The sequence below is a fragment of the Zosterops lateralis genome (genome assembly GCF_965231275.1).
Source record: "Zosterops lateralis genome assembly, chromosome: 7".
Taxonomy (NCBI): domain Eukaryota; kingdom Metazoa; phylum Chordata; class Aves; order Passeriformes; family Zosteropidae; genus Zosterops; species Zosterops lateralis.
The window spans coordinates 31,257,873-31,329,691 of NC_139767.1; the positions used below are offsets into that span (position 1 = coordinate 31,257,873).

At 39.9% G+C, this 71,819-nt stretch overlaps 2 protein-coding genes across 4 annotated transcripts in view; both read left to right on the forward strand.

The window, feature by feature from the left end:
• The first annotated feature begins 2,286 nt into the window (after positions 1 to 2,286).
• Positions 2,287 to 32,534, forward strand: SLC35F5 (solute carrier family 35 member F5). 3 transcript variants are annotated; one of them, XM_083864844.1, is made up of 17 exons: positions 2,287 to 2,347; positions 5,496 to 5,566; positions 7,170 to 7,248; positions 10,083 to 10,224; positions 11,269 to 11,412; positions 13,323 to 13,385; positions 14,568 to 14,649; positions 16,030 to 16,220; positions 17,392 to 17,473; positions 17,792 to 17,879; positions 18,427 to 18,491; positions 18,825 to 18,929; positions 19,383 to 19,542; positions 20,969 to 21,059; positions 23,324 to 23,478; positions 23,920 to 24,008; positions 24,815 to 32,534. In XM_083864844.1, the coding sequence occupies exons 4-16, from the start codon at positions 10,090 to 10,092 to the stop codon at positions 23,999 to 24,001; spliced, it is 1,443 nt and encodes a 480-aa protein (XP_083720970.1). In that variant the 5' UTR covers positions 2,287 to 2,347; positions 5,496 to 5,566; positions 7,170 to 7,248; positions 10,083 to 10,089; the 3' UTR covers positions 24,002 to 24,008; positions 24,815 to 32,534. The 3 variants fall into 3 exon arrangements, with proteins under 3 accessions (XP_083720970.1, XP_083720971.1, XP_083720972.1); XM_083864845.1 differs by lacking the exon at positions 2,287 to 2,347 and adding an exon at positions 2,797 to 2,827; XM_083864846.1 differs by lacking the exon at positions 2,287 to 2,347 and adding an exon at positions 2,848 to 2,984.
• Positions 32,535 to 61,045: 28,511 nt separating this feature from the next.
• GPR39 (G protein-coupled receptor 39) overlaps positions 61,046 to 71,819 on the forward strand; it is a 74,187-nt gene continuing 63,413 nt past the window's right edge. Inside the window, exon 1 of the mRNA XM_083865502.1 lies at positions 61,046 to 62,380. Coding sequence (XP_083721628.1) covers positions 61,513 to 62,380 — 868 coding nt within the window. The 5' untranslated portion in view covers positions 61,046 to 61,512. The remainder of the gene's footprint in view (positions 62,381 to 71,819) is intronic.

The window sequence follows — 71,819 nt, forward strand, 5'->3', positions numbered from 1 at the left end:
ATGGATTTTTTTCAATCACCAACCTATAGGAAGAGTGAAATATGTTCAATTTCAACAGTTTGTAAGTGTGAGTAACATTGAAAATAACTGCACAGATATATCATATGTATCACCTAGTAACAATTAAACACTTTTTTATTCATGTGTATACATTGCTTACTATTGTTTCCTAGCAGTTTTTGCTGTAAAATTTCCAAAATATGTAATAACTAAATTTTGCCAAAAGCTTTATTTCTGTTAGCAGGTGAGTACTGAACAATCTATAAGATGTGAGATACACCTAGTTATCTTAAGTTGGTATTATGAGCTTAATTCTTAAATTTTGATCATCACTGACTGCAGAGAGTACTAATATTGACTACAAAAACCAAACCAAACAGGACCAGAATCTGATTTTGCAATTTCATCTAAGCCTATGATGATGTTCTATGAATGAACTATGATAGTTCATTTTATTCAATATTTTTGATAGACTTTGTCTAGTATTTCCTTTTACATCTTGTTAGTCACTAACATCTCAAAATTTTGCTTTAATTTAGTTTGCATGTCTGCACACTATCATTTTTTTATGCTCTTAAAAGTGTGTTGATAGTGAAGCAGACATCTATTTTAAAAATTTAATTAGTTCCCACTAATTTCAGGTCCCGTGAGATTTTGTATCACAGAACGTAAAAATTATGGTAACTATGAAACTAAGATTCCACCACCTCGCTGCATTTTAGGACATTTCTCAAGGTCTTGCAAACTTTGGGTTTTCTTCTTCCCCTTTTTTTTTTAACGATTAGTTTCAGGCTTCATCCCACTTCTCCATCTCTAGTTCTTCACTTCGTGCTCTCTTCCTCTACCTTCTCTGTTCCTCTATGTTTTAGTTTATTTCTTGGGGTTTATTTGGTTTTGGTTTGGAGTGGTTTTTTGTTTGTTTGTGGGGTTTCTTTGTGTGTTTCTTGTTTTCTGGGTGGTTTTTTTTTTTTTTTTTTTTTTTTTTTACTTGTTTATCTTACAGTTTTGGGACAGCCTATACCCGTGTCTCCGGAGCAAGCTCTGCTCCATCAGAGCTGTCCCACCATTCATTCCCTGGTTGGAGCCGCTCCATCTCTTTGGAACGGCCGGCGCTGCTCCCGCTGCCCGCTCCGCTCCCGGGGGGATGTTCCCCCGCTGGTGCCGGGGCCAGCAGGAGCCCGGGGCTGGCAGCCCGCTCTGCCTCTTCCCCGCGGCGCGGAGCGCTCCCTCCGCGCCCCCGTTCCCCCGGGAGCGGCCCCGGGCCGTGCCCAGGCGGGACACGGAGCGCAGCGGGAACCGGGAGCGCCGCGGCCTTGGGGATGGGAACGGGGTGGAGATGGGAATAGGGATGAGGATGAGGACGAGGAAGGGGACAGTGATTTGGACTGGGATGGAGGTGGGGATGGGGATGGGGGCGGTGAAGGGAACGCTGGTAGGAATGGGGGCGGTGATGGCAATGGGGACGGGGATGGGATGGGGGTGCAGACGGGGACAGGGACAGTAATGGGGACAGGGATAGGGATGGGGACGGGGATAGGGATGGGGACGGGGATAGGGATGGGGACGGAGACGCAGACGAGGATAGGAACGGTGATGGGGACGGGGAAAGGGGATGGAGATAGGCATGGGAACGGGGACGGGGATAGTGATGGTGACTGTGGTGGGGACAGGGATATGGGTTGTGATGCTGGCTGTGGTGGGGACAGGGATATGGATGGGGATGGTGGCTGTGGTGGGGACAGGGGGATATGGGTTGTGATGCTGGCCGTGGTGCGCACAGGGCTATGGATGGATTGCTGGCTGCGGTGCGGACAGGGCTATGGATATGGATGCATTGCTGGCCGTGGTGCGGACAGGGATATGGATATGGATGCATTGCTGGCCGTGGTGCGGACAGGGCTATGGATATGGATGCATTGCTGGCCGTGGTGCGGACAGGGATATGGATATGGATGCATTGCTGGCCGTGGTGCGGACAGGGATATGGATATGGATGCATTGCTGGCCGTGGTGCGGACAGGGCTATGGATATGGATGCATTGCTGGCCGTGGTGCGGACAGGGCTATGGATATGGATGCATTGCTGGCCGTGGTGCGCACAGCGATGTTTCCGCGGCCCTTCCCGGTGCGGGCCCCCCCCGTCACCCCCCCCTCAGCCGGGCAGGGGGCGGGCGGCAGGACAGGGGTGTGGAGCTGCTGGCCGAGCGGGTCGATGGGGCCGGCCCGCGGGCGGGGCGGGCGGGGCGGTCGCTCGCGGACTCGGGGATGGATTGCGGGTGTCCGGCGCGGGCGGGCGGTGCCGCCGCCGGACGGAGCGCGGGGGGCGCCGGGCCCGGCGCGGCCTCAGGTACCGGGAACGGGGCCGGGAACGGGAGCGGGGCCGGGAACGGGCGGGTCTCGCCGCTACCGGGATACCACACGCTAGAGGCCCCGAAGGGCCGAGCGGGCCCGGGAGGGAACTTTATCCCTTGGTGCGGGCGGGGGAGCCGTGCCCGCCCGGGCCGGGGCAGTGTGGGTGCCCCGCGTCCCGCCGCCCCTCGGCCCCGGCCGCCCATGACAGCGCTGCGGGGGACGCGCTCTCCGCTCCCCGCCTCGGGGGGGCTTCTCCGGCCGAGCTGGCGGTGTGCGGAGGGGCTCCGCTGTCCCCAGAGCCCGCCTGTAGCAGCAGCAGCGCGGGCAGCGCCAACAGGGAAGTGACTGTGCCCCTGTGCTCGGAGCTGCCGAGGCCACGCCTCGGGTGCCGTGTCCTGCTCTCTGCACTCGCTGCAGGAAAGACTTTCAGGCACTGGAGCGTGTCCGGAGAAGGAGGGTGTGGAGCACAAGTCCCGTAAGCGGTGTCTGAGGGAGCTGGCGGAGTTTAGCCCGGAGTAAAGGAGGCTTTGGGGAGACTTTAGTGCTCTCCACAACTCCCTGGCAGGAGCCGGGTGGGGGTCGAGCTCACAGGCAGCAGTGACAAGTGCTAAGCTGCGCCAGGGGAGGTTCAGGTGGGACATTTGGAAGAATTTCTTTACAGAAGGGGTGATTAAACAGTGGAATGGGCTGCCCAGGGAGGTGGTGGAGTTGCCATCCCTGGAGGCGTTTAAGGAAAGCCTGTGCCACGGTCTGGTTGACAGGGCGGTGTTTGGCCATGGGTTGTGTTCGATGGTCTCAGAGCTCTTTTCCAAACAAACTGATTCAGTGATTCTGGGCTGGCCCTGCTGTCCTGCCTCGCTGGGGGTGTGAGGGGTACGTGCTTCCCCTGCGTGGCCTGCAGCTCCCTTTCCCTTTTCCCTCCTGCATTTTCCAGTGTTGTAGGTGTGAGTGCAGCACACTCATTCTTTTTCCCCCTAGGTCCCCAGGCATATATCTTTCTTCTTAGACATCCCCTTCTCTCTGAGTGCATTAAGAAGACTTACTCATTTCCCTTCTCTTTGTTCCTGCTGCTTTTCCCCAAAGATATCTGTCGGCAGGAAGGAGACCCCCATTCACTCTGAGTGCAGTGACTTCACCGATTTCTACCTTGCCTGGAAGGCTCAGCTTTCTGCTGCCAGGGTGTCTCTCTGAAAGCTGCCCTGCTGGTTCTTATCAGGCATCTGTGTCTGTATATCCTGTGACAAAGCACGATATGTTTAGTCCTTGCACTAGACCAGATTAGATCTGCAGCATGTGCAATGGATGTCATTTGTAATCCTTAGCTGATGTTAAATGTGGAGCTACTGGTGGCTGAGAGATTGCTCTCTATGTGGTGAAGATCAGAGAGGTCTTGGCAGCTTGACATGGAGTTCTTTCTCCTAATGTTGCTGGACAAGAATAACCAGGAGGTCAGTGCCTGTTCTGCTTGTCAGCTCTCACTCTGCAGACCTGAAACTTGGGTGTTTCTAACTCATTGCAGGCAGACTTGAGTCCGGCAGGGTCAGGGCCTTGCTGGGGGTGCTGCAGGAATTACTGAGAACTGTGTGCTTGCATAGGCTGGGAGCTGATAGGGACTCTGAGGTATAAAATAGATTAATGCTCTGCACCACTAGTTCTATAGTTCCTATAGTTTTATATAGGAAACTTGTTTGAAGTGTTGTTTCATGAATTTTGGGTGTGTGCTGAATAGGAAGCTTTAATTTCATTCATGAAAACCTTCAGACATTCATGTTCTTTGTATTCCTTAGGTAGCCATGTGCAGCTGTGCCATGACAGTTTGATAGCACGACTGTTACATACCACCAGATTCCTAAAACATATCTTTGATTAAGCTAAATTCTCCTATTTTGGTAATAAAATCAATGTATTTTCTGTGCAGACTTTGGTCTTGTGTAACTTCCTATGTAGATGGGAGCAGTGATCTCTACTTGCAGAACTCAGTACTGGCATGGAAAACTTGGTTGCTTCTTTGGATCTTTTGCTTCACTGTATTCTAAGATCCTATAGAAAACTTCCTTTGAGTAAAAATGATAGGGCTGCAGTGAATGTAATAGTCATGTTGCATAAGGCTCACTTTTCCATCTCTTCTGAATATTCTTGCCCTTGCTCTCATCTCATGGTAATCTTTGGAGGTTGAGTGGACATCATTAATTAATGATTAATGTTGCTTTAATGTGTGCTTACAGATTTTGACATATAAAGGTAAATCATTTTACTTTCAGGGTTTTTTTCTGGTTAAAGTGAAAGCAGTGTCTCTGTTTCTCTTATCTCAACAGCAATCCAATATGAAACAAGAATCACCTGATGACAGAACATGTTAAAAGGGGGAGGAGGTTGTATCCCAGAACTTGTCTTGTTGGTGCAGCTGGTATAACTGGAAAAACTAAACCCATTTATTTTGCTTGCAAGCCTTATCTTGATATGTTGTCTTTCAAATTGTATATGAAATAATCTTGAGTAGATACAAGGAAGAATTTCCAGTTGACTTGCTTGCATCATGGATTGTGACTGAGATGCTGTTCTATGTCTTTGGCATTCTTGTTATGTTTTTTTTTTTTTTTTTTTTTTTTTTTTTATTTTTTTTTTCTATTTTTTGGTGGTGAAGGGGAGAGACAGGCTCTGTGTTTTCCTCCTGGAACATCCAGAACAGCAATACTTCTGTTTTGCAAAGATTTGGCAATTCTTTGGCCTATAATGTTCTCTTCCCTGATTGTCAGAGCAGTAAAAGTTTGTGAATTTCATGTGATTTTCTCTTCTTGGGTGGAGCTTTTAATGTGGAAATAATCTGCACAAAGAAGCATTTGATGCTGTCCAAATAAGATCGCACGTGAAGTGTCAATGGTGCAGTTTTATTTCCTGCCCTCAGAAGCTGCTTGTTGCATGTTCAGGAGAGGAGAGTTGGACAGGCTGCTGAGCCTGTTGGCTTTAGTGCAGTCAGCTGTGTGACAGCTCCATGCACTGTAGACTACACAGTGAGACTGCTTTTTATATCTTTTTGATAACAGAAATTGAAGTGGTGACTCTTCTTACATGATCTAGGGTACTGCAGCCTTTTAAAATCAAAGTACAGTGTCATGACAAGAAAATTTTTGTTTATTTTTCAGAAGATCTTCATGTAACTGGCTGAAAAATGGTTCTGCAAGATGACAGCACCAACTCTAAGACTGTTGGAATGGTAAATAAATAATAAGAAAGGAGATTTTAAAGGGTCTCAGTGCTGTTTGCTGAAAATTATAATGATATTCAGAAATGTCTTTTAAATGAATATTCCTTTAAATGTCAGATTTGAGCTGGTATGTTTAAAGTTACACCATGTGGAAAGCATATTTATTTCCTAATAATGGAAGCAAAGGGCAAACATTCTGAAGTTTCTGCTCTATTAATAGAGTAGAATATGATATTTGCTTTTAAACTAAAATTTTTATTGCAGTCCCTATGTCTTCTGGTGGCTTAAATTTATCATAACTTTGTGCACTTGATAAATATTCTGTAAGGGTAAAACCCCACAATAATAATGTGAAGGTTGTGGCTTCAATCCCTGGGCCATTCACTTAAAAGTTTGACTTTGTGATCCTTGTGGGTCCCTTCCAACTCAAAATAATTAGTGATTTTGTGATTAATTGCCTTGGTGTTCAGGGTCTACAGTGAGCATTGTCTTTGTGGAATAGCAGATGGAGTATCACATGCTTTTGTCTTAAAAAATGCATCTTCCAGTTTGTTGGTTTCTTTTAAGCCGTTATGATCATTTGGTAAACTGTGGAAAAGGTTTGAACTTGCTGTGTGTAAATGTTGAGTTCAGTGGGGGCTGAACCATAGGCTTGTGGGGTCCCTATTTATGAGTTTTAATCCTTTTAATCTAATGGGTGAAAAGCATGAATTCAGTTATTGCTCCCTGTTAACAGTTTACAGACTCTCAGCTGTGTTTGACAGGTGATCAAAAGCTAATTTGGGGTAAACAATTAATTCTGCCCTTGCTGCTATTTCTGTTTGGGACACTAATTTGAGACTCCTTAGCACAGTGTGTGACTCCTGTTGATTCAGGGTATCCCTAAAACAGAGCTTAGCAACATTCCACAATAAATAAAAATAACAATAATAATAATTATTGCAGCACTTCCGAGCAATAAAATTTGGCTCTATTTTTTATAATGTTTCTTTTCCTATATAACAGTTTTAAAGTAGATTTTATTGAATTCCTTTATAGGATCTGGGTTTAAAAATTTAAAAAAAAGTTTTATGTAAGATGATGTTTTGTTTTAATACAATAATAATGCTGTATCCATTTAAGGAAAGATATTTGGCTTTCACAAGACACAGAATGAAGGTGCTTTATCTTTCTAGATTATTTCAAGGCAAACAAGCCTATGTGTTCTTCCATTACCTTCCTAGTTCTAATGTTTAAATTCTTTGCTTAGGAATGTACACTTAAGAAATAGTGCTTTTCTCTGCATAGCTTAGAAAATCACAACTTAACATCATCAGGTTCATGCTCCTCATGAGAACCTCCTGTAGTGTATTAATAAGGAAGGGATTGTGTTCTTTGTAATATCAAAAGTAGGTAGGGATCCTGTTTTCTTGCAGTTCAGGGCTGCCCTGCTGGCATTTTTGATGCAGACCAATTTTTAATATTCTAGATCTGTATGTCCCCAGCACTGAGGACTTGAGCTGCAGAAGACCCTTGTGGAACTTTAAATTTTAGACAGTATTTTGCAAAGATAGATGCTCAATATGCACGTGCTGTTTCACACTTTGCTTTTTTTTTGTTTTGTTTTTTTTAGGAGACTATCTTCACTTTGACATGAAGTGTGAAGTTTGTTAGTCACCACTTTTGCTTCCTTTTTACTGTTATTGTGGAAGGTAATATGAGGAAAGTCTTGTTCTTGTGTGTTCATTTCTGTCAGAGCATATTACGTTCAATGTACAGAAGCCAAACATGAAAGTGTGGAATTGTATTTCATTGCAAGTTCATGAATACTGTTAATAAGTGGGACAATGTGTTTGCCTAAAACTTCTCAAAATAGTAGTTTCAGTCTGTCTTTGCATTTTTGCATTTTGTGTGGTGTTTTACAGGGTTTTAATTCTGTCCTAAAACTTATATTTAGGTTTCAGTAGGCTTTTGAATTTCTGCTGAACTTTACTGGCATTTTTAGTATTGCTGCTTGGCAGCTTTTTTAGTCAACTATTAGCTAGAAGGTGATCATGCTGCCCTTTGTAGTCACCTTTTCTTGTAAAGCTTTTTGCCTTGCTGGGAAAGGATCAAGCAAAGGCTATATTAGGCACACAGAAATGTTAAACAGATACTTGGTAGTCAAATGAGAAAGTAATAGCTGCTTTTACTGCAACGTAGTAAAAAATTCAACTTCCAAGGCATAATTATGAGCTCTTTATTTAGAATTTTAACATGTACTTATCAAAGGTACAGCAGAAATGGTGTAAAACGTACATAGACTGTGAATAACTTTATGTGTAACCTCTTATCTAAGAAGTGCTGGATGTTCCATCATCCTTTACATCGCTCCTGTTGAAGGATTTTAAAGCAAGGGATTTGTTCAAGCTGAATGTAGACAAGCTGAGTACAAGATTAAACAACTGCAGGATGTGAACGTTATCTGTGCACCATCTCTGCTCACAGAGTGTGCTTTGAGGCAGCCTGTGGTGAGAGCAGCAGAGCTGTAGGTGTGAGGGAGCATCAGATGTGGGGATGTCCAGCAGATCAGGCTGCTGCCATTCCCTCCTGTCTCCCCAGCTGCCTCTCCCCTCCTGCCTGCAGCACAGAACTGGTGGAAGGGCTGCAGTGCTTTTTATTTCTAGGATGCTTTCCCACTGTCACTGACAGGAATGAGATTTCTTCTTTCCAGCTTGTGTGAAGCTCTTCTGTGCCCAGCTTCCATGTTAGCTGCTTATTATGCAAACACATGAGCAATTTTTAGGCTATATATAATATAATTTCATGTAATGGCTTCTAGGCTATTAGTCACAATAAAATAAAGGTAAAGTTTGTAGAGTATATTATGTAGTAACTGTTAAACCAATTCTTAAAAACTGAAAAAAGCTTTACAAGCTTTCAAGCCTGAAAACCTTTATGTTAGTTTCCTCAAGTTTAAGCTAATACATTTATTTGCTCTCTCTTTGAGAACAAATATTTTCTCCTTTATTCTGTATCAAGCTGAAATTATAATTCCTTGCTGAGTCTTTCATAACTTTGCCTCTGTCTACTTACAGATTTCTGCTTTCTTTTGTCAGTCCCACCATTTTATCAGAAAAGCAGAGTAATTATCCAGAACTGATGCCCACACATACATTATATCAGCACAGATCTAGTGGTATAATTATACTTCAGGAGCTCTGCCTGTTCATTTTTCTTTTGAAAGAAGCCTTTTAAGAAATGGAGGAAAAAGCGTCAAGATTTGAACATGGCAGAGACTGTATAGAGATATGAGTCAAAGCAGAAAACAGTGCTGTGATCTCAATATGCTTGTGCATATCTGGACATTCAAATCCTTAATCTGAGGAATAGGTTACTCTGGAAAAAAGTAATGTACCTTCCTCACTCACTGAGGACATTGTTGCACTCTCTCTTCCATAAATAATTTGTAAATAATGAAAAGAAAGCAAGTATTTGTATGTTGACACATGTGGAAAAAACAAAGTTCAATTTAAATTTATCAAACCGTATTAGCAAAGCAGTTGACCTCTATTTACTGTGAAAGTCAGAAGCTGCTCTCTAAAAATGACTTAGATTGCAGTTCCTTGAGCAGTTCTCTCAGAGATGGTGTTTGAGTTTATGGTACGCTATGACATCTTAGTTAATGAACTCGTAATAAATTGGTTCTTAAAATATGTGCATAAATAAGTGAATGTTAGTGATAGAGATACCACATACATGTCTGACTGACATTCATTAGAGAGTTCATAAAGGATTCTAGTACAAGAATGAATCATCAGTCTCTGTCACTTGTGTTTGAAGCTTTTTAGTAATATAATTGAAAGTTTTCCTAAATTTAGGCCTTCCATAAATTTCGGCCATCCAGTGGGCAGCTGTAAAGCTCTGTCACAAATCTGAATTCCCTTGTATTGGCATTAATGGATTTTTGACAAATTTTCACTAGAACTGCTTCATGCCTGTATTTCATAAATTACCAAAAAGCCATATATTTTTTTTTAATTCAAGTGCATGTGTAGTCTAATTTTTAAAATTTACAATTGATTATTATTCTGTTTTTTTTCTTGAATCACCTCTTGTTGCAAGGGTTTATAATTTACCGAAATCTTTTCCTATATCTTTGGAAATATTTGTTGAGTGCCTCTAAGTTTAAACATGTTTCTGACATTTGTCACAACACATCAATCTAATTTATACTGTCAGGTGCCTGAACTTACCAAAATACAGTGGTTTCAAATTTTGCAGAACTTGCAGTGTAAATTCCAAAAAGGCATTGTGTTTTACCTACTTTTTGCTTACTTCATTGCTAAAGCAGTTGATAAGGTTTTGCAAAGTGAAGATTTACTTTCTAATTGTCCCTCATATCTCTGAAATTTTCCTGCCAGATCTGCTTTTTAACAACACGGCTATATGTGTCCTTGCATATTAGGTCCTGTTCACATAGATATGGTACAGTTGTCCGCAGTGTTTATTTTTCTGTGTGTTTCTGTAACCTTTTGTGTTTTATCTCTGTGTCCCTCTTGCCCAGGTTCCAAATGGTGTGGGTTTTTATCATGAACCGGATGAGCTCCCAGAGCAGTTCCTCTGCTCAGCGCAGGAGAATGGCTCTAGGAATTGTCATTCTCCTCCTTGTTGATGTGATCTGGGTGGCCTCTTCAGAACTCACTTCTGTAAGTATTGTTACACACAATTTAAAGGGAAAATAAATGAGAAAGATGCAGCAGAAACGTGCTTATCAAACTTCTGTGTTTCACCAGCCTGAATCCACTAAAACTTAGAGATAAGTTCAACTCAGTGCCTGTTTCTTTTGACACAGAAAGTCTCAAAATTAAGACAGTAAAATTAAACAGCATAAACTTAAAACTGTGTACTGTAATCAGGGAGTTCATTTTATTATTGCCACGTTGATCATAATAATGCCCATATGGTTCCCAAAAATTAGTTAATGAGCTGTATCATGGCAGGCTAGTGCTGTGGTGAATTGTAGTTCAGAACATCCAGAAGTCCAGGATGAGAGGACTCAGGTCGTGGAGTTTAAACCCTGTAATTTCATCTAGTTCATACATTAACCATATTGAAACTGTTGTGGTATTTATTTCATGTTAAGCCTTAGGACCTAAAACAGAGCTTTAGCAATAGAAATTGAGTTTTTAATAAATTCCTAAATTCAGTTTTCTGAACTGTCATTAAGTTATGTTCTATATCAGTTTTGAAACTAAGCATATACAAATGTTTGTGCTTATCATGTGATATTAATAAAACATTTTTTGGAACAAGCTGGTTGAGTCACTCTTGATACTGAAATGGTATTTAGCCAAAGTAGTCTTCTCTACTTTATGATTAATATGTTACTGCTTATAAAAGTGGTCTTCAATTTAGAAAATATTTGTATGTAAATGTATTTTCAGTGCTATTTGAGTTCAGTAGCATTTAAATGTGTTGCTTGGTGAGATACAAGTAATAAGTAGTTTTCCTTCTGTGGCATTGTTTCTTATAAAAAGCTCCTTTTTGTTGGCCTTGGAGGTAGTTTGGGAGAGGGTTCCCCCAGAACAGATAGGGCCACTTGGTTCCTTTGGTCATCCATGCCAATACTCACAACTCTGATACTTTGGGAGCCAGACTGTTCTGGACTGTATATTTACACCTGATCATTAATTTTGTGAATTCTTACCTATTTGGTAATTTTGGATACTGCAATTATTTTCTTTCCACAGTATGTTTTTACAAGGTACAACAAACCCTTTTTCAGTACATTTGCAAAAACATCCATGTTTGTTCTATACCTCTTGGGATTTATTGTTTGGAAGCCATGGAGGCAACAGTGTACTCGTGGGTTTCGTGGAAGGCATGCAGCTTTTGTAAGTATTATAACTCCTTAGATGTTGTGATATTTGTCTAAGTTTGTACAGAAAAAAAAAACCTTAAAATAGAGACTAGAGAAGAGCAAAGGCTACATATTTGAGGTATAAACTGAATCATGCCGCAGGAAGACATGGCAGCTGTAACAGTTGTCATGTGAGAGGATGAGAGGCAGGAAGAAGCAATATGAGATGTAGGAAATGCTCTGCTGGGCCAGGCTGTTGGTCCCTGCAGCCTGGTTTTGTATCCTGGGCAATTGCAGGGGATAATTCCTCTTAACAAGAGCTTATGAAACTCCTGTTGGCTCTTGGTTCCCTTTAACTCCCCCAACATCTGTAATCAAAGGAATCAGAAGTTGAACTGTGTAGTTGGTTTTTAACACTAACTTTTTTTGTCTCTGGCAGAACCATTAACTGTTTGGTGACTGTTTTGAGGGGTTTAAAGTTACATTTAGTAAGGGTGGTGGAATTATGTTTTTGTTGTTGTTAATATTGTTTTTATAGCTTTTATGCATGGGTGACCTTCTGATGCCCATTCCAGAGTTAGGCATAGTTTGTGCTAGAACCCAAAATTGTTGTTATAAGACAGAAATATGGGGATTTTTTCCAAAAGATGCTGGGAAGAACAGTTGTTCTGTGCCAGTGTTTCAAAATGCTGAACAGCAGCACTCAGGAAGCAGTAAGGCATTTGGCCTGACACTAATCTCACATTAAAAAAATCAGAAAATGTGATCCAAGAACATACTGTTAATCAACATGTCTTTATAGAAAATAGCTTCTGTGCAGGAAACTGACTGGATATGTTAGAATTCACTGATAGTGACAGTTGTAGGCATAACATATTTAAAGTGTTACATGACTTGTATCTGATTTTTCTTTTTAAAAAAAGACAAGACAAAACACAGAGAACTACCCAAAACCTCTTTTTTTTAAAATTCTTGAGTTAAACACATAGAGCATTTAAAGCTGGCTTATATCTTAATATAATTTTTGCTAGATCAGCTTTTAATACCAAATGTTTGTGTGTAACATGGCATGTGTTAGACTTGATGTTGTTCAGAATCTTCATAAGATAATTTGGGAATAAACAGAACTTAGTTTCTTTGCTGACAGTAATGAAATACAAACTGGAATGCAATGAGTAAGAGTGCCCAGTCTGTCACATGTTGTGTGCACCACTCATGACACTCCTGCTGCAAATTATTTTTCCTTTTCAAAAGAACAGGGCAGACAAGACTGTAATGTATTCTTAGAAAATTCCTTCCCCCCCAAGGGGTGTAGTTAAATATTCAACTCTGTAATTATTGCAAGTGCCTTTAAAGTGTCTTGTGTTTATTAGTCTGGAAAACATATCCAGATACATGGTTTTATTTCAATGATTGCTTGGATAAACACTCACACCTTACTTTTAAGTTCTCTTCCACATTAGAGGCTTTGTTTAGTAGGTTTGCTACCATCATGGTAGAAGAGCAAGCTGCAGAGCTGCAGGTCAGAGAATGTGGGTTTGGTAAGGTACAGAAAAGAGGAGGGAAAGGATCTTTGCCTTAATGAAATTAGGAAAGAAGCAGCCTGTTGTTAATAGATGCACAATCATTTAGTGGGGATTTTGTCCCTAAGGCTGAATTTTGCAGGTTTTCTGTATCTAAGAGGCTCATCCTGCATTCATACTTGTGTAGTTGAATTCAGTGGGTTCTTCAAGACGGACAAGGAAGTACTGAAATTATTTACTGACCTTGGAGGTACTGAAATTATCTACTGAACTTGTAAACCTTCTTGGTATTGGGGAGGAGGGCTGAGAGGAGAGAGGGAATTTTGACAGAATTGTGGAAAAAGTTATAAAAAACCTTACTCTTCAAAAATGTCAGTTACTTTGCCTTGGTAGTTTATTACATTAAATTTTCTGTAATTAGTTTGCAGATGCTGAAGGTTATTTTGCTGCTTGTACAACAGATACCACTGTGAACAGTTCTCTGGTAAGTGCCTTGATTTATGAAGGTTGGTGCTTTACATTAACACGGTACAACTGTTTTGATTTACTGTTTCTAAAATGTGGCAGTTTTAAGTGTAATATGTTTAGTCAAAGGGGATTGGTAACTTATATACTTATATGTTACTAAAAAGTACTGCAAGTAATCGTATTGCTTACTATAAGAAATATGAGTTCTCAGCTCAATAAAGCACTTACTTGAATGTTTCTGTAGTAGTTTGTCAAAGAAATATTATCTCTTACAGAGGAAACCTTTACACATTCAACTCAGTACCATCTCTGTAATAGAGTGGGGGAAGCAATTGAGTATTGCAAATTACTGTATGGATATTTTATACAGAATTACTTGAAGTGGCATTTTTGCAGATGTATTTTTCATTTAGTTTTTCAGGGATTTTGAACTTTGTCTGTCTGTATTTAAGAATAAAACCTTCTTGGCATTCTCAGTTCATTAAGATCATGTCACTCTAGAGACTTGGGCAATTTTGCATTAATTTAAACACCAAAATTCTCATCCTAAACAAGCCTAATGAAAATCCAACTACCAGATCTTTTTCGTGGCTTCACTTTTACTAATTTACAGTTTATTAATTTAATCTAAACAAGTAGCTTAAAACTTGTATTGTTAGCAGAAGTTTTAATTGCTGGAAATACTTGCAAGTGCCTTAGGTATTGTGGATCTTTCCTGAAGTTTTTGATGTTTAAGGCTAGGGAAGAAAATAAGGGGTTTTAGGGCCATGGGAAGAAAATGAGTACATGAATTTTTGTTCATACATTCTGTGTTTCATGTTTCTATTTTATAATTTGGACAGAAGCTATAGCTAATGAAATATCTGTGATGTTGATGACTTATTTTGTAATTTTAAATCAGTAAGTGTGAATTTTCTGGCCGTAAGTTTTGTGCTCATGAGGATACACACAAAAGAGCACAGTTCTCTTGTAGTAGTACTGTGTTTTACCAGTATGTGTAACATCCAGTATATTGCATACATGAATTTTGACAAGTCTATCCACTGTGTGCAGACCCATTTTAAATCTGATTCTCTTACTATTCACCAAGCTTTTCTTTATTTAGTTTTCTAATTCTAATTTTCTAAATAAATTCTACTGGTTATAATTTAAATATCCTGCTTAACTGTATTTTTTTACTTATACTGATTCATTGCAGAGTGAACCTTTATATGTTCCTGTAAAGTTTCATGATTTGCCAACTGAAAAAAATGGCAGTAATAGTAGTGATGCAGAGAAAAGTGAGTAAAGACTTTTGGAATGCTGTAATGTTAGTTCTTTGGTGAAGGATTACTTTCCTTTGTTTAGTATAACTGCTGTCATGTTGCAGGACTTGCTTCCCCTTCCTCCCCTTTTTTTTTCCCCTTTTTTCTCCTGTCTGAAAGCTCTTATTGCATGAATTGCGGTCTCATATATTTACTTTCAGGTAGAGAAAACATAGGCCTGTCGTTCAGTTTACCTTTCTTGGTCACTACAGATGCAGCCCTATGTTTATCTCAAGGGACCAACTGGGTTCAGTACTTGTGATTCTTTCCTTCTGGGCTTGTAAGACCAGCAGCAGTGAGTCAGCCTCTGGAAAAACAAGCTTTTGTCCTTTTTAGAGCAGGAGCAAAGCAGTCAAAGTAAGAATTTTAACAGTCTATGTGCATTCTGGTTTTATTTAAGCCTCACTATCTTGTGATAGTACCTTAAACAGGCCTGACTGTCCCAGACAGTTGTAGAAAGTTTGGCTTTGAAACATCCAGTTGGCTAATCCTCAGCAAGAGAGTCCCTGCTGATCAAAGGGAAGCTCTCTTAGTTTCTACATTGCACACATTAGGAACCACTTCGGTAGGCTCTGCTTCCTGTGGCAACATGGACCAATCGCTTCAGAATTGTTCCAGCTGCAACTTTGCCTTCGTTGTTTTTTTTTTTTTTTAGGGAATTAGGTATTGTTTCACATTGATTTAGGCTAATATTTGCCTGTAATGTTTAATGTAATGTTTTCTTTACAGTAGAAGCTAATAATACTAAAATAACCTTCTAAATAAAACCTGATCCTAATTGGCAAGATAAGTTAGAGAGTGGATTTCAAAAGGGCAAGTGACTTTATGGTCTCTGCTAAGCTTTGAGGAATGTTGGACTGTAAGCTTCTGAATGAAACATTGTCCTTGCAGTTAGGTAGAGTTGTGTGCAGCTTTTGACTGTTTGGCTATTAGACAATTGAAGAAAATCTTATATACATAATGGTTTTCAAGATGGAATAGTTCCTATCTAAAAATGTTGATATTCTGTTGATATTCTTGACAGGGAGCAGGGGTGGTGCTCTTCAGTGAGTTTTTCCTGGGTGGACAATTTACTGATTGAAAACAGCAATTCATTGTGCTTTGTCTTATTAGTAGCCTCCTGAATAGCAAAATATTAAGTATAATAAATCATGATGGCATGTCTTCTATTTGGAAAAGAATCTGTTATTTCTGCAGTATTGTAATCAGTGGTGTGTTACAACTCCACAGATTTATTTGCATATTGTGCATATGGCTCAAAAAGCTTAATAATAATAATAATAATAATATTTATCTCTTTTTTTCTTTTTTTTTTTTTTTTTTTTTTTTCCTTTTTGTTTTTTTCCTCCTCTGAAGCACCCAAAAAGCCTCGTGTGAGGTTCAGTAACATCATGGAGATCCGGCAGCTCCCGTCCAGCCACGCTTTGGAGGCAAAGCTGTCCCGCATGTCGTATCCAACTGTGAAGGAGCAGGAATCCATCCTAAAGACTGTAGGAAAACTCACTGCAAGCCAAGTAGCAAAAATCAGCTTTTTCTTTTGCTTTGTGGTATGTGCTCCATTCTTTCAGAAAGCTTAAGTAAAGATACATTTAAACTTGTGTAATAATAATAGTGAATAAGTATTGAGATGACTTGTGTTCTTTAAACTTTATTTTTTAAATGTAAAAGAAGTAAAAATTTTGTTGTGCTGGGCATGGATGTGCAAGATTTATTTATGAATCTGCTGGTAGATGCTGCTGCTGCATCATGCCTCAGTTCCGGGGGGAGAGAGAGATTACAGTGGCAGGATTTTTGAGACAGAAAGATCTAGAGGGCAGATCAGTGATACCTTTTCCAGAAGCAGCTTCACTGATGCTGCCAAATGGATTCTCTGTAATGTGGATTCATCATGACTTTTCCTCAGGAAGTAGAGCCCTTTAATTGTTATTATTATTATCATCAACAATAATAATACCACTGATGCATGTACCAGAAAATAGTGGTGTAATTTTCCCTGGGGTAGTGTCCTCATGTCCAAAACAAATCTTGTTTATTTGTTCATGGATGCTACTGGCATGTACATGTATTTCTTCTTGGACTTTATGAATATTTCTATATGAAACTAGAAAGTGGTTACTTCCCTTAGAATATATCTGAGATCTTATTAATGAGATCTCAATCAAGAAGTGAGAAAACACTTGCTATTTTATTCCTTTATGGAGGAATTAAATATTTTTAGGCAAATTAAATATTTTTTTTGGCCATTGAATGTAAGAGATGCTTGTTTTTAACAGTGGAGATGTGTGCTGGTTTTAAGTACTCTAAAAAACCTAATTGGGCTGACTAATGTCACATGCATTACTGAAATTTCTTTGCAACCCTTGTGCAGTTATCATCTTGAAGCACTCTGCAACAAGTTAAAAGTACCTTTAGTTGCTACAGACTAGCTATTATAATGTCATTTTAATTCTTTTTAAGTTCTGAAGTATGTTATTTCATAATTAAACACGTACTTGAATGTGGTTGATTTGAGCCAATTCTAAGTTTGCTGCTGGATTTTAATGTGCCTGCCACTTTAATAGAAGTTAGAAGTGTCTTTAAGTTAAAAATATAGTTATGATTTTATTTTTGATTAAATAATTGGACTTTCTTCTTAAAGTAGGATTTCATTGCACTGAGAATCTTAAGTTCTGTTGTTACTACCCATATAATAACAAAATTATTTTTCTTTTGCCCCAGTGGTTCTTGGCAAATTTCTCATACCAAGAAGCTCTGTCAGATACCCAAGTCGCCATAGTTAATATCTTGTCGTCAACCTCTGGTAAGTTTTATTTACACCACCAGATGTGCATTATAATGCTGTTTATAACATAAAAATCTCTTGTTACAATGAATTTGTGCAACTTTTTAACCTGTGGATTTGACCTAAAGGCATTGAATATGTGTTTAAAAAATTCACTTTATATTTGGAGAGATTTTTTAGGATACCTTCATGTTTCCTCTGCTTTTTGTGTGTGTACTTCTGTAGCCACATCTGTATATTAAAAATGTATATTTTGGAGTGTTATAGGGTTGAAGCTTTCTGAGCAAAGTACTGGCAAAACTTGATTGTACAAACTCCTCTGAATTTTTCTTGCAGGACTTTTTACATTAATCTTGGCTGCAGTCTTTCCCAGTAACAGTGGAGATCGGTTTACGCTGTCCAAATTATTAGCTGTTATTTTGAGGTAAGATAGTGGGAGGGAACATTTGGTCCAAAACTCCCTGGTACAGTGAGAGGACAACTGTATCTGCTGTATCTGTGACAATAAATGATACCCATCACTTTTTAGAACAATCCTTGTTTCACAGATGAATTGAGCAAGTGAATTAACTGTTTTTAATGCTTCATATCATGAACCATTTCCAAATCTTATTCTTCTGTAGGAAACTAAATTAATTTCTGTTGGAAATAGATCAACTTATTTTCTTGTTGTTAATTTGTGGTTTGTTTTTGTATAAATGGTGAAAAAGGAAGAGGTTTGACATTCAGTGTTGTCCACCTCTTTCATTAAATGCCTGATGTGTTGTTCTGGGAAGTTAAAAGTTGGTTTTAACTTGGGATCACACCTTAGCAGTTGAGAACTTCTTTTGACTTGCCAGAAGTGGGTTTTGGTTAACTGAGGATACCTACAGATAGAATTGTATATTTGTTTTTGTCTTTCTTTTATTTGTTTTTGTAAAGAAATTCCCGAGTTCAAGCAATGTTTTGCATTTCTTCTTTTTTTTTACTAGCATTGGTGGTGTGGTACTTGTTAACCTTTCTGGATCTGAAAAATCTGCTGGAAAAGATACAATAGGTATTTACTTATGGGTTTAATCCTGGAATAAGCAGTGATCAGTACCATCTTCTGACAGTACTAAGTAGTCATATAGCAAACTCTGTATCTCTTAGTCATGTAACATTTCACAATCTGGTTTTTTAGTTTCAACTTCTAAAACTTGACATTTATGATAATTTTCCACCCTATGGGTATATTGGGAAAGTATTTACATTGTAGAGTTTTCTCCATTTTCCCATGTTTTTCATTTAGTAATGGGTTCTGTAATCAACAGAAGTTTAGGGGATTTTATCCTACTGTGCATAACATGTTTGGCATTTCTCAAGGGACTTTTTTTCCCCATTTTTCCAGGTTCCCTTTGGTCTCTTGTAGGAGCAATGCTGTATGCTGTCTACATAGTCATGATAAAAAGGAAAGTAGATAGAGAAGATAAACTTGACATACCAATGTTCTTTGGTAAGACCAAAAGTAACTCTGTTGAAGGTTTTAATTCAATGTGTGATTAAATGATTTGCTTTCAGGCAGTGAACTGTGAGTGGTAAAGGGGCTTAGAAAATCCAAGGAAGTAGAGAAAGCCTCTTAGTCCCATGGTGATAAGTCCTTTAGGGACTCGCTGTGTGAATTGTTCCTTGTTTAGAGCTTTAACAGGTATGCACACAGCCCCACTGACTTAATGAGATTTCTAGTTTTTATTTTCTTTTCAATTTCAAACCTGTAAATATCTGATGCAAATTTAGTTTGTGAATTCCAGGTTAAATTTCTTAAATTTGTTTCCTTTGAAAGATTTAGAATACTGCTTCATGGCTGCTTTTCTATATGCATGTTGTCAAAATAGCAGATTTTAGCTGAGATTTTGGTTATGTTGAAGAATATTTATTGTGATTTACTTAATACTGTTTTTATATTCAGGTTTCGTAGGACTGTTTAATCTGTTGCTGCTATGGCCAGGGTTCTTCCTCCTTCACTATACTGGGTTTGAAGCGTTTGAGTTTCCCAATAAACTGATATGGATGTGCATTGTCATAAATGGCCTTATTGGAACAGTTTTGTCAGAGTTCCTCTGGCTGTGGTATGTACTCCATATGTTGAATACATTTCACATGAATTATCTTTCCTGTGTTCTCGGATGTTGAGATGTAAAATTGTTCAGGTTGGGGTTTTTGCCCTTTTCTTTTCCTTTTTTTTCCTGTCCTCATGTGCAGTTTTAGTGTTGTCACAATGTCCTGTTAAGACAACAGCTAACTTTGAGAAGTAGCTGATGTGTTCTTGTAGTAATTAAAATACTGTGTGCTTAGTTTATTCCAGAATTAACATTTGGAGACAAAGAGACTTTGTGCTACAGAGTTGCAGTAGCAAAGGAGAGTGTGAATTCTGTTGTAACAGTTCTGTGACAATACTGCAACAAAAGATGGAGTTCCACAAAAACATTCTGGTTTTTTTAGGGGGTGTGGATTTTTTTTTTTTTCAAATTTAAAGTTATGTATGCATTTTAAATAATTTCTTGTTTATTGGCAAACTTACACCAGACCTAGGTATAAATGCATTGTAGCATATGTTCCTTTGCAGTTGAATTTGTTTGTTGATACAGTATTTTTGTGATTATATCTGATCTGTAAGATTAGACTGCAGCTCAGTATCAGTGTCAGGTTAAGTGTAATTTTATCTTGGGTAAAATAACAAACAAACACATAAAACCCCCAAATCTCAAGCATTGTCTCTTGTCCCAAAATTAAGTAATGTAGGGTTCAGTACATGGGTGTGCACAGACTTTTTGACATATGTGATATTTGTTTAATTACTCAGAATGATATTCCAGTCAATTAAGGAGCTACTTTTACTTCCAGTTCCTTTTCCCTAGAGTTTTGGAATGAGACTAATTACAGAGTTTGTGCTGATATCATTCTTTACCAGTCCAGTGTGCCACTAGTATGGTCTTATTTACTTCTTTTGGAAATAAATAATATCATTTAATCTACTTGTTTACTCAACCACGTATTGCCAACTAAATAATGTAGGGATAGATGTGACTCTTCATTTTTTTTTTTTTTAACCTGGTGATAAATTTTTCTTGGATTCTCTACCACTTATTCATTTACAGTTTTCTGTGGACAGGTTGGTTGTAATTCAGAAGCAGTCTCTTATGCTGTAGAGAATCATGGTATGGAAACAAAATGCAGATTTTTCTAGATGAAGTTGCTACATGTGAAATAGGGAAATTTCCATCGTCTCAAAAGATTGATATGGGAATTAAACCTCAGCCCAGAAGACATCCATTGCCTAATTAAGAATTCTATGCACTTTCACAGATTTATGAGGGACTGTGATGGTGTGAGTTAATTTTTGATTATTACACAGTAACTAACAGTTCATCAAATGTCTTCCTCATTTGATGTAGTACTTTGGTTGTCTTTTAACTTTTAAGTAAGACTTCATTATTATAATTATTATTTATTGTCATTAAATTGTATAATTGTTATTATTTTATTGTCTTTTAGGGGCTGCTTTCTTACCTCATCACTGATAGGCACACTTGCCCTAAGCCTTACAATACCTCTGTCCATAATAGCTGACATGTGCATGCAAAAGGTAAGGTACTAATAAATTTTGATCATTGTTTACATAATTTCTTCTAATTAAATTTTTTTAAGCTTGTACTTGTTTTTTTGGTAGAAAAAATTAGTCAAGTTTTGCACTTGGAATGTTTCCAGCCAAAAAGAGCCTTTGCTGTTCAGTGTTTTTGCAAATAGAATGTAAATTGTAAGGAGCATCTTCAGACTTCTGAAACTTCGTGCATGAAAAAATGGAGTAACAAAAACCCCAAACACAACTTGTATTTTGCTTTTATTTAATGTCAGTGTGGATTTTGGAAAATAAGTCAGAAAGATAAAAGGATAAATATAAGAAAAGTCAAAAATAGCTAGACCCTGGATAAATACTTTTGTAATGAACACAGGATAGGCAGTCTGTTTTGTGTTAGTCTCACCTGCATATTCCAGCATGGAAATAGAGCAAACAATGCACTGATTCCAACAATAATAAAACATTTGTTGGTAAGACAATTGTATTTGTGTTGCTCTTAAAGCATCTGCAATACACACCTGAGACATAAATTGTTATGGGATGGTAAATGACTTGTGGTAACTGTAAAGGAAACAAGGAATAAAATATCTGTAGACTCTTCCCCCAAAATTCATTTTCATGAGATCAAATTATGTTTATGTGAGAGCTAATGCTGGTAGTAAAAAATAAGAATTTTATATGTAGGTTTGTATGTCAGTACACATTTTAGATAAACACAGATGTGTGTGCATGTGCAAATACATTGGTAGAGCTGTGTATATATATATAGTTACATTTATCAATGTATGAAAATTTTAGGTTGTCTTCTAAAGTGATTCATCTAAACTTTCTTCTGGGATGCACTGAAAAATGGACTATGCTTTTCTAATTCCTGGTAAACAGCTTAATCTCTAGACTATTTATTCTGAATAAACACAGAGTCCAGAGCTTGCAAAATTAATTTTTTCTTCATGTACTAATGCAACATGGAGGCATTTCAAATAGCAGAATCATCTCCAAAGCTCTGGTGGGTGACTTTCAGCTGACTTTGGTAACAAAAGGGCAAATTACCTTCTTAACTCAGATTGTGGGAACTAAATCCTTTCTGCCTTACATTTTAGAACATAAACTGCTAGTATTAGAAGCACAAGTGAGGGACCCTGATTAAAGGCAAAGTGCTGCAGACTCTGATATTTTTTGCACAGATATATTTGTGCAAGTCTGTCTCTGTCATACAGGCATCAGAATATCCTAAACCAAGCCCTGTGCTCGTTGAGGTCTCAGGTGTCCACATCTCAGAGGACCTCACAGATTTTGGCTTCAGGCTGCCCTGTTAGTGCCTCTGGCCAGCCTTGTTTTTACTTAAAAGAAACCTGCACAATAATGCCACTGGCATGGCTGAAGATCATGGAATCAGAGAATGTGTTGAGCTGGAAGGGCACCAATCATGATCACCCAGTCCAAATCCTGGCCCTGCACAGGAGACCCCAAAAACCACACACCATGTAATATAAAGATGAAAATATCAATGCATGCAGCCTTCATATGACTGACAAATGGCATGGTAATTATACAATATTCATAATTACTATCTTTCTGGATATTTATTTTTCTGTAATATTCAAACATAAATATGAGTCTTAGGAAATTACAACCAGGTTTCTAATGGATAATTCCTTTTGGCAACTTAGGCGTTCTGAATTTCATTAGAAATCAGTTAGGAAATGTAGGGCTTAACAATTGCATTTGATGAAATCTTTGAGGAGAATCATCAGTGCCAGGAACCAAAGGTGAATCTGTTTTCTCTGCAGCCTTCAGTTTGGGATGTTTTCTCCACATGGGGGGGCTGTGCTCATGGCTCTGTCATCCTGACAGGCAGTCCCAGGCTCTTCCTGTCCTCCTGCCCTTGGTTTGGAGTTACAGAACCGTGGAATGGTTTGGATTGGAATGGACTTAAAAGATCATTTCTTCCCAATCCGTGGAGTGTCCAGGAGACTTTCTCCTCGGCACCAGAGACACAACTAAAAGCCTAAAACCGAGACTATTTGGAAATAGCAGTCTTCATTCAGCTCCCAGTGCAAACAGAATGTTCCATTGTAAAGAATGGATCAGTGGGAACAGGTTTTGCAGTTCTTAGAAAAAGCAATAACTATAGAAATTGTACCAAATAACTCACTGTTTAAAATAACTCAAACTGCGTCTCAAACTTACAATAACAATCATTCCAAATACACAGCATGTCAATTCTTTCTTAAGCTATCAAGTAAATGATGTTTGTGTTTCAATTCCAGGTGCAGTTTTCCTGGTTATTTTTTGCAGGAGCAGTACCTGTATTTTTTTCATTTTTCATTGCAACTCTCTTGTGTCACTATAACAACTGGGATCCAGTGATGGTGGGAATCAGAAGAATTTTTGCCTTTATTTGTAGAAAACATCGAATTCAGAGGTAGGGCAGTCACAAACTAAACCTGTCTCTTTTGCCTTACCAATATCCTGTACTCTTTTCTAAGCCACAATACTCACACTCTGTTTATTTTCACCTGATTTTGTATTCAGATGTACTAATTTCTTAATAGCAGCAGTTGCCAATCCATTTATTAGCCTGAGTAATGCTCAGAAAAGGGAAAGATGTGACATCTGTTTCCCTTTTTAAAGAAGTTTCCTAGTGTTTGTCACAGTTTTTTCCCCTTAATACATCTGTGATAATTTATGTACCCAGCACATGCAGTGAAAACTGTGCAATCTTGAGTACACATCATATACTTAAATTCTTTGCATGGTTTTAATGGCTAAAGTTCAAACTGCTCAATACTTGGTGCTTATGTTGTCTTCAAAACAACCAATTTAATATTATTGTATGACTGTAAAAAAATATGTTTCTTTAAAGAATGCCAGAAGAAAATGAGCAGTGTGAAAGCCTCATCCCTATGCATAGTGTGTCACAGGATGGAGACAGCTGCTGTTCATAGACACAAGGTAAACCTTTAATAAACCTCAAACAATGCACAGAAAGGTGAGGGTTGGTTTTCATGGTGGCATTTGTGTTATGCGAGGACACAATTTTAAAGAGCATGCTGTGAATCTTGTTCTGTATTGATGACAAAGATTTAAGGTGTATCTTCAAAGTTACTATTATTACTTGTTGCCAAGAATTATTGTCACAGTTCTTGGTCAATGGTTTTGAAATGTAGTTTTTACTAGAGTATTACAAAGTTTATCCAAAAGTGGATGTGAGTCAATATCTCAGGAGAGCCACACAACTTCTTGGCATGGGTGTTGTGTTTGAAAAACATCTGAAATAATTAATTCACTCTTTAGTGCTGTTGGGGGTCTCAGTTTGGGGCTACTCCAGCTCAGGAAAAAATCCAACCATTTAGGGAAGTTTAAAGAACATCACCAGACTTTATCATTGTGGAAAGGAGCCCTTGTGTTTGTGGTTGACAAGAATTAAGTTGGTAAATTCCATTAAATATTAGGCTAAATATTTCTCATGATAAGCATAGGGAGAGTGGACTAAAATAGCTAAAGAGTTTGCAAAATATCCCACTTCAGGGTTTTCAATAATGTGTGCAGAATTACATGAAAGTATATTTTTATTTTCCAGTGTTACTTTAAATCTAATAATGAAATTTAAAATATTCTAACTAAAATAGTAATTGTGATGTCTTAAGACATAGAGTTATTTCCTTTGTTAGTTAGATGGAGACAAATACTTATGGTAATTCCTCTTTTGTAATCCTCAGTTACATAGCCCTGATAATTTTTTTTCTTCTTCTTCTTAGTTTAAAAACGGAATGATGCCCAGCAAAGAGACAATCTTCTGGAAAAGTCCCTAAGGAATCATGTTTCAGTGCCTATTCTGAATTTGTAGTAAAAATAAGAAGTTTCAGTTCTTTTGAAACTCTAAACTTTTTCTCTTTCTTGCTTTCATCTGATTTTATAAATGAACAGATTTACTACATGCCTGTCACCATAGGGAGTCTTAGTCCACCTGAACAACCAACCTGCCTTATAACACTTGAGCTGGTGACATTACTTGACAAAATCAAGAAAGCAAATGCTGTTAAGTGATTTCTTTCATTTTTTTAAGTCACAATTTTGTTAAATGCTGGACAATATTATTTTTAAAAGATACTTTAAAATGAGTTATGTAAATAAGTTTGCAGGTCGTCAAGTCTTACAGGCTTTCAGATGAAAAGCTAAATAGATATGTTACCTGTAGTAGGTACAAAATAAATTTTTTATGTTGTATAAACTATTTGCATATTAATAGATGAAAATAGAAAAAATAATTTATTAAGTGCATTCTTATAATTACTGAGGCAGGATCTTTTTACGGTCCTGGAACACTACAAATATAATGTCTTAGGCCATTTTGAGTAGCCTTGTAATGGCAATGGGTGCTGATGTTTAAAAATCAAAAAAAAAAAATTGCCCAACAATCAGGAATGCTTAAAATTTCAGTGAATGGTAAAATATTCCTAATAACAGTACATTTGGGTATACCTTCTTACATATGTTTTAAAACAGACTGGTTCTGTAACCCATTCTCAATCCCAGTTGTCTCTCAGGCATGAAAAATTTCATGTGTAGCTGCCACACTGTGAAAGAGATCAAATTAATTGTGAAAGTTTTCAGTCAGTGGATTGGCACTACACTAACCTGCTAAGCAATATGAAAAGGAGAGGTGTTTGCATTGATTTTTCTTTCCCCCCAGCTGTATTAATAAATTTATTCTAAAACTGATAATTATCTTCCTTCCACTGCAGTGTTTTATCCTTTTTAATCCAGAGAAGCTATTATAATTATATTCAGGAATATTTGAAATTAGTCCATGCCATTTTCCAGCTCCTGGCCTGTAAGACACTTAGATCAAAGTTAATTTTGGCTTTTGATGGATTTTATTTTTCTATAATGAATGTAAGATGGATTTTTAGCCAGGAGTATTTTCTTCCACGTAACAAGGTTATTAATAATGTAGGGTATTTCTACTGTCCTTCCACACAAATACAGAGGGATGACATAGCAGAAATGCCTGTTCGTGTTCATGGCACTCAGTAATGATTCTTCCAAAAGCAATTTTGGTAATAAACTATTATTTGAGAGGGAATGCATGAAAGCAACATGCTTAAGATCTACATTTATAGAAGAATTCGAGCCAGCAGCTGGAATTTTATATAAGAACTGTGTGTAGAGAAGGAAGACAAAATGAACCTGGGGCTGTTCTGTTCAAATATTTAACCTTTATCAAGTTTTTCTTTCCTGTTTTAATACTGGATTGCACTGCAAACTTTGGTGATTTGAGGCATCTCTTTAGGATTACATAGTAAGTCCTTCTTGGACGCTAAAATAAGAATTAAAAAAGAACCCAAACTAACCACAACAATATCACAAACCCAAAAGAGATGAGAAAGTCAATTAAATTTCACAGTTAAACTTCCAAAGCCCACAAGCAGAGGGGTGGAGAATGTAGTATGTTGAACTAATTTTATTTTTGTAAAATTTTCAGGCATTTTTTGATCAGTGGAGTTTCCTTCAGTTTTGGATTTGTTCTTCAAAATTATGACAATTTTAGAGGATGTTTGCTTTAACTTTTTTCAGGAAGTATTGTTAACACCTACTCACAATAAAAAAAAAAAGTCTTTTTTCAGTTAATGAAATGTTTCAATGACATCCTGCAGAATATTTAATACCAGGCATTAATTCCAAATTTGAATCAGCTAGGACTTGTGGCATCAGTGCATTAAGCCTGGGAAAACCAAGTTTGCTTTCAGATGGGCAATGACAGTATTTGTAGCAAAATTTTCTATGACTGTTTTTTTGCAGTTGGTCATGCAAACAGGATTTGATCTGTAATATCAAATATGCAGTTGCTATTTATATTTGCCCTTATGTTCATGGCTTAAAGTCAAAGATCATCATAGCCTCCCATGTATATGACTGTTAATTTGCATTATTCATTAGTTTGAGAGGTTAAGAAAAGAAGTACTAAGAGAATATTCTTCTGTCTCTGACCCCAGGAATGTTGAAGAACATTCAGTAAACTCAAAGTCAGAGCTTTCCAAATGTTTTTATTTTTAACAGAAATATGTTAATTTTTTTTAATAAGATATGAATTATTTTTATCTTGTGGCACTAGGTAGCTTAAGCTGTGGTTTTGCATTAAATTGCAGTTCTTTAAATAGTAGGAACAAAACAAACTGTCCTTGCTGAAAGGATTTTTAAACAGTGGTGCCCCTGTAGTTACAAGAAACGTGTTACACTTTTAATTACAGAAGCTATGACACATAACATTGTTCCTGCATTTAATAGAATGTGATGGAGTTTTTTCTACAAAACCTTGTGATTTTTTAGTACAACGATATTTTATAAATATAATGTCTGATTTGAAATGTAAATTGCATAGCTCTCTAATGGATGCTTGGTAAATGCACAAGAGATTTAGCTTTGATTCTCAGGTACCTCTGATGCAATGGAGACGTGCTGGGTTTTTCCTCCCCATGACACAACTGGAATGTGAAGGAGCTCTCTCATGAATGCTTTACCTCTGTGTGGTAGCGTGTATTGTCACTGCTCTTAGTTTTTCAATTTGGGAATGTCTTCATTCTGACTTACTTCTTGTAGGAACCACTTACGCTTTAGAAAAATAATGTTAAGCATTTCTTTGATTGTCACTAGATGGTTAAAGAACAGCGATTTCCCAGGCCTACAAAATGGGAAATGAATACTATGTGTTGCTCTGTCAAACAGTTTGAACTAATTCCTGTAATCTTTTGAGACAACCAACAATTTCTTCTGTGCAATTGAGGTTTTAGGGCTGTTTGGTTTTATTATATGAAGGAAATTATGATAATTTGCCAAAAGCTACAGAGCATGCCTTTGCTTTTAGGGTTTTAGTGAGTCTCGCCTAGCTTGATAAGCAGTGTGCTGCACTTCAGAACAAAGGCAGAAAAGGATTTCAGTTTCTCTGGCCACTTTGTGTTGGGTTTCAGTCCCGCTGAAAATGTGTTCACTACAAGGGACTGCTGCAGATGTAATGCTGGTTCAGCAAGGGATGGAAATACCACATCTGTAACAAAGTCTGCGGCTCATGAGTGCTCCTGAAGGCACTGAGGGCTTGCTCTTTGGCTTTCCAGTCTTCACTGCATCCTGATCCTTGGCTTCTGGCCTCTGGGAATGGCCTGTAAGGGGTAGGGGCTGTAGGACAGGACTGTGTGGCTGGCCATGGAGTTGGGCTGCAGGGGCTGCACACAGACTCAGCAGTTGGGGATGAGGCACAGCCTGGGCGCCCCTGTGGGGATTTTGTGGAAAAGGGGTGTTAAACAGGGCTGTTTGTTCAGCCAGGGGAGCTGCGGTTATTCTTGTCTATTCATAGCAGACCTCCTTGGAATGTACTAACAAAAACAGGAGAGTTGCAAATTGCTTTTCTTGGTGTGTGCTGCTCTAATTGTCATTCCTGTCACAATACTCGTGCCTGGGTACTTATTCACAGCTGTGATGGCTTTAAATAAGGTGGCAAAACGATTTCTCTGTAATTCTTGGTTCCATTTCTCTTACTGTTGAATGTTGTCTTTCCTATTCTCTACTAAAAGATCCTCCTATTTTAGGGAAATTATGTTACTGAGCTAAACTAAGCTATCAGAGAACAGGGAAAACCAGTTAAATTTTGGAGATAGACTGAGTTTATGGACAACTTTGAATTTCATATGGAAATAAGCCTCGGAATGGCAGAGTGTAAATGAAACTGATGTGAATATCACAGTGTTGGGTTATATAGCTAACTGTAGGATGGTACTTTGAATCAGTTTCCTTTACTTGGGGTAAGTTTTGGGTTAGTTACCATTTCTGTTCTGGCTGTCACATGTAGTGCCTGCAATTTAATAGTTATAACTCCAGTAGCATTTATGTGATTCATAAACTGTTGATATGCATTTCGTTCCCCATCTAATCCACGATTTCATTAATGTTGTATTTTGTTTTCAATGATCATTGCAGGGCATGATTTCTCAGGGAAATATGGATTATACCATAAGTTGTGAGAGCCAATAACTAATTTCTGCTTTTAAAATTGCTACAAACATTTCCAGTTTCATTCAAACATTTCACATCGTGTAACTTCCATGTTGAATTTCCTTAAGCTTATCAGGTAAATCATGATGAGAATGTTAAGAGCATTTAAGGATGTCAATAAAATTTACTCTGCCCAACACTTCGTTACTTTTTGGAGAAACATCTGTTTTAAGGTGATGCTGAAATGTGTGTGATTTTCTACTTTATTGTCCTCTTTGCCATAGAAATGAATAGCTACTCTGATTTTGAAGCTGCAGGATGTGGCATGAGAGTAAGTTTCAGGTTTAGGCAGTGCTGTAATAATACATAATCTGATTCTGGGATAGATCAGTATAAATCTCTAACATAAATATATTCATTTATATCATTAAATTTTTACAAAGTCTAGTCACTTGGGGGGATTTTTTGTTTGTTTTTCCAGTAAAGTTACTTTGGCTGGAATGGGATTTGATCCAAAGCCCATGAGAGTCATTGACAGCATTAATAAAGTAAAACTTTATTGAAAAGAACTCTGCAGTCAAGTTGACCTTTATGCCTTTGCAGTATTTCTGTCTGCAGCAGGTATTTGGAGTGGTTTGCTTTAAGACCCCAGTAATATAAATGGAGGGATTTTAGTGCTGGTAAGTTGGTAAAAACACTACTGCTACTGATCACAAAAGATATCTCCACATAGCCAGTATGCAGCTTGATTATTTAGAAGATGAATTTGTCTTGCTACATGACTTTTGTTTAAAATCAGCAGCATGAGAAATATTAACCCCTGCACTTCACCGTGTACTTGTTTTGTCCATAGTGAGAACGTGTGATCATAGTCATCAGCCTTGAGCATCAGCTTCCTCTTGATGATTTCTGCTTTGACATTTCCATTTCCATGCCCTGTTGCATTCATTGCAAAGTAAATTTCCTCTCTAGGTAAAGCCAATGTAATTGTATTTTGACTGCCCTAGTCCTCTGTGGTGTTAGAAATCTGACATAAAACGTAAATCTGACATGTAATGTGACTACTTAGAGATCTGTGTTCTCACTCTTGTCATTACATCTGGTATTAGTAGGTAACCAGACCTTTTCTGGATATGCCTGTCATGATGTGGAATACATCCAGGATTCCATCTGGCTTTCACTTCCTACTTTTAAAAAGCATAAAGGGCTCTTCTGAGGATTTTTGTAGAAAACAGCTGTTTAGTTCTACAAGTTCAAAGTCCTTTAACTGCATCTCAGTTTATAAAGTTGCATTCAATGATCCCTTTCTTTTATTAATGAACTTCTGAAGGTTTTTTCAGGGAAGGTGCACAATTTTTCTTTATCTTCCACAGAAAAAATATGACTGGATACTGAAATGGCCTCAGAAATAAAAATTCAGGGCTGTGTATTCTATAGTTCTTCACATATGTTTGTGATTTTTCCCACTTTTTTTTTTTTATGAAACCCAACCAAATAAAACCAATCAAACCCCCACACTTACCAAGCTGAGGGGAATTGGCCATTTAGCATAGAACTAATTTTATAATATGCAGATGGTTGCATTTTTATCAATTATACCAGTCAATGTATTACTGATGTTGCCAGTCCACAAGTCTTGTCTGTGTCACAGGTGATGCTTCTCTTCTGCCTAAATCTGACCTCTTGCATTCCAATCAAGTTAGTTCCACTGCCAGAATGAGTAGTTTCTAAAATATTTTATAATCTACTTTTTTCTCTAGCTAGGGGAACAGCAGGAGCTTTCCAACCAGTATCGCTTTCCTGTTGCAGAAGAAAAAGAAAAACCTAAAAAATCTAAAGCAGGAATCTTAATTGAAAATCAGGAATGTTATTAGGAAATTAGAAGCAAATGCTGTAAAATCATTGTGGTAATTTCTTGCATAGCCTAATTCCACATAGGAAGTGCTGGGACAGTAGTTCATTGGATTGATCCTGGTTGATCCTGATTTAACGTAGAAAGTAGGTATTTTAAATAATCATTTCATACTGAAGCTGAAGGCTTAAATTAAGTCCTGTGATTGTTTAAAAAAAATCATGGAAAAAAATTATATTTGGACACTTAGGAGGTATTTTTTTATTAGTGGTTTGTTTTTTTTGGAGTCCATCCAATGCAGTTACAAAGGAATGCTCTGTTAATCAGCACTCACAAGAGGCTGTGTACACAAGGCTACCTGGAAAGCAGTAGCCAGTGTTGGAGTTGATGTTATCTGAATGGAATTAGAGAAATGTACTAAGTATGAGGCACAACTTCAGCTTTGTAGAGCTGAAGGGGTGTTCCTAATGATTTAAAATTCGTGTAAGGTCTCTTTGGAGGAGATACTAGTAAAACAAAATTGTTTATGAAACCTTGAGTTATGAAGCTTCTGAAACTTGAGTGCATTAAAAGATGCACAAAACCAGTTGTAGTTTTGATGGTTGTTCTGGCTTTGCATTTTGTGCTCAGTTTCAGAGAATTCTCAGTTGCACTTCTCAAGTGGAAGCTGCTTTAACTGAAGAGCCTTCACCTGGAGAAAACTTTTTTTCCCTTGAAGTCTGTACAGTTTGCTGGTAATTCAGATGTTCTGGGAGCACAGCAAGTTCCAGATATCCAAGTATCCTCTATGAAATATCTTTATGCATCATCTTTTAACCATTTTTCCTTAGTGAAAGCAGAAGGTGAATCGCTAATGTGTATTGCATTTGCACTTGAAAACCTGATTTCAGAGTGTGTTAAACCTTGATCTATTTTTTATAAAAAAGAAATGTAGCATTTTAATCTAATTTCCATTTAATGGCAAGGATATTCATGCAGAGAAAAACATATATCAGGGTTTGATGCAATGATTTTTAAGCCAAGAAAACAGCAGGATGGCAGTGGTAAATCTGAAATGAAGATGCATATCTCTTCAGAAACTCTGGTTTCCTCCTGCCCTCTTTATACCAAATTGTATCTCCATTATTCCAGGATAATACAGGCAAAGCAAGAACCAGAGCTTTTACCCTTTGTTCTTTAAAAGTGAACACTGGTTTTTGCCTGGGGTGTCTTTGTCCTGTCACTTCATTTTCTGATGGGTGGTCAGTTAAATAAAAAATATAGAACAAGTATTTTTAATTAAAATCAGATTTAAGCTATTAATTATTTTGAAATTCTCTATATTCATAGAGGTCTAATGAATAGAAATTGAACTCCTATATTGCAAATACTGAACAGTGCTTATATATTTTTAACAAAACCAGTATATATATGAATTTGAAACATGCATGAAGGTGGAAATTGGAATAGTGTTTTTATGTTAAAAGGTTTATAAATTGAAATTCTTGATATCCAGTACCAAAACCCTATAAAAGGGCTAATGAAAAGAAAATGTAATGTATTCTGATTAACAGCTTGTGTAATACAATCAATGGGTGTGATGTTTTTGTTCTGTATTATATTTATTATATGTAAGTAAACAATAAAGATTATAAATCTTATTTTCTTAACAGGAATTGGTATTTGGTTGGGGTTACTGCTTAATGTGTTTTGTATCATCAGTTAAGAAAAAATGGTCAGTAGGAGTGGGCTTAAAAGTGAGTTTTGGGGTGTCTTGTATTAGCTGGTCAGGCAGGATGTGGAAGGTTATGATTTGGTGTCAGCTTGGGTTTGGCTGGGCTGGGGCACAGGGGACTGGAGGGGACACGGCCGGCATGGGGGACATGGACTGGCCAGGGGACATTCCAGACCTTGGACAGCGTTCTCAGTACCCAAAGTGGGGGGGAGGAGGAGGGGACACTTGGAATGATGCTGTTTGTCCTCCCAAGTCACCACCACACTGACAGGGCCCTGCTCTCCTGAGGGTGGCTGAGCACCTGCCCAGCCATGGGAATCCTTTCCTTGTTTTGCTCTGCTTGCAGGCACACTTTGCTTTCCTTTTTAAACTGCCTTCATCTCAACCCACGGGACTTCTTGCTTTTTACCCTTCCCATTCCCTCCCCCAATCCCTCTGCTGGGGCTGTGTGGGGCTGGGGTTAAACCACAGCACTCGGGTCATTTGAGCCATCCAGAACCAATTTTTGGTGTCTTCTGGCGGCCGCGGTGATTTTAATTTGCGAGCACCTGAATGGCAAATGTCAGAGTCCAGGCATCCCTCTCGGCACCCTGGATGGTCACAGACCTCAGTAGAGAGGCCTGGGACCCGAGAAAGAGGGTCTGGGGTCTGTGCAGGAGGGTTTGCCTGGCACAGAGCCCAGGAAGACACAGTCTTTGATTTTGGTCCATGAGAAAAATTTCTAACACAGAGAAGAATTGCAAGTCACAAATGTGTTACATACAGTAGTGTAGTTTATCACCGGGTGGAAGATTTTGTAGTTTGGGGATTTTTAGAATGTAGATCCAAAGGGACAAGATGGTAGAATTAGGGTGGAACCCTGGGTTCTTCTTCTTCTCACTTGGCATCCATCTCTGCAGTGACATGGGCACAAGGTAGTTTGATAGGATTGGATCAAAGTAGAAATGACCCTTCTAGTATAGGCACTAGGCATTGGTATGAAATGGTAAATAATAACCACATAGTTATCTGAATAAAGGCAGAGTGACCTCCCATCACAGGGGAGTCACATGGTGTCCGAGCTGCTGTGAACACCTTGGCCGGACACAGAAACGTGTAAGATAAGAATTAATAAACAGCACGAGAAACCAAGAAAACCAGGACCTTGAGACTCCACATCATTCTCGCGCCGAGCACAGAACCAGACCTAAAACCTTCAGAGGTCGGAGAGGGAAAAACACTCCCTGGAACCCACTCGAACCACCTGCCTGGAAATCTTGGGTCGGGAAAGAAACCAAAAACCCGAAAGGCAAAGTGTGCTCAGGGCTGTGAACAGCAGGGGGAGCTCCGGCCGTGCCCATCCCGCCGCTCCGGCCCCGCAATTATTGTATAAGCGCTGAAAAGACAATTAATTTACCTGTTTATCATCCCTGATTCCCGCAGTTAACCGGGGCTAGACACTGACCTTTCTTCCTGCAGCTGAACTTTCAGCGTCTTTAATAATTAAAACCTCGGGGATGATAGGCGTTCACCTAAATACTTCATGAAAATATTTTGAGAAAAAAATAATTTCCACCATAGATAGGCTTTTCTGAGTTTTCTGGATTAACTACAGCTGAATTATTGTTTTACTGAGATCCTAAATATCACTGCACAGCTATGGAAAGAAGCAGCTTTTTACACTAAAACAAGGGGACACTTGCTTTGCCAGTAACTTAATTAAGGAGTTCATCTCATATTCCCTGACAAGCAGCAGGAATTCTGGTGCTCAAATTAAAAATTTGAAGCAACTTGGCTTAAGAAGTTTCTATATACTTTCAAAGGCAAGTTGGCAATAATAATTCTGTTTCTAATGTCCTGACTGATGGCTACAATCCCAGTCATTCTGTGTTTCCTTTCTTTTAAGTCGTAGAGATAAAGTAAAATGCGGAATAATTTTTGGCAGGTTTTGCCATTAAAACAAAACCCTAAAATGCATCCCTGTCTTAGGCTCTGTCAGTACTTGATGGGTTGTGCAGAGGGTGCAGCTGGCTGCAGGAATGGCTGGGGCAGGTGGTGGCAGAACCACAAGGAGCAGGTTTTGTAGTGGAGGCTTTGGTAGAGATGTGGGGGGGTCAGGAGGAGCTCCTGGGGAAACAATTGAGGTGAGAACTTTTTTTTTTTTTTTTTTTTTTTGTGGTTTGATATTCTTTTTTGTTGTTTTGTGGGTATTTGTTCGTTTGTTTTTCCTTATCCACAGTGTGAATCGATGTATTGTTATTCAGTTAGGCTATTAAGATCTAAACTCTCCTCTGTGATATCCTGACACCTGGTACTTTTCTCTATACAAAGGGATCAGTCAATGCAGGTTCTCTGGATTGCTTTCACTCTTTAGGATGTAATTTGTTGACACATTATCTCGTTCTACTCTGTATTCTCTTCAGTTTTAGGAGACACATTTCATATATGAAACTGCCACTTGCCAGAAGCTCAGTGTCACTTGCTACAAGGTGAGGTTTAAAGCTTCTGAGAAGAATAATTTAAACCCTATTTTCAAACTTCTTTTTCTATCAACAGTATGTATGTGGGAGACATTCTTGGGTTTTATTTATATCTGCAACCCAAGTATATTCCATTTATATTGATTTTAACAAACTTGGACAAAACTTAAGGTTTCCAAAGAAACAATAGTTTACTACCTCAATGTGAACTCTTCTTTCTCTTTTCTTCTCACTTCCCCCTCCTCTTGCCCCCAGCCACTACTTGAAGACCATGTGAAAGAAAAGCCAGTTTAGTTTGTGGCTTTGCAAGCTTTCAGGACTTTTTTTGGCAGTGTTACCTAAGTGTTATAATTTGCTGGGAGATTAAAATCTTCATATCATAAAGATTCCTTAATTATGTAAATAGGCTTTTCTTTGCTGGAATCTTCCAGTGTTGGGGCATTTTCTAGGCTTCTTTCATTTAACTGCTGGGGTCCTGCTGCTAATGATGATAGAAAACTCATGATTACACTGGAAGTGTGCACTTACACAACACTAGAGAAGCTTCATAAACATAAAAGAACATTCTGTCTATCTGTAATAGTGTTCCCATTTAGAAAGAAGCTCATCTGCCAGTAGGTCTACTCTTTTTTTTTTTTTTTTTTTAATCCCTTTGGAAGGAGAATAAAAAGGTTTAGTTATAAGCAGATGGCTTTGGTGGCTGTGGTGTTGCAGGCAAACAGGAAAGTGATGCCCCATGAGAGGTTTCTGACCATGGGACATGTGGTGGTCTTAGAGCAAAGGGAGATGAAGAGGAAATCTGATGCAAGGACTATGATGGATGGAGTTGGGTCTCATGCACGCCTCTCCCTAAGTCCTCCTTGCCTTTTTATCTATTTCCCTCTTCAAAAAGAATGTAGAGGAGACACTTCTCACTAATTGAGAGGATGTCATTAATTCATAGTATAAATATTTAAAAATATTATGGATACATATTAGTAATTTAACACATGTCTTTTGTTAAAAACACATTTTGAAAAAGTGCTGAGGCTGACTTCTACCTCCCCTTTCACTGTTAGGTAAAAGCTGATACAGCTCCATCTGTCACTCTTTTGCATGTGATGTTTTTCCCAGTGCTTAAAAATGGAGTTGGATTCATTACTCTTCCTACAGGAATGTGCTGGCCATAGAGAGCTTCAAGTGTAGGAAGAGAAGCTCCTGGAAAATGTGTTCCTAGGGTAAAACAGAGTCTCACTGAAGCATTTTTCTCAAGGAAATGGTTATGGACTAAGACTAACCAGTGTCCTCCCTGTGATGGGAAGTGGCAATGAGGACCAGCCTAACCTAGAGAAGAACAGAACAAAGTGATGATGATCTGTCAGGAGCTGATGGAGAGCCATGGAAAGAACAAGCAGCCCCTTGGAATTAGATGCATAATGGATTTCCAGTAAATGAGGTATATTCCTGAGCTCTTGCAAAAAGAGTCAGCCTGAGCTGAAATTATTTCTGTCTTTGTCTGCTCTTTTTCTACTCAAGGGTAGGGTAAGATGGTGAGTTCTTGATAAAGATTAAAGATGGAACAATTTTGTGAGAGTCTCAGCTGTTCTGTGGATAGTGGATGAATCAGCTTCAGATTGTCATGGATTAAAAGTTTCAAAACACCCAAAAACTGAAATGGTAGAAGTGTTTAATTATTAAAAAACAAAACAAAACAAAACAAACAAACAAACAAAAAACCCCACACTAATTTGCTTTTAGGGGTCTAAATTATATAAAGGTTTGGTGACACATCAGGTTTGTCATGAAATAATAGTAATGTCATATTGGCACCCTGCCAAAGTAATTCCTCAAAACACCTAGTTAATGCTTTTAGTGATGTATCTCTGCTTTCTGGCTCTGGTCTGCCATTATACCTGCCAACCTACCTCCTCCCTTTGCAGATGATTTCTAAAACTGACACATTTATGTTTCCCTTTATAAATTCTTCATTTTTTCCTTTTTTTTTTTTTTTTTCTCCTTCCCCCTTCTCCTCTCACAGGTTTAAAAAAAGACAGTTCAATTCTAAATTGTTTGAAAAATTGGCAGCAGAGTTGCCCTAGCAGTACAGCAAAGAGGCACAAGTACAGAGGAGTTGAGAATCCTGGCTTTGTGAATTTCTCCTCACATACCAGACTATTTAAATCTGAACTATATGTTGGCCTTGAAGTGGATCTTCAAGAGAACTCTTTAAAAAAAGCTGCTTGTTCCACATAACAATATTTCATTATATGTTTAGAAAACACTGTGCTTCTTGCTTGGTTTGGTCTTTCAGGAGAGGATAATAGTTTCAAGGTAAAGGTTCCTGGGTGTGAACTCAAAACAGAATAGATTCTTAGAGAAACTCTCGAGTCCTACAGTCAATTCCATAGTGTCCTTCTGAATTTGACCTGTACCAAGGACTGAATCTTTTATGTGCTGCTTTGAGTGTTATGAGTAGACACAATACTGCCTCTTCCTCTTCCTGATCATTACTGATTATACTTGGGAAAGTTCCTTCACCTTCTGGTGGTTTGGGTTTTCCTTTCCTAAAGTCATGGTAATGATTACAATTTCTTTTTTTAGGAGGGGAAAACAAGAGAAATTGTTGGCACAGTTGGTTCAGGGCCTCTGCAGAAAGCTGTAGTTCCCATGTCCTTAAGAATGCCTCAATTCTTAAGGAAACAGTAGCTGCAGCTTTCAGCCCAGGCCCTGCAGCAATTATTGCCATCTTGTCTCTCATATTCCTTTAAATCTCCCTAATTCCTCCTGCCCTGCCTGACCTGTGCCACTTGAGCAGTCAGTTCGCTTCCCAAAGTCCTTAATCAGTCCCCACTCGAGAGAGATCAGTGCTGGGCCAGGACCTTTACTGTGGATGCCACCAGAGAGACACCAGGGAAGATTAACTACTATTTGTTACAATTTTAAAGGAAGTCTTTTAGCTGTTTGAAAAGAGAGTGGGGATTGCTCCAGACACCTAAAAGTCTTTTTTCTTTAATGTAACAAATGTCAGTTTACCTTGAGTGCTGCTGCTGCAGAAGCTGTGCCTCTATCAAAGGGTGCAGAGCCATCATGATGGAGATGCAGAAATGTTAGAAACTGGCTGAGATTCTGTGTTTGAGGAACTGGCCCAGGCTCCCCAAAATTCACATCTGTAGGAGACCAGGGAAAGGAGTAAGCTAAGAAGGAGAGAAGAGTAGGAAGAGAGGTAAATAGGGTGGCACACACACAGGATGAAGGCTGTGTAAGTCCTCTCCCTGTATCTCCAGTTCTGGCCCTTAAGGTAGTTTTCAGTAATTCCCAAAACTCTGGAAGATCAAACCTTTTCCACATTTACTGTTCTCTAAGCTATTCCTTCTTTCAGCAGTGAAATAATCTTTATGTTCTGTCCCCTTAGACCAGACATACCTTGCAGCATTGAAACACCCAAGAGATGTTTGCATGTTTATTTTTCTTAGAAAAACCTGCACATAGTGAAAAGCATTTTGAAAACATCCTGCTAGCGATAATTTCATCACTCTCCACCCACAATCTATTGAGTCTGAGCATTTGCTTCCTGTGAGCCACCTTGTTGCCTCTAAAGCTATTCATGGACCTCTAAAAATGCTTTTCCTGCATTCTGCAAATCACCAAACTCAGGTTAGGTAGGAGAAATTCTTCTACTGGTGAATGGACTTTGCTGGTTAGTGGTACCCTGGTGTGTTTTTTGTTTGGTTTTTCATCATGTGTTACTCCCACAAACCTACTGTGTTTTCCTTTTTCCCATCTTTATATACACCAAGTTACTCCTTGGAGATAGTCTGGCTTCCAAAAGTTGGGAGTGGGAAATGTATGTCTTTTACAGAAAGTATAAGGACTTCTGTGTAAATTGTGACTCTCTGAAGAATCATCTAAAAAATTACCCCTCGCCCACATGCTCACTGTCCCACTGAGCTCAGATTTCTCTGTGCTTTATGGGCTTTAAATACAGGGTGTCCCTTTCCCCTTCCTTAATTTGCTGCTGTATTGGGAAGGTTTTTACCTTCTTTTGTCTGCAAAGGGGCCTTTTGGAGAATTCAGGACAGCTGAAACATCTCAGCAGGTGTGATGTGAAATTGGGCTTGCTGTGAACACTGACTTACAACTTTTTGCTCAGAGGCATCCCACTGAGTCTCTGTTCAGGTGAACAAAATTCCACTTCTGAGAGTGTTACAGGCTGGATCATCAACTGGGAGTCAAAGGCATGGCCCCATTTATTTGAATGGAGCTGTGCTAATTTACATCAATGAAAATACCTGATTTTAATGGATAATCTGCAGCTAATCCCTACAATGGGTAAATAACTGTCTCTAAATGTGGTCCTTAGAGGGCTTACTCTCTGTTAATTTGATTTTTTAACTTTCCTGTAGATTTTTTTGGTGGCAAATTGAAATTTATGTGACTAGAAGGAAGAGATATACCTGAGGCTTGTTACAGGAAAAGCGAGAGTAGGAGCAGCAGAAATGTCTTGCTCCTTGCTGATTGTAAGAGCCAATGTGGATCACCTGAATGAATCCTTTATATTTAATGTGACTTTTTTGTTGTCCATAACCCTAAGAGCCAGGCAGAATTTTAAATTTTGTCTTTCCATTTCTCTCTTAGTTACTGCTTTGGTTCTCCTCTGCACTGTACTTACTTCTCAAAAATGTTTGGTTTTGGAATGACATTAATGTTACTACTAATAGCAACTAAACTGCAGATCTTGGGCTTAATGATTTCATGGCTACATGTTGGTTATAAATTTCTGGATGGGGTTTAACAAATCCTGCCAAGAGAACAGAAGGGCAGATCGTCCTTGACCCTTAATAATGTTGATTTTCCTGAAGACAGTTCTAGTCTTGATACTTTTGCAAGGTAAGTACATCCTTGCTGCTATTTTCTGTCTGCAGAACATCCTTTTAAAAATCAGTTATGTACACTGCAATAATTATTTACTCTTAATTAGTGTGGTAGTTTTATTCATGGCCTCCTTTACTGGTCATCTGCTCTATTATTTCAAATCCAGGTCTGGCAAAATTTCTTTGCCTGCAGTTGCTTGAGAGGAAGATTATACAACTAATTGAACTGCCTGGCTGTGGTCCATGGCCTGTAAATGTCCATCTTGCTCAAACAGCTGTACAGAATTTTCCAGACTAGCAGGCTGCTCTGGCATGCAGAGTCAAGCTTTATTTACCCAGTAAGATTATCACTCATCCCAAGTAAAAGAAAGGTGAAGACATCTTCTTGTGAAGGATCCTTCAAGAATTAAGAAACTGATTCACTCTTCAGATGTTTAGTTATCAACTAAAGGTCATGTTATCAAATATACACTGTATGAGTTGATTTATCTAAGTAGTAATATGGACAATTATTAAAATATTCAAATTATTAAAATATCCAGACAATTACAAAATTCAGGCAGCTGAAACCTGAGAGCTGACACAATACCTGGTGTTCAGCTCAGTATTGCTCTTTAGTCTTCCAGACATGGGCAGGGAGAAAGGGAGAGGATGCATATGTTGCAATAATGGATCATCATACTGAATTGTGTAATTCAAACTCACTTTAGGAAATAGGTTCAGGTGTGTAAGGTCCTCCAATAACAAATTAATCACATGTAATACGTACTGATGTTAAAAGATTTAAATGCATAAAATTTGCAATCCTGCATGGCATAATAGAAACTAAACAACAATATTATGGCAAAGACAGACTCCAGTGGCTGTGTTTGTATAGTCATCCCATACAGCCCTTAGCTGCTAAAACCTGCCACCCTTTCTAATCACCTCAGGTGCTTAGTTCAGAGGAGTTCTTGCTGAATTCACAGTTTTAGGGCTGTGTTCATCTTTTGGTTGTTTTTGTACCATGTGAGCCTGTCCTCCTGCTGCTGCCCACCCTGGGCACTCTCTGGGCTGTGTCCCACACCTGTCCCCTCAGCCCCTGGTGCCCTTAGCCCCTTCTGAAGTGCCCCAGGTGTCACTGCTGGGCTGAGCTGTGCCCTGTGTGGGGTCTGTGGCAGAGCTGTCCATGTCTGGCACAGAGGGAACTGCACAGCCAGTGCCCAGACACCAACAGCAGGCAGCAGGAAATCTGGGCTGGGCTCTGGACTCTGTCTCTGGAGGATTTTGGGGTCACCAGATGTGGAGAGGGAGCTCTGACAACTGTGGTTCAGATCTCTGATGCTGGCAGGACCAGGTGAGCACCAGGATCTCATGTTCCAGGACCTCAGGGGTGGGTGGATGGGGGAAGGCTGACCTGGAATAGAGACTGGACAGAGCTAGGGAATAAAGTAGGTATTTATTGAAAGGCCTTTAGGATACACCTTGGGCAGGACAAGAGCCTGACCAGGGCTACACCAAGGTGGACCTAAAATGGATGGCCAGTCACAAGGTCTTACACTTTTGTAAGTTTTGGTCCATTTGCATATTGGGGTTTGATTGTCCAACTATAGCTTCAGGTTGTGAAGTCTCATCCTTCTTGTTTCTCCCTTTGGTTCACCACTGTTTGTGTTTTTGGGCCTGACAGTTGTCCTTGGATTTGTCCAAAGGATTTGTTTTGTCTCCCTACTCTGTGAAGAGAGCTTACTGACACCTTAATATGAGGCTCAGAACTGCACACCTAAGCAGCACAGAAACTGAAAAACATGAATGCTAAAACTTAAGGCATCAGATTCACAGCACAGTGTGAAGTGATGAGGCTGGGAAAGCCATCAGTTTACAGTTACTTTATTCTTTCCTCATGAAGTAATGTCTTACCCTGTGTCTTTCCATAACCTTGTCCTCCAGTTGTCACTATCCAGGGGCTCTCATGGGCATTAGTGCTTTGCTGTTGCCCAAGTGACATGAAGTGGCTTTCAGGGAGCTGCCAAAATAATGGCCTTGAAATCATAATCTTACTAACATAAACTCATATTGGTGCTCTTTCATGCTGATCTACTTATGTGGTCTCCAGAGATCGCTTTAACATTGACTTTAGTTCATCTGGACATTTCAGTGTGCCCTCCATAGATGCCTGCTAAATTTATCTCACCCCTGGCTTTAGTAGGGACACCACCCCACAGAGCTGACACCCTGTGCCCCAAACTGTGATCATGTAGACAAGGATGGACAGAAAAATACTGCAGAGATTTCTGCTTTGGGTTTTGGTGTGTTTTGGCAGGCTGGGGGCTGCTCTGCTCCCACACATCCTGCAGTGCCCGGGGGCTGGAGAAACTTGGAAACACCCCCTGGTGCCTGGAGTTGGGTCTTTGGGAAACCTGAGAATTCACCCCCAGCACCTCTTGTTGTGCTGCTGATGGCTTTGCTTGGCTTGGGCAGGTGTTGGGTTGGGCTTGTCCCTGTGCTGGGAAGATTTTAAGGCTCAGGCTGAATGTTGTAGGTTGAGAGATTGGCTCTGTCCTTAAACCCTCCAGCCTGAGCCTGGGTTTGGTCAGTAACAGGGGGTTAAGCTGCTTGCAGGGATGGAGGAAAAGTGTTGCCTCCACTCCCTCCCCAGCAATCCAGCCTGAGCTTCCAAGAGCAGAGGAAAACGGGGACAGATCTCTGTCTGTCCTCTACAGCTGCTCCTGCTGTCTGACTGTCTGGGCAGAGCTCTGTGCCCCAAATCCTGCCTTTTTGGAGCATCAGACAAGGTCTTCTTGTCTGCTGTGTTCTCTGATTTGAAATTATGTGCACTGAATTTTAAGATTCAAAACATTTCTCGTCCTCTCTTGCTGGACATGGTGTCTTGCAAGCCAGGCCTGAGGTGACTGAATGTGAAAGCATTTTGTAATTTTTGATGGAATAGGTATATTCTGAAAATGGCTTCATGTTCCCTGGATCACAGTTTTCCAAAGAAGAGACCTTGGCTTCTTTTATACAAGCACAGCAACTTTTTACTTCAGTTAAAAAGTTTTAAGATATAAAATGGGAAGCTAAATAACCTGAAATATAAAGTATTAAATACAAAATAATTTAACAATAATATATGTAGTCTTTTTTTACCAAGGAAGAATACAGGCATCACATATGATAATCTTTCAGATAGTACTATGAGTAGTATAAGCTGTTCTTCTGCATAATAAAACAAGTGAATAAAAAAGTTGCTGTTTCTCCAAAAATTATCTTATTTGAAAATGAAATCAAACAGACATATAGGAAATAACAGGAGGGAAAAAAACCCTTGTCTGGAGGTAATTCTTGCTTACAGCCTGACAGCTGAAGAATTGCAGTGACAGAAGATACCCTGAGCCACTCTGAGACTCCAAGCCTGTGAGAGCCAGGCTGCTTTAAACTGCTGCTTTTGGAGCTTCTCTGCTGGCCCTCAGCTCCCAAAGCCACTGGCTCAGCAGCCTAAGCCAGGTTCTCTTTGGAGAAAAGGGATAACAGTAAGAAGAGCAGTTTACAGAAGGAAAAGGACACTTGTCAGGGAGACAGGAGGCTGTCAGGAATTAAGAATCTTGCCTGCTGGTATGTAGTACGATGGAGATAATATTTCAGATTATTTTATCTTTGCTTCTGTGTCTGGTCAGGATTTCTTCAAATGTGAGGTTGATGAGCTGTAGGTGGTGTCCTACTATCTCAGGAGCCTTTGAGGAAGGCAAGTCAGGAGAAGCAGAAAATTGTTTTGAGTTCCTCTCTATATGGATGCCTAACAAAAATTGAATGTAAATACCCCAAAGAGATTGGTAAATAACCAACTACCATATCTAAATATATTTTAAGGCTCTGTTTTAATCTTGGCATATCTTCTTTGTTTCACTGATTTTCTAGTTGATTCTCCTTTTGTTTATTGCTCAGAACACCCTTCTGGGTAATATTTATTAATTTGTAGAAATTCAGACCAAATAATATTTTTGTAGTAAAAAATCTGACATTTTTATCAATACCGCTAGCTGGCCCTTTGTGAGTTTTTTTGTTGTTGTTGTTTTTTTTTGTTTTTTTTTTTTTTTTTTTTTTTCTGTGCAAGAGCTATGTTGTTCAGGATCCCTTGAATCTTTCCAAAGAATGAAATTATGACCTCACTGAATCCAGTGGGAAAACACTTTTTTTCAGTGATAGAGATAAAAGAACACTTTTGGGGGAAATGCTGGACATCCATAAATATAAGTGCATATATTATGTCTCTTTTTATACATCACTTTTAGGTCTAAGATGCTCTCCACTAAAAGAAGCTAAATACCTGTTTTTGTGAATTATGTTCTCCTGGGATTTCTCTCTTTCCAGCTCCCATCATTATGCCTTTTAGTAAGTTTTGGGATCTGTAGAAATTTCTGACTCCTGGAAGTGCTTTTACTTTTAATTTAAGACTTAGAAGTCTTAAATTTCTTTCACTTTGCAATGTATTCTGCAGAGGAACCATATGAACTGTCAGGCACCCAATAATAAACATAAACCTGTACTTACACACTGTGGATTTCATACAAATAAATGAGCATGCATGATTCATTCTCAAAGAGTGGCAATACAGCTTTCCTCTATTTCTAAGATTTTTTGCAAGATTTCATGATGGTCTTAATTATTCAGTACCTATTATGAGCCTCCAAGATGGGAATGAGAGCTGTATTTCCTAGAAATGAAACATGGAAGTGTTCTCCAAGCTATTTTAATGCTAATTCTTGTTCACTTTTTCACAGCCTGAGCTTTAAACACCACAACTGTGAAAAGATCAGACCGAACTGGGAAATGTATTTTGGCCATAGACATGAAATTGTGAATTGGCATTTAATTGTGGGAAGTGATTTTGTAGTAGGTTGTTTTAGATCTTTCAATTGGTGTGAGTCAGAGAGCTTTTATGGCAACAAAATTGCACAGTAGGTTTTAATTGTGCATAATTATTGCACTGCATGGTGCAGATACTATACTGTAGGCATTCAGCTGCATTCTGTTAAATGTTTTTATTGAAATCTCTGAAGAAGTGTACCTGATGTTATTTGATATATGTTTGTTTAATGTGTTTGTGCTTGTTTTTTGTCTTAAGAAAATGATTATAATAGAATATACTTCCTCCCTCCCCCCCTCATTTTCCAGATGACTAATTATACTGTAGGGGATATCTGTGGGTATCTGCTAAAACTAACTGGAGTCTTATTTCTGATTTTAGCTGCAAGAATCTTACAAAAGGTCTTTGGGTTTAGGAGTGTAACTGTCAATAATACAGACTTAGGACAAGGTTCAGGCTTTTTACATCCATCTGCACATTCTAAAAGCTGAATGATACTTGGTCCACTTTCATCTTGTTACTTTTGTAATCTGCAGCTGTTTCCAATTTGATTGTTTTCCTTCCTTGAGTGTTTTGTGTCTGCTGGGTCTGACAAATGCCCCCACCTACAATACAGCCTGTGCTTCGGGATTAGGGAAATTTTATTTCCTCCCCTAGAAGTAAGTAAAACATTTTTATCACTATGGACCTAGTGATTTGTGAAATCCTGTTGTACGTTCTTATTTCTCCTGCTGAACTTCTAAGTTGTCAGCAGTGATCTGATTGTTTCCCACAATTTCACCAACAATGGAGCCCAGACCAGCACTCTGCTGCTCTCATGAATTCAGTATCACAGCTCTCAGTCATCAAAAGGGCTTTATGATGTTCCTGGGATGTCACATTTCTATGGAAAAACAGCTTTGGGTTTGGAACTTGGGTTTTTGGGGGATGAAAAAAAAAATAAAAATAGAGTGTGATATTATTGTCATTATTCTACCACAATATTCTCTAGTTCTCCTGCCTTTCCAGGCATGAAAGTGCAATACAACAAACAGGAGCTCTGGCAGATCTTTTTCCTGTCTATGTTGATGAACTTGCCATTGCTATAATGTAGATAAGAAACCTCATGATAACCCTCTTTCTTGTTAGCATCTTCCAGCACAGCAACGTCTGTAGCTGGCCTCAAAGAACAAAGGCCAGGAAGAAGGAATGTTGACTGCACCACTGCAAAGCCTTTTATTGTTCTTGTTTGTATAGTAAAAGTGAAGTAGCAGGAAGAAACTTTTTTTTTTTTTTTTTTTTTTTTTTTTTTTAAATAACTATTCTGTATGATTCCAAGAGAAGCTGAAGAATATTGTTTCAGGTGAGGTTCATCCAGGCAGGGATTTTTTCCTCTCTTCCAGACTATTTACTACACTTATACCTGGTGATCTATACAATTCACAAAGAACAATGTGGAAAATTCTCCAGCAGTCTTACAGCTCTTTTCATGAGAGTGTGCATTTGGGAACAATGCAGGATCATTGGCATCCCACCTACTCTGAATTTTACCAGGCAGGTGAATTTCTATCATTTCTGCTTCACTACTGACACAATGGGAAATAACTGTACAAACACCATGTCCTGTCTGACATCTCTCCGGTGCTCTCAGCCCAGAGGGCAGAGAACAGACGCCTCTGTGGGAGGTGAGGGGTAACTGTTGACAGCAACTGTGAAAAGAAACATTTAAACACGTTTTAAGACCTTTCTCTTCTTTATGGACGCTACCTGTTAAGTGGGATCTGACCCTCAGTTAAATAAGGTCATTTTACAATTGCAGGTTGAAATGTTTGTTTACTTCAAAAGCCATTACACTTCCAGAGATAATCAAGTCTTTTATAATGTGCCATAGAACTGCAGCCACTGTGATGCTTCAGTCTGGGTTTTTTTTGTTTAGATTTTTTTCTGTTTTGTTGTTTTGTATTTTCTTTAAAGGTTGTTATTTTTATTTTTCATTGTTTTCCTTGCTTTGCTTTTTAAGGAGCAGGAGGAACAATGAGAGACAAAAAAAAGGGGAAGAAATTCTTACTGATTATCTTACCACCTTAAATGACAATTTGGATGTAGTCCCAGATTGTACATCTGCCCCTCTAATGTACATCTGAAATTATATTAATACCAAAGCAGACATCTGTGTGCTGGATGTGTTCAGCTGCTTGGGAGGGTGCTGCTGCTGCATCTGCAGAGAACAGCCTGAGCCTCCTCCTGTGCTCGGCAAGGAGTGCCAGGAGGGAAGAGCAGCCCTGGTGCTCGGGCTCTCCCTCCGGCTCAGAAAGCTCTGAAATTGCCATTTCACCCCTCAGTGCCCATCCTGCTTCCTCTGACTCTTGTAATGGACTCCAGCTCACACCTAGCCAGGTTATGCTTTGGAATTCCATCAGCAATGGAAGAGGAAAGGTTTCCTCCATGTGTTGTTAACTGGACAGACACCAGCACTGAGCTCCTGATGGGAGGGGTAAGGGCAGCCCTGCCTGCACCAGGTGCTCAGGCACACTTCTCTGACTGTTCTTATGGTTAAATGGATGAATTAATTAAACACTTCCATATGCAAAAAGAGTTGAACCTTTTTTCTTCTCAGGTGAAGTTGCAGACCAGGTTAGGATAGTGAAAAGGTTTTACCATCTTTGTTTATTCATATAAACATATTTATATTTTTTTGTATTTTGCTAATAATTCTAACTTTAAACTAGTCCCAGAGTGGAAAGACCCATTTACACTTGACATCTTTTGTGAAAGAGTTTCATTTACAATGTAGAAAGATGACTGATATTCAATAGGTCCCTTCTTCCACGTTTCTTTTCCAATGGCATCATTTATAGGTTGCCAGGTAACCATAAGTCTTTGACTTTTAAATAATATTTCATAGAGGTACAAAAAGCAAGATTTATTTCCAGAGCTGAAATGGCAAGAGCTATCTGAAATGAGCAGTAGCCTTAGCAAATGTGCACAGAGCTGACCGCTGATGCACACACACAAAAACATGGAAAAAGCCATTTGCTAAACTTTTCTGTGCCCCAACCCCAAGCACAGAGACTGTGTATTTTCCTAGCTGGTTATTAAATTGAATCTGCATATTCTTACTTAAAGCAATATTGGTGTTCAATAGGTAAATAATATTCTTCATCTCCTCCAGGAAAAGCAGGTGTCTGCTGGTCCCAGTCTGCTGCTGCTTCTCCACCGAGCTGGCTACAGTTCCTGCAATTGGGAAAGAGGAATAAAAAAGATAAGTGTAATTAAAATTGTCAGCATTAACATAAGAAGCCAAATGTCCCTAGAGGACAGTGCCAGCTCTTCCTTTCTCCTTCTGCTTTAATCTGAGAGGAAGCTGAGTGCTGTGGAATACCCAGGATCATCATTAGAGCTGGAGGAAAGAACTCAGGTATGGCTCTGCCACTTTTTCAGCAAGGCTGTGGCTCAGTCACCACTTAGGTAAGGTACCTTATTCTAAGAATGTAACCCACTATAAGGCAGAGTTAAACCTATGCTGATTACTGCCCTGTGCTAACCAGCCCCAGCCAGAGGATGCAGTGATTTTGGTTTAACCCTGTGTTACTGGGGCAGGAGGGCCCAAGCTAGGGCTGGAGCCTGGGGAACACAGTGGATCTCAGAAGTTATTGGTGCTGCCAAAGCTGGAATCCACTTTCAGAGCAGTTAAAGGAAGCTGTGACAGTGTGGCCTTAAAAGCAAGAAGGTCATTGCTCCAACACTCCTCCTGCCCTTGTTGGCTTTGTGGTGAATGTGGCTCAAGAACAGCTTTAGGCTGTGTCTTGCAGCAAGTCCAAGGGGCAGGTGATTGTCTCTAGTTGTTGCCTCTCTGATGTTCAGCACCGGGCAGGAGTTCCAGCCCAGCCCTGTTGGCCTGAGGCCAGGAGTTTGTGTCACAGGGTTTGCTGTTTGTCCCAGTGTGGCAAGGAATTTCAGTTCTTACACATCTAGCCTTGAGTCTAAAATCTCCACACAACAACTTTCATTTCCCCTTAAAGGCTGGCTTTTGAAAGTTTTCTTTTTCACAGTGTTTTTACCTCTGAGGCCATTGAGGAATATCTTACTCAAACATTCAAGCCAGATCAATCCTATTTCCAGACCCTCATCAGGGCAGCAATGCATTAGAACAACTTAATAAAATGTTTATACCAATGTCTGAAGTTCACAGTAATCTGAGAGTGTGCAATGACACCTGTAGGATAAATTGTACAGCTCAGCACTAAAACATGATCACAGTACAAAGGATATTGTTTGGAAATCTACTGTCAGACAAGAAATCCAGCTTTGCAATTTTTGCTTCAGAATTTATACTGACACTTCTTTATCATAAATGAGATACTTACATGCCACCCTTTTGGGCGTTACAGAATACTTCAGGATCAGAACTGCTGCTGAAAACAGCCCGTGCACCTCTAAAACCAGATTTTTCCTAGCCAGTGTGCTCATGTTAACTTTTCTGATAAGGTAAAACTGATAACACATTTATTGTGTGATTTGTTAGGTCTGTGCTTTTGATGAAGTGCTCTGGCATTGCAGCATAAAGACTGCAGGCTTATTTCAGCAGAACATGAAAGTCTTAATCCTTTATTGCTGCAAAAGCAAACAATTGTCCTCATGAGTGGCCTAAGCCAGAACAACAGAGCTCAGAGAGGAATCCTTTCACACAGTGCTTGGGTAGCAGCTTACCCACTTGTGCCTCAGTGTGTGTTTATTTATACAGATGTTGCTAAACTAGGGGGACTTTAGTAACACAAAGTAGAAATCTGGCATCTGCAGCCTGCATTTCTCTCTTTGCATTCCCACCAAAACCCAGTAAAACAGATTCACACTTGCCCAAGTACCAAAAAGCCTTCAGCACAGCTAATACACCCGTTTGCTCAAATTGCAAATGGAAGTGATTCATCTTTTCCACACACTGGCTCCCTACTGTTAGGTCAGGAATAGTAAGGAGATGTGGGGGAGCTGGAAAGCTCACCTCAGCAGCTTTTTTCATTCATAATTCAGTTGGGGTTGTACCCAAAGCTGTTGGAGAACTATTGCAGTTGATTGCAGTAGGATTGTAGTATCCAGCCATTGACTGTGCAGACAGAGAAAAGCAGAGCTTAGAAATTAAATACAGCCATGTGATGCAATGGAATATTCCAGTCAAATCACTGCCTAATCCTTCAGATCCCACTCAAGTGTTAGGCTGTTTCCAGGTGAAGACAGCAAAATTGTCTGTAGTGATTCAGAACTGTTCAATAAAGTTTCTTGGTTGATATCATAGCAGGAAGACTTAAACAAAGCAGCAGACCTGCTTATCTTGGACTCTACAAAACTGAAAAGAGGGTTTTAAAAATGGCATCTCTGGCCTTGTGATGCTCTTTTAAAATCATGAAAAGAGGGGTAAAATAGCTAATGTAATAGCATTTTCCAAAGATTTAAAAAACTTGACATGGGTGAGAAACTATACTCTCATCCTTACACTGGCAAAATAATGGAAGAATTAAGGGATTTAAATGATGGAGATTCAAAGGCCAGAAATATAATAAATGTTAATCAGCACAGTTTTTCTGAAAAATATGGCTTATGCAGCAAGCCTGATTTTGGATGAGATTACAAAAGTGTTGATAATGGCTCTTGTATAGATATTGATAATATTTTTCTTATATTCTGATGAAAAAATTTGCATTCTGCAGCTTCAGTGAAATGTGCATTAAAAATGAGCTAGCAGATCTCAGAAATGAGATATCATCGGCAATTATTACAGAACACTTCAATTGCTCCAGGGAGGTTGGCTGGGGGAACATGAAACAAAATGCAGCAGATCGACTGATCAGCTCAGGCTAATCATGGGCTGGGGCTGGGCATCCCCTCTGGGAAACAGAAAAAACCTGGATGTATTTCAAACAGGTTCAAACAGCATCTGAAACTACTGAACATTTTTATCAATGATCCAGCTGCAAGTGCATGGATTAAAGCCTGGGGCAGTGGTCAGCATGAGGGCAGGGGATTCCAGTTTGCTCGACAGTTTGTTCGATAAATCTGAGCCCGTGCACAAAATGCAACCAATAGATAACCTGAAAGGGGTGATTCTGCAGAAGGGAGGATTCCCTGGAAAACAGCAGCTTGGAAGATGTTTTAGAAGATTAATTGAAACTCAATGTAATTTGCCAAGGTGATTTTGTAGCAGAAAGGAGGAGGAGGAATGAAGGGTTAGCTGAGAAATAGTTAAAAGGACTGGGAAGGTTGTACCACCAGGTACCCAGTTGTACCACCCTGGTGAGGCTAAAGGCAAACCCTGTCCTGAGAGGTGTAAAAAGCTGGATTCCAGGCAGAACACAACAAACATGACCAGGGCCAGATATCCTGGTATAAGGAAGAAATAATCAGGAAGACCACACACAGGTGCCAGTACATAGGTGACTGGAAGAGACTATAAGTCCTTTCTTAAGGGCTGCTTGACTTAAATTAAGGTCACAACAAGAACTAGAGTCTGCAGGCAGAAATCAAACAAGTGCAAATAGGAAACTGTACTCACACTTTAAGGAACTACAAAAAGGAATGATGATCCATCTCTGAGGTCTCTGGGTGAAGAAGGGTACAGATATCTCAGCCAAACAGAAGATAATGTGCTCACTGCAGGGGGACTGGGGGGATTGTCATGGGATCCCACCAGCCTATTCCCTTTTGGTCTTCAGTGTAATGAACCTACGAGTGAAGAAGCACAGCTTTTATTGAAGGCAGTTAAATTTTGCCTAAAGAAGTTCTGCAGCATAATTCCAGGTTTTTGAAAATTGAACAAAGTTCTTGGTTCTGAATACAAATCTTGCCTTGCAGTGTTGCTGTTTGCACACATCACAGAGTTCTTGAGCTATTTAATCCTCATTAGTGAAGCATTATTAATCCACAACACTGAAGGACAGAAGGTATAATTTAGAGAAATCCTTATGGGAAGGATCTCACAGGAGATAAAAAGGAATTAAAGTGTTTCCATGGACTAGTAACACAAATCATAGCATTCTAATGCAGTTATTCTATTAATGTTGTAAATTTAAAGTTCTGCATGGGAGTTTTGGGTTCCTATGGGTGCTATAAGGTTAGGGAATAATGTTCATTTTTAACCTGTGTTATATCTAACCCTGGTCTGTGGGATTCCCATCTTGTTTGCTCCTTAAGGCTTTCCAGTAGTGTAATGTGTTAGAGAACCACTGAACTGTTCAGCTTACTACCTTGGGATTATTTTCTTTTATACTCACTACGAGTTTAACCTGTCAAAAACAATTATTAAGCAATTTGTAACATAGTAGAGATGTAAATGGTCTCAAAAAGCATATGACTGAAAAAAAGAGCAATTGCTGGAGCTTGCATACTGGTAGAAATACATATTAACTTATATCCCAAGGGTTAGACTACTTGAAAATATTTTGGAAGGTTAGAATAGTCAGGAATTATCAGTCTGGATAGGAGGGGGAAGGGGTTTACAGGCACCTGCTCAGGGAGAGGGAAATCTCCCTGCTCATGGGAGGTGCTTCCTTCTGTTTCACACAGAGCAAAGAGGAGCAGCTCTCAGGGACACATCCCAAGTTCCCTGGGAAGGATGTGACGCCCCTCGGTTTGAGAAGTTGGGTCTGTCACTGCTCACAGCTCCCGTGTGAGAGACTCAGTGCCTTGGAAACAGCAGTCTCCAGAAGTGATGCTGCAATCAAAGTGGGAATGAAACAATGGTGCTTTACACAGCACAGACAACGGGCGTGACACCTTATTCCAAAGTGTTTCCGTGTGGGAGGCAAATTATCTCTGCCAGTAACAAAAGGAACAAATAAAAGAGCTTGTATTTTCACTTAACAAAGGAAAATGGCTGTTTTGATCACATTTAGTGGTTCCTCAGCTCCTTCTCACTGAATTCACCACACAGTGGAGTTCAAGACGTAAAACACTTAGATTTAAGACTGACATTTATTTTTATGGTAGCAGGACATAACTTACAGAGCAGCAGTGCCCAGTCTGGGGCTTCCTACAACCCCTGCAGTCAGGCTTGACCTCAGTGTTGGTAGTAGGACTTGCCAACTCAGAGCCAAAAGAGGAGAGGGGAAACCTCAGCAGGCAGGAGTTTCTCACTGCAAGTTAGTTGAGCCTGATCTAAATAAGAGAACAATTATCCTCTGTCACTTAGCTCAGACCTGTCTCTTGATTTGCTCCCTTCTTATTCCCTTTCCCTTGCCAAGCTGTGTACATACACCCCATGGAGGAGAGTGGGATGTTCATACACCTGCACTCTCCTGCCCACTCCAGGTTCCCTGTGTGCAAAAGTGCCCTTTAGCTCTGTCTCTCCAAGCACATTCTTGGGTACAGATCCTCTACCAAGAATTTGTTTTGGAGATGAGTGCTGAGAATTGGAGTGGGCTCTGTTGTAAGTCCTGCACAGCCTCCAGAGCTGCAGTGGAGCTGCAGAGTCCCTGAGTCACTCATCCACCTGCAGAGTTCCATGGAAGTCTCACACAGAGTTTGCAAATGCATTTTTGAACTCCACTTATGTAGACATGTAGACAAAACCCAAGACCAACTCTAAATCTCACAAACACACAAAACATGTTCTAAGAGACCTTATTGACTTATCATCCCTTTAGGATTATGGTTGATGTTTGACAGTTCCAGCTTTCCTTTTTTTGCCCTAGAAAGCCTTTTCTTCCTGTAGATAATACACAACTCTGAGTTAAAACTTTATATTTTTACAAATTCCAGTTCCTTCTTTCTGGGTAGGCTCTGGAGAGACCATCTGTGGACAGTGTCTCTACATAATTTCTATTCCTTATCAAATGTTTATTTAGGAGGAAACCAGGCAAGTCCATTCTGGAAGAGTTATTTCCTTTGACCTAGACCCAAGTCCTTTATTCATCTGAATGGATGTCCTGTGACACACATGGCTCTTGAGCAGCCTGTAGTGCTGGCTGGTTTCTGCATGCAGTGATTCTTCCTGATGGCCCTTAAGTCAAAGGGAAGTTAAGACTGGGAGCAACAATAACAAAGAAAAGTCACCCAACAGTTGGGCAATCAAAGTAACATTCACCAAACGTGTGGGAAATGTCAGCTGATGCACTCACAGAGATTTTTACATGCTGCCTGCACACTGTGTTTGTGCTGGGAGCCCTTTGTGTCAACAGAGAAAAGAGATACTCCCAGGGCAGTGGGAATATTTTACACATTTTCTTTAGGAGGGCATCAATCAGGTCTTGGTTCCAGTGAGGAAGATTTTCTCTGCCAACAGGCAGTCCTGGGGTGACAGTGTCAGGTGTCAGAACAGGCCTTGTGGCAGCAGGTTGGCATTTCCAGCTGTTCCATGCATATGTCTTCTTAGTAAGAATAGTGTGCTGTGGAACAAAGATAGAAACTACTGTCAGGAGGGGTGGGGATGAGGAGGAGAGAATTAGAGATTCTGAGAGCAAAGAGAAAAAAAGGCTTAACTAAAATATTTTCACGTTAACTTTATATATTTCATGCTTCAAAAATTTATATAAAAGCAGTCAATTCACTACAGACAAAGGTGTTTTTGTATTTTTCCAAAGCAGAAGAGCTCTACTTATCTGGTATGTGAAGTCTAACAATTTATTGATCATAGGTATGTAATGATAGGTGGTCCTGTTGTGCTTAAACAACCACTTGCAGAGAATGCAGTACCACATAAACATAAGAGGAAATAAACAATTTGGGATCCTGTTTCCTATTTTCCCTTTTCAGTTTCAGGATTTAGATTTGTGGGACAGTGACCAGCCACTTCCCATTGTTTAATAGAATCATTTCCAGAATAAAGGAAGTTACACAGATAAAGTGAGCATAAGTGCATGCCCAAAGCAAATGATGAACCACACACACACACTGTGCAGGACCATCAGAAATAAGCACTGCAAGCAATACAAATCTTAACTCTGAGGTAAAGTCTGTGCTCTAAATTTAGATCCACTCACTTGCAGGTTTGTTTGTTTTATATTTTCCTTGCTTGACTTGCGTTTATCAATACAGTGCTAAATTGCCAAACAGTCCCATTACACTGTTAATATTTGCCTCTGCATTTCAATGACAGCTAAAATGCAGTGAAGAAAAAATGGAATCCTCCGTGAGTCAACACTGAGCTGGGGGTGATAGAGCTAAATTCACACAGTGTTTTTACTGAGAACAAGAACTGGAGCCCCACATTCTGGCCAGATTTCATCTCTGTCAGAATTTACATGCTTTAATTAGAAACCTAGATGTGACATCTTCTAGCTGCATAAATTACTGTATAATATTAATTTTCCTGCTGTATCTGGAGGTGATTGTTGCTCCCTGTTGTAGCCCAGATTACAGCAACAGGTGAAACACTCTGCCTTTTTTCTTACAAGCTATTTAAAATTGAATTTGTTTATGTTTCTGCAAGGGGATGAACTATAAAACGGTAAAAATACAAGAGCTTAAAGTGAGAAGTTTGATATTTTGAATATTGGCATCATATATGTATTGTGAATGAGAAAGAGCAGGGTGGCAGAAGTGCCCTTGCTGTGGTGATGTGCTGCTAGGACTCCTCAGAATCGGGTCAAAAAGCTGTCATTGGGTTACTTCAGGCTAATCCCCATCAGCTGAGTTCTAAAAAGAGGCAAAATTATTCTGTAATAGCTCAGCTGGGCGCGTGAGTGCAAGTCCTGACAGTGACAAAATGGCAAGCACAAGAAGCAAGCAAGGAGATAATTTTTGCTTTTTTTTCCAATAGTAAGGCTTAATATTTCTATAAAAAGATTTTTTTTCAGGAGACTAGGATTAAGCCATCAACATTTTTAAGAAGATTCTCCAGTGGTTTGTTAGCAAAACCACTAAAAACATGAGCTCTGAACTGCAGTGTTTTGGTACCTGCATGTGACAGCCATTCCCATAGATTATTGACCTTGCAGATTTTTAACAAAAATTATGGAGAATTCAGGATGTGGGATGCATTTTTTACAGAAGTTCTCTCTGTCTTGTCAGTTTTAGCAATTAGCTACATTCAGAGAAAGAAATCTCAAGAATTTTTTTCTAGGGCAGTAGCATAGCAGCATCCAAAAGCGTGAATCTCTGTTAAATGATGAGCTGGAAAAGTACACTGCACAGAAGAGTTTCACTTAAATTATGGCATAAAGAACGGAGTGTGCTCTCAAAAAGGAGTTTTGAATTGTATTTTGCAGCCATTAACATCTATTTGGACAAGGTGGCAGTGTAGAAATTACACTGAGAAAAATGGATTTGACTCTGTGCTGGGGATTGCGCCCCAAGGCTCACGGTGGTGAATTGTTGAACCAAAGGTGCTTTGGTGCCACTGTGCTTCAGACAGAGGGAAGCCTGGCAGATATTCCAGGATATGAGTTCAATACAGTCCATTTGTGATTACTGGGACCTGGGTTTATGTATGTGTTCATTTTCATTTTAAGTTAGAGCTCCTTTGTCAGTCCTGGGATATAAATAAACTCATCTCCTTTGGTGCCCCATTGCCAAAAGATGCAGAAAGGACCATCTCATTTCAGATTTACTTTACCTGCATTTTCCAGCCTGTCTAACAAGCTGCTCCCCATTTGGGGCCACGACTGGTGGCCTCTTCTCAGCCTGAGGGACAGAGAAGGGCAGTCTTCCCTTACTCCAAGAGTGGAACATTAACCTTTTCACTTCCTTGTTCTCCCACCTGATCACAGCAAAGCACAGAGCCCCTGGTTCATTTGGTTTACTTCAGACTGCATTGCAATTGAGTGAAGGCTTTGAACAGCTTTAATGTCTTTAATTTACCAGGGAGATCAGACAGCAGGTGGTGTATTGTTCAACAGTTCCAGATATGACTGTCTTACGTGGTTTTGCGCTGTACTCTTGTTTTAATTATCGTGAATTAACATCAGTTAAAAGCACCAGAGGAGACCTGTGTAAGTGCATTTCTTGCTCAGATCTGGGTGCTGCAGGTGGTGTGAGGAAGTTATCAGGAATTCACTGTATTGGTGAGGAGGCTCAGGTGTTGCACAGATTTTCTGTATCTTGGATAAACCATTTATTCTCACTGTCCCCACATTCTTCTTATGTTGCTTGCCAATTTGTAAAACACACTGCAAGTAGAGAAGTGCTTTCATCTATTTATTTAGACTGAATGATTTGGAGCAGAGATCTTTTTCACTGTGTATCCTGGAAGCACTCTTGAAATTCCCGTCTCTATCCTGCAAATCAGCAAACAGTGACAATACAATGCTCCAAGAGGATGGCATTACAGCAGGTAACTGAACATTGCTGAATAAAGGATGGCAGCTTTCCACGTGCCATCTTTGTGAGGTAATCCAATTCCATTAGAATTCTTTATGGATGCTCAGGTTACATGGAAGATCCACTGCTCACCTAACCCAGTCTCTCTCACGCTGCCAGGAGAAAAGGAGCAAAGCAGTTACCAGCACTAAGGTTGTTAAATTGTTTCACCCAAAGTCAAACTCCTAGGGAAATTAATAAAAAATAAATTCCATAAACAACTTGTATTTATTTATATTATTAACTATCACAATAATCTCCCAAAGGAGAAAAATACGATTGAAAAGTAACTCACCAGAAGAATAGAAAGGGACCTTAAGGGTAAAGAGGCTTCTTGGATTCCAGAAAACAGAAAGAAGCCTCAAGTTATCTGAGAGCAGTCTTTAATTATTTAAATTTCTAATGAAAAATAATTTTAAAACCCAACCTGAGCTGTCTTACACAAATTGATTTCTTAAAACATTTAAAATCATTTGGACATTTCACTTTTGCCTGTGTTGCTTCTTCCTTTCATTCCCACAGCACTTTCCCCTCTGCCTGTGCAGATCAGAGTAGCTGTCTCTGTAGAGGAGCAATCGCATTTTGTTTACTTTGTGTTTCAAAGGGAATTGAACAAGCCCAGGATTCACTTTCTCTAAACAAATACTGGCAAGACAAAGATATCACAGCTATTCTGGGGACAAGAGGTTCACTGAGATGGGAAATGGTAAAGACCGGCAAGAAAAAAAGAGCCAATGTGTTTTTATCTGAAAAAAAGTTAATCCTTTTCACAGCCTCATTTTCTTTGCTTTTGAGCTAGCTCTCCTCTTTCATTTAGGTTTTAGAGTTTTTAAGCTAAGGGAAGCAAGAAACCGAGATATTTTCTTTGTTCCTGTCAAGTAGCTTGAACAGTTCGAGAACAGAAACCAGTCAGAGCAGTGTGATTAGCGTATCCAATTAGGGTGGATTTGCATATTCACAACACAGCAATCGAGAAATAATTCTGCAGAGATAAGGCAAGTGTGGCAGTGCCTGTGTGCCAGTCAGAGCAGCCTGGCACTGACTGAGTGGTGATTGAGCAGTAACCAGGGGTGATCCTGCAGAGTGGGCAGACAGGGGAGGAAAGGGAGCTGGGCAGACAGGAGCACGATGGAAAAAGATGAATGTTCAACCTGCTTACTCAAATGTAACAGCATTTGTCCAATGGGTTTGTTTTTCCAACATTCATCCCAGCTACCATATTTTGCTACCTGACAGTTTTGGGGCCCCAACCTCATCAGGAGTTTGGGACACCTGGTCCATGGGCACAGTGGGGTGCAAGGCAGAGGATGAGCTTTGTAAGGTGCACAAGGGGAGCTTCACACATGGATGGATGGATGGTAAAGTGTATAAATTCACTCTCCTGCCCTCCTCCCGGGGGCTTTAGCTAGCTCAGTTATTAGGAGGATTTGGAGAAAATTATACCAAGGACGAGGTGAGATATCTCAGAAGAGGCCCTTTCCCCAGGACCTTTGTCCCAGGCATTTATTCTTTGAAATTCCAGGGGGGAATAGAGATAGAACAAAGGAAGGGGAGACAATTTATAGCCTCCCAGCTCAGAGGAGAGATAGCTGGACCACGGCCAATCGGGGCAAAGAAGGAAGTAAAGGTCACTCTAAGTGGTAAGGGACTCCAGGGGGTCAGAAGGTAGAAACCATTCCCCTAGAGAATTACAACAGTAAAGCTCTGCTTTCTTCTGCCCCAAAAAGCTTTTCACCATGGTGCTATCCAAGGACCAGGCAAGAAAGCAAACAGCCCTCCAAGAAACCTTGTACACTCTTTTGGATAACAAACTGGTGCTGGGGATCACAGCAGCTTTGTTATCTCTGAAAGTGAAAAATCTCCTTTCGCACCACAGCAGCAACAATCTGTGCTCCATCTCAGTGATTCTCTGGCTCCCACCATTTGTCATCTCTTACCAACAACTGCATCACTACAAACATTTGTGTGAGCACAGAGTGGCTGAGTGAGGGGCACACAGAGCCAGCTGCACCCCAAGCCCATGGGATCTGCATCCCCAGGAGCCTCAGCTTCCTCACCAAGGGGCTGACAAGTGATTGGCAGTGTGCAGCATCCATGGGTGCTGATTTTAGAAAGAAATACAGTGGTTTCTGTCCTTAATGCTCTTGCCTCCTCATCCTCAGTGCTGGCAGCTGAAGTCATGTTGGGCAACATCAACAAATCAGGTCAGGAGGGACTGCTTGGAGTGTTCTCCCAGGTACAGCTGCACAGGCCACATTCGCTTTCAAAACTACTATAAGAAAGGCAACAACACAGAAATTAACTCCTGGTATTCACTGCTACAAAACAGCAAGGAAAACTTAATGGAATGGCAAAGGTGGAATGATTACAAAAATCCTAAATTTATTAACTGGTGTCACATAAACCGGGGTAAAGACTGTGAGCTCTCAACCTCTGTGCCACAAAGAGGCATTAAGCACATTTAGTTGTGGAGAAATGTCTCTCTTCAGGAAGATATATCTTTCTATAATCACTCACGATAGGCATTTTACTCTGGAATGCTCATTCCTGGTTTATCTAGTCCAGTAACCCATGGAGGATTTTTTTTTATTTTTAATGGTCTCCATTCATGATTATCCACAACTGTCTCTTTCCTTCCTATCCCCTTTGTGGCACCAGCTCTTTATTAGAAACTTAATAAACTTCGTCTATGTTCTAAAGATAATATTGAAAACGTAAAATTGTGTTCTGCATTTTATAATTGGTGTGGAAAAAAAGGGAGAGATCTAATCCTATTGGACCATCTCTTTTGCTCTCTCTCTCTCTCTCTCCCTTTTCCCTTTTGAATTGTAAGCAGCAAATTTTAATTAGCTTCATTTCCACAATTCAGTCATGCATATGTAATCTTTGTTCACACTTTTATAAAGTAAAATTAAGTGAAAGAAATGGGGTAATAATAGAAAGCTTGTCTGAGCAGAACAAATGTGAATTATCAAACGTAAGGAAAGATGACTGAGACTACACAGCTTTAAGTTCCACAAGGTTTGAGGTGATTTTTCTGAAACAGAAGAGCATAAATAATGCACAGAAACAGGTTCTGATTATCCTGTTTGGGGCATCTTTTCTTCATTGTGTACTTGGGCTGCTGAGGTACAGTGATAACCACTGAATGTGAGGAGACTGCTTAAAAACAACTTCCTAATGTTTCTCTTTCATCATGAGCTGCAAGTGTTACATGAGCTTGTCTAGTTAATAAAAATCACTTTGTGAACCCACTGTTCTTAGATTTGGTACTGGAGCAGATCACTGTACTGGGCCCCTCTCTATTACAGCTGCAAATCTGGACTGCAGTTTTGCAATGTAATTTAAAGGTTTCCTAATCCATATACACACCCTCTAATTAAATGTTTCCAGGGGTTACCTTGGGAGCCTTCAGTGCTATGGTTTGAAACTAAAACTAAAGACCACATTAAATTCTTTCCCCTGGGGTGAGACACAGGAGGGGGAAGAACATTTGCATCCCTGCTACTCAGACTATTTGAAAGCACTGGCATAACTGAGATTACTGACTTCGTTATTTCTGTTATCTAACATGAAAAGATGGAAATTTGAAGGGAAAAAATCCACGTGTCTATATCTAGAGCTCATCTTATTTTATAACTTCCAAGAAACCTCTTTAGAGTCTTTCCAGTTATTTTAAGAAGCTACCAGCTCAATAGCAGCAGCTGCAAACCAGAACCTCCTGTTGATGTAAATCAGTCTGTGGCTGCACCGGCTCCATAAGCAGCACTGCAGATGCTGAGGTCTTCAGAAGAGGAAATGTGAAGTAGTGAAGCATGCGGGCAGTAGCACATACAGTAGAGAAATCTGGAGGCCAGTGAATGTTAAACTCATGAGGAGATACTTTCTCTTCAGCGCCATTCACACATTCAGCCTGACAACCAAACCACATCTTTAGGAGAAACGCTTCTTCCTGTGACAGGAAGTGAATTTCAGATATGAAAGGACTGGGTTGGCTTTTTTTTTTTTTTTTTTTCTCCTCTCTTGAAACCTGCCGTGCTGTCAGTGATTAAGGATAGCCAAGATTTGGTTAATGGTTAACAGAGTAGTATACCCACACAGACTCTGACTTCCTTCTGCTGGGGCCGGGACCAAAAGCTGCTTTGCTTGCTGGGGGACAGGTAAGCGTGGAAAGCAGAGCAGTTCACACCGTGAAGGGCTGGAGAACAGAGGCTTCACCCTGTGGAGAAAGAAGGAGGAAAATCCAAAAAGAGAAAGAGATGTTTGCTGTGAAGAAAGGTAAGAGCTGAAACACTTCCCTGTTCAGCTTACTGACTCAGAGGCTGTTGCTCACAAACCCCACAGGTGTGGCTGGTTGAGACACACTCCTAATACCTGACTGCTCAGACATGTGTGGCTTGGGGAGAGAGGCAAAGTGAGGAAGGAGCTGTTTGCTGTGAACTTGAAAGTTGGAGAAGACAGGAGAGCACCTCCTTTACCTTGGGACTGCTCATGGCAACAGAGACACCCACTTCAGACTGTTCTAATCTCATTGACCACAGCCATGTCCAGGAGTTTGAGGTGGCTCTGGGGGTCAAGATCACCTTGGCCTTACTCTATATCTGCATCTTTATTGCGGGCCTCCTGGGCAACAGCATCACCATCAAAGTCACCAAGATCCTGCAGAGGAAAGGCTACCTGCAGAAGGAGGTAACTGACCACATGGTGAGCCTGGCCTGCTCCGACCTGCTGGTCATCCTGCTGGGCATGCCCGTGGAATTCTTCAGTGCCATCTGGAGCCCCTTTTCTACCCCCAATGGCAACATTGCCTGCAAGCTCTACTGCTTTCTCTTCGAAGCCTGCAGCTATGCCACCGTGCTGCACGTGGCCACTCTCAGCTTCGAGAGGTACGTGGCCATCTGCCACCCCTTCAAGTTCAAGGCTCTGTCGGGGCCCCGCACGGTGAAGCTGCTCATTGCCTTTGTCTGGGGCACATCTGTCATCGTGGCCCTGCCCCTGCTCTTTGCCATGGGCACAGAATATCCCCTGGAGATCATCGAGGGCTACCAGAGAGCGAGTTCCTGTGTCAGACCTACTCCCAGGCACTACATTCCCGAGCTGAAGCACAACATGACCATCTGCACCAACCTCTCGTCCAGGTGGACTCTGTTCCAAGCCAGCATCTTCAGTGCCTTTGCTGTGTACATCATTGTGCTGGGGTCTGTCACCTTCATGTGCCACAGCATGATGAAAGTCCTGATGGTCCACAAGAAAGGGACTGTGGCAGTGAAGGGTGGACTAAGGAATCAGGAGCAGTACCTAAGGAAAAGTGAAAGCTCAGATGGCAAGAGCTCCAGGAGACAGATCACTTTATTCCTGGGTAAGAGCCATGTCCTACTCTACCTCCCCTCCCTCTCCTATCCCCTCTCCCCTTGGGAAGAAAGCCCAGAAATCTCTGTTTTTATTTCACCAAGCTCTCCCAAAGGCTTTGAAAGTGGTACGAAATGAGGGTTAATACTTTTGGTTGCGCTGATGCATTTCAAGAATCCTGATGTTTCTGTATGTTTTTGGTTCTTTTTGTCGTTAGAACAGGTGGGAGGGAAAAAGAAGGAAAAATCCATTTACTGTCTGCTATTTCTGTTGGATTTTATTACATGCCTATGTGCAGCAGTATGGGTGACAGGCTGTTGCAGCCTGACCTTTGGGGTAGCAATAGGCAACAGTTGCCTGGATATAAAGTAGCTCTTGCTTGGATGTTTTCCCACTAAAATATGAATTCAAGTGTATTCAGTTAGGCTGCTGATGAGAAGGAAGACTGCCTTGCAAGATCTCCAGCCTGTCTCTCTCTGAAGGCATTTCCCTGTTAATTCAGGACGCTCCTTGGAGAGTTCTTAGCCTCAGCAGCTGTGGCTGTGTTGTATTTGGGCATTAAGGAAGCTGGGCTGGAGAGCTGATTTGGTCTCACAAACTGCAGTTGCCCTCTTTGAATTTTTTTTTCCTCTGGTTTTATTTGAAGGCCTGTAACCCTGAAATTATGTTTGATTCTGATCTCTCTTGCTGCATTTGTCAGACAAAAACCTCATCAAGCTATCATTTCACCAGTTTGGAATCTTTCTGGGCAGTGATCCATGCAGTCTCCACATCTGTTGATAGCCTTATAGGCACCCTTAATCATGCCCTGGCTGCATGACTGTTAGTTCCTGTTTTGTTGGGTTCCTTATTATGATACTGGATATAATAAATGAACCATCTAGAGTAGGAAAGCACAGTAGACCCAGTATTTCTGTGCTGCTTTTTGCTGCTCTGACTGATATGGCAGAGAGGGACTTGAAATTTGTGCGTCTCTCCAATTCTACAATTTTAGGTCAATTAGAATTTGTATTATTTTTTTCCCCTCTTTTATTTTTTTTTCCTCTCTTTTATTTTTTTTTTTCCCTGTGGATTGTCTGCTTCCTTATCTAGTCCTGCTTTTGCCATGGTCTGTTGCAGACCATGAAACTGCCATGAAATGAAGAAATCATCTCCTCTCACAAGGTGTTGAGAGGCCCCATCTGTGGTTTATTAGAAGGGCTCTCTCTCCCTCCCTCTAGTGACAGTTCAGATTTCTGGGGTAGAGGCTCAGCAGTGGAGCTAAACACACCTGTTGCACAAAAAAAAAAAAAAAAAAAAAAAAAAAGATCTGATCTTGAGCTGCTTGGGGGATCCTTAGATAAATGAGGATCTCAATCCCCTTATGCATTACCTCAGCTACCTTAAAGCCAAGCCTAAGACCCAAATCCTGGCAAAGTTGAGAGGGAAAGGTAAATTGTCATGATTTTTCCTCCTCTTCTTCATTATTCCTCCTGGTACTCCAGCATGGAATAGGCAGATGCAGTGCTGCTTGCAGAAGTGCTGAATAAATGAAAGCAACTGGTTTGTCCTTTGTGATAAGGGAATTTACCACCCAGTGTATCTGACACTTCCACTGTACTCTCAGCTTTCTGGAGGCAGGAGATACTTGTGTGAATTCCCCAAAATTATTTCACTGGCAAGACTCTTAATACAAGTCTTGCTAATTTACTTAGCTTGGGGAATAAATTAATAAACTGAGGAGGAAGAAACTCCAGCTTGCATTTCTGAGAACAATGCAAAGCAATTCAATTTGGAGATTTCATAAGAGTGATGCTTTAGGCCAGTTTTAACCCAGAAGAAATGAACATATAAATTGTTTACAAATTGCTGAATTTAAATATTGTGATTTAGAAGTCCTCTTTGTTTCTCATTTAACAGATGGGTCAAATTAAAACCAATACTTGCACATTCCCAGCATATTTCACTTTTAATGTGAAATGTAAATGACAGTATATAGCATCATGTCTTTGTACATCTAATAGCAATAAAGACAATTTAGCATTTTCTTCTGGTTGTTAAAACTGATAAGTTCTATAAAATGGAGATTAAAATCATAAATCTGACTGTGAGAAAAAGCTAAGTAGAGTATGACACAGAGGAAGAACTAATGCTTTTTTAGTGTCATGTTATTGTGTGGCACTCGAGAACATTCATGGAAATTAATTGTAGATGTTGAAAGTGAAAGATTACTTGCCATAGATTGTATTGATGCTTGCAGGAGGAGCTCTGGAGAGGGTGACACCACTGCAGAAACTGGGTAGCTGTGATATGTCTGAAAACTGATGGCTCTTTCATGAAATGCAAGCTTTTAACAGTATCTAAAACCTCTTCATATGTTTGACCCACTGACAGGGATCAATTTAGTCTTTGTGGCTACTTGGTCTTGTCTTTCTCCTATGGCCATGAAGGCAATGACCACCTAAATGGCCACAAGGTGACACTGGGGACCTCTTTCTGCTCCAGCACCTCAGCTGAGGCTCCTGCACTGTAACAGAGACCTGTCAAACAAGGGTGGGTTTGGAGAGCATATATTTTATAATTATAAATAATGCAGGTGGGTTGTAGCAAACACAGAAAGGGAATGTATAGGAAGGATTCTGTAAAAGAGAGCTCCAGCTAGTGTAATAATTATAAATATTATTAAAAAAATGCTTCCTCAGCTGAAAGTTGAGAAGCTTTAGGAAGTGTTAACACTGGGAAAGGGGAGCAGTGTGGGATGAGCCTCCTCACAAACTGGTGGAGGGAAAACACCACCAGCAGTGCCAGCTCATGGCCATGGCTACACCTTCTTAATCTGGTCATTGTCCAGAAGCTCATTTGTACAAAAACAGCTTGTGGTTTGTCAGCACACTGGGTTGGACTCACCTGAACTTGCACTCCACAACAAAGTGAGTTCTGATGGTCCCAGATGAAAAAGGTGTTGGTTCTAAAGGTTCTGTGATGTTTCCCTTGGCAACTTCAGTTTGAGCTTCTGCTAAAAGCCTTGATCACTTTGCATAAAGCAGCCTCAAGCCTACCACAGTACAGACATGGAAATAAGAGCTCATTAGTTCTGCTATATCGTCTATCTTTGTATTTTACACTTCCAGTTGGCCCTTTGGAGCAACAGTCCTCTGTCTCCACAGATCTGTTGAGTTGGGCTGCTGGGCATGGTGGGTGCTTTGCCACTTGACATCCGGGCGGAATTTTTCTGTCTCCTGTCTATGATGAAACATCCATCCTCCCTGAGATGTTCCACCCAGAAAAGAGAAATATCAAAGTAGTCTGGCTGCTATGGAAGGGCTGGTGGAGGTGCAGTAAAGCACTGCTGGAGCTGCAGCATCTGCAGGAGCCAGAGCTGATTCTGTACCAGCCCAGCCAGAGGCTCTGTTGGTACCAGTCCAGCACCATCAGCTCCCCTGGGACACATGAGGCAGGAAATTCCCACTGCTCTCTCTTTCCCACCTATACAGAACTCCAACTTTTCTGCTTTGGGACCATCTGATCTCGAATGAATTTTTCCTGGACAGCAGATATCCTACAGCTCTTTTAATAAGGAGGCAAGGGAATTTGATATAACCTACAGCAGTGCCTCCATCTGAGAAAGGCAGTGTAGTGGTGGTTTTTACATTTTTTTAATGTCTTGTAACACTTAAGTGTGTCAAATACACTGAGTGTCAGCCTGAAGGCAGTGGCAGTGGTGGTTTCCTGTGATGTGGTGTGGTACAGACAGCTTCAGGTGTGCTCTGATTTACAGGGCAGGAGTAGCCAGAGGCTTTACTGAGACTGGTGAGTGCCATGGAAAGAGAGTCCCTGTCTCTAAGTTTAAAAAAATAAAATAAATTAAAATTAAAAATAAAAAATAAAAATTAAAAAAAGGGAAGGGCTGGAAAAGCTGGGCAGGAGAAAATCAGACCTGACTAACACCATGCCACTTTTTTGGTGTTTAATATATTAAAACAATGCCAGGCAATTCTATAACAGAACCAAAGCCTCTGTAAACACCATGAGCAGCTGTACTGAGCCATAAGCTGAATCTGGATAAAACCTTGACTCAGAACTTCAAAGGATGTCTTAGAACTTAAGATGGAGCACCATTTTCTTCCCATGTACTGCTGCTGGCAGTTTAATGCTCTGCTCAGAATAAAGGTATTGTGTGTAGGAATAGCCTCTCCAAAGATCACTAAAGAAGTGTATTTTGTAAGGCACTTGGCAAATTTCAGGAGGCAAATTACTTCAGAGTACTTCAAGTAGTTGTGAAAAATACATGGTTGTCATCTATATATGACTCAGGCACAGTGTAATTTGACAATAGTAGAACTTCTGTTACAGGAAAATTAGATGCTTCTTCATAGGCTGGAATTTGGCTGGGGTTTTTTCCCCACTGAAAAAGGTGACGGTTAGGGATAGAACAAAAATGGAAAGAATAATCTAATTTATGAGATTCTAGAACATAGCTACAGCCCATGTTTTTTGAACTCAGCTTCACTGACTCTTCTTGGTTAATTTCTTTAATCATTCCATCAAGCTGCCTTTGTTCAGGCACTTTGTTGTGGATATGAAGATGAGCACACTGTAGGCTGGATATTATTTTAATCAATCTGTGTTTTGTATGGTGATTCCATCCATATGTTTTCCTGAGCAGGGCTTTGAATTCCACAAGACAAGTAGGAGGCTCAGTGCACTGAAATGGGTGGCAGGGGCTGAGGGAACATGACAGACCAACAGAGCAGGGCCTGGCCACTCAGCTCTATGGGGCATCCACACTCTGTAACTAGTAAGTTTTTTCTTTTAGGTCCTGTTTCTTGGAAAAGTAAAAAAAAGCAAATTATTTTCCTGCTGGTGTTTGGTAAAATTTGCCTTCCTCTTGTCTGCAAAAGCATTAACCCGGTGTCAACTGCAAAACCAATCAGTGCTGCTGAATGCTGGCAGCACAAAACTGAAGTCAGCTATTCAACAGGTGACAATGGAAAGGCTGCATTGAGGGATGATGGTTTCTCAGGGCAATTGTATACAAATAATCTCCTCTGAAGAGCGGGGGAACTTCTGTCAGGTTAAAAAAGAAAAAAAAAAATCAAACTCACAGTAAAATAGACTCAAGGCAAACTTGCAAAATCCAGACACCTGTGTGTTCAGGTTTCCCACACAGCAATTTAAAAAGGAACAGAGGGAGAGCCCAGTATAATTTTCCTCCCTATTGTACAGAAAGCAATTTATCTACTCCTGCTTTTTAACTGGACTCATGTAATAGAAGATTGTGCTTTCAGAATAAGTGGACAGTTTTCCTTTCCTCCTACACTGAGGGAAGGCAAAACAGCACCAAGAGAAATAGAATCGAAGAATAGGGACTAATTGAGGCCAGAACCCCCAAGGTATTTAAGATTTTTGTAGTTTTAATGGAAAAATCAATGTGTGATTACACTTTGCATTGGAGTACTTAAAAATTGCTTCAGCATGAAAAGGTCTGCAGCTTTGAAAACTACCTCACCCTGCAAATACTGTAGTCAGAGCACCAGATTCACCACTAATATAATCCACATAATTCCCCATGTATGATACCTTGGCAGGCAGGGTTTCTGGGGACACTTGAGTGCTGGTTTTGCTTGAGAAGCCCCTGAGGACAATGAGTGAAAGAACTCATTGCTGATGCTTTATTCAAGTTGTGGCCACGCTTCTGTCTTTCCCCTGATGCCTACAGGGATTTCACCTGGTCTGTAGAGACTTAGATTCTTTATGCTTCAGCATCTGTGCTGCCCAGAGAATAAGGGCACAGCCAAGATTCCTGAAATACTTCTGCCCTATACTTACAGCTGCCCAAAGTCTTTAAGCCTCATTAAGGACCATTACCCGTGTTGGCCTTAAAATTAATATTATTAATCTCTCTCTCTTTCTCTCTTACAAGCTGTAGTTAATAAACCTAGTGGCCCTTGGTTCTTCTGGCACTCTCAGGTAAATGCTAAGAGAAGGAATTAGGGAAGTGCAGACAACATCCCTGACTGTGGCAATGCAAGCCAAGAAACAGGCAGGGAACTGCTGCCTTTGGAGGTGAGGACAGGCTGTGTCACCTCAGCTGCTGAAAAACACACTCTGTATCATGGCAAACCCTCCCCAAACTTGTGTTTTCTTGCAAGTAGAAGCCTTGGAAAATCTCTTTTTCTTCGGAGTGGATAAGAAGCAGGAAGATTTATTTCTCTCAAAGTGGAGAAACACAGATGTTGCTACAGGTATGAAGTGGATTGAGAGAGACAGCCCTCAGACAAACACAGCAGCTCTGCATTAGGGAACCCTGTCCCATCAATTTTGGTCTACTGCCCCTATTCTTTGGTCAAGAGATTATTGTCTTAAGCATTAATTTCCCAGTTTCTCTCTGTTTTCTTGTTCTCTTCTAAGCGAGATGCCATCTCAAATGTAGATTGCTCTTGCAACTCCCCAGTTTCAGTAGGTAGGAGTCATTTGTGGGGAAGTTCACAGATAATTTATTGGAATCTTCACCTGTGAAAGCTAAATGCATTATCTAATCCTCTGTTGTTTCATATTCAAATTATTCCACATTTCCTGTAATTAAATCTTTTGTTTTCCTATCTGATGTTTGGGCCATTATCTTTTAACAATGATTGCAAGCCTGTGAATTTTAATGGGGAAGAACTTTAATATCTGCGCATTTGTTAGTGAAGCTTTCAATTTTGTTATTTATTATCTTAATTAATGGCACAGAGGGGTCGAGTGCAGCATCAGCACATCTGCAGATGACAGACACCGAGCTGAGTGTTGTGGCTGGCACACCTGAAGGACATGATGATTTCCAAAGGGACTTGGACAAGTGTCCAAGGCCAGGCTGGACAGGGCTTGGGGCAGCCTGGTCTGATGGAATGTCCTGTCCATGGCAAGGGGCTGAAGCAAAATGAGCTTTATGGTTCCCTCCAACCCATTCTATGATCCTGTGATTATGCTACATAACTTTTGGTTTACTGGAGGCAACATATGTGTAAGAAACTGAGAACTGACCAACACCTTAGAGACTTCTTTTTCATTGTGGCAGGTGAGTTCCTAAACCACTGATGATAAACAGTGAAGATTTCAAATTCTATTTGGCAAAATGTGCTGTAGCATTTTTCCAGCCTTTTTTTAAGCATACTTATACTGCTCAGGTGAGAAAGCAGTTATCCTTCTGATCTCTGCTATTCATGGATGAATAATATCAAGGTCAGAATATTATGGTATAAATGAGTCTGCCAAGAACCTTTTAATCTTATGAACTGTGACTTACAAGGAAAGGTGAAACTGAGAAAGAAGTCTGGTGATGAGCTAACTTTTCCATGTTTCCCCTTAAGCTGTCTGTAAGCTTCTTATTGTTGCATTAATTCTCTCTTAAAAGCAGCCAGCATTTTTGTTCTTATCAATTATTAGAAGAAGGAATTTAAGTTGAAATGCAGATAGGAGGTTAGAGTTGGGGATCTGTCAGCAGGTGTATGTTGTTACAGAAACATGCAGAGAGAGTTCTGTGAGCCCTCAGAACACAATTGACAACCACTTGCAAACAGGGGCACATGTGTAACAATTACCAGGAAACTAAACTTTAATCTTTTGTATAAAAACAACAGGGGTGCATTAGAGAATATAACATTCCTTAGCCATCCAGCCCTGTCCTCAGTGTCAATGGTTTTCTTTCCTCATGTTTGATTAGGTAACATTTGCTCCAATCTCTAGCTGAACCTTGCAAAAGGGCTCAGCTCCTTTCAGAGGGTAATGTAAATATTTTGTTACGCAGCATTTCTGCAAATCTACCTTGACTTGCTCTTCCATATATTACTGCCAGCTTGCTTTTTGGTCAGTGTAATGAGTGTCTTACACAACTAAATGAGCAGCCACTCATGCCCAGACTTTTGTTTTTGTGGTGTGTCTGGTATGGTGCTGCTGAAGATGATTTTGATTTGAAGAAATATTAGAAGACTTTCTTGATTGCTCCTTCATAACCAAATCCCTGCAGTTCAGTATATATGTATGCCTTCTATTAGATTGCTGTAACTGCAATTATCATCGTTCTTTTACCATAAGGCACAAAATTTAAATTGTGAAACTTGCTGTTGTGGAGGACAGATGTAAAAATGAGCTCCTAAAGAGGTAAAATATAACCTTGAAGAACAGTGCTGTCAAGAACAAGATCTAATCTCCACTCTGGAAAGTCCTGATACTGCTGGCTGCCAAGACCTTGGTGTGAATAGAACAGGAAAATCCCTTGTTCCTTCTCCTGCAGATCTCTATGTGGGATCAGCACAGAGAGAAATTAATGGGCAGATGAGTTCTAGGTCTGTCCCAGTAGGTCTGCTTTTAATACTAAACTTTCTGCACATGCAAAGCCAGGCATGTAATCTGTCTGCCTTCAGCCAGGAACATGAGCTTTTAAAGATGGCAGAAGAAAGGTTTTGAGAAGACAAGAGAGAAAAAAAAGGGGATTGAAATGCTCTCCCTCAAATTTTGGCTATTTTTCCCTACACCCTTCTGCCCCTAAAATGTAAACTTTTCAAGAAAAAAAAGATGTTAATTTCTGGGTGTTTTACTTACCTCTGTTGTGTGTACACCAAAATGTGTCTCATTTGATTAGCTCTAGTACTTGCTGATTTTTTAATTCCTGTGCCTCACATTATCACTCTCTCCATTAAGATAACTTTTGAGCTCCCTGAGTTTGAAAATCAAGCTGACATTTGTCCCATAAAGACACTGAGAATGAAGGTCCTCACCAGCTGAATCTCTTAGTAATGCTTAAAGATATCTACAAAAGAGAGTTCTTGAATCTGCTAAGACCAAACCCAAAATCAGAATAAAACTTTTAAGGTAGCTAAAGATTGGAGTACGTCAGCAGCAGAGTACACAGATATTCAAACAGTCTTTTTTGTGAGCACAACTTTTAACATGTCAGGTTTTAACCATTAGATAAGAGCCAGCCTTGTGTGCTGAAGGTCAAACAGAAGTCAAAAGCAAGCACGCTGGTGCTTGCCCTTGTTCTTCAGACAGGGAAATTGCTAAAAGCCTTCTGGCTTTCTGTCACAGGTTTACTCAACAGACCTTTCTGATTGCTCAAAAGAAATGCTTGTCTAAAATGGATGAAATAGGTTGTGTCACAGGTGTTCAAAAGATGGTATTTAAGGGATTTTTTTTGTCCTGAAAGCCGAAATACCTAAACCCTAGTGCTAGTAGTGATGACATGAACTTCTGCCAAAATGTGTAAAAGCTTGTATTGGCATTTTCAGACATACACAAACTTCTGAAATCTTGGATGATGATTCTAGAGGGGTAACTTAGCTACTGAAGTTTAATGGTTTAGAATATATTTGTTTTTAAACTCTTAAACTTTAAAATTTTAGACTATTTTTTTAAAACTTTTGAGTTTAAAATCTTTGAAAAAATGCAACATGTAACTACCCATATTGAGGTTGGAGGAAGAAAGCTAC

Bases quoted from the DNA above. Each gene is read 5' to 3' on its own strand.
- SLC35F5 (XM_083864844.1), top strand. From the start codon at position 10,090: ATGGTGTGGGTTTTTATCATGAACCGGATGAGCTCCCAGAGCAGTTCC. The intron at 10,225-11,268 runs GTAAGTATTGTT...TTCTTTCCACAG, and splicing joins CCTCTTCAGAACTCACTTCT to TATGTTTTTACAAGGTACAA. The intron at 18,930-19,382 runs GTAAGACCAAAA...TTTTATATTCAG, and splicing joins TGACATACCAATGTTCTTTG to GTTTCGTAGGACTGTTTAAT.